The 72,089-nt window shown below is 33.4% G+C and overlaps 2 protein-coding genes, 2 long non-coding RNA genes and 1 pseudogene across 4 annotated transcripts in view; 4 read left to right on the top strand and 1 right to left on the bottom strand.

Moving 5' to 3' along the window:
• Nucleotides 1-2,059, top strand: part of LOC112710497 (trimethyltridecatetraene synthase) — a 4,399-nt gene extending 2,340 nt beyond the window's left edge. Inside the window, exon 2 of the mRNA XM_025762735.3 lies at nt 1,224-2,059. Coding sequence (XP_025618520.1) covers nt 1,224-1,853 — 630 coding nt within the window. The 3' untranslated portion in view covers nt 1,854-2,059. The remainder of the gene's footprint in view (nt 1-1,223) is intronic.
• Nucleotides 2,060-11,434: 9,375 nt separating this feature from the next.
• LOC140175283 (uncharacterized) lies at nt 11,435-12,478 on the bottom strand. The gene is made up of 2 exons (XR_011865425.1): nt 12,343-12,478; nt 11,435-12,226 (listed from the first exon to the last, which is right to left on the bottom strand). It is a non-coding gene; the product is annotated as an uncharacterized lncRNA (long non-coding RNA).
• LOC112710498 (dimethylnonatriene synthase) lies at nt 12,281-14,815 on the top strand. Its single transcript, XM_025762736.3, has 2 exons — nt 12,281-13,329; nt 13,990-14,815. Exons 1-2 carry the CDS (start codon nt 12,337-12,339, stop codon nt 14,617-14,619), a joined length of 1,623 nt encoding a protein of 540 aa, XP_025618521.1. The 5' UTR covers nt 12,281-12,336; the 3' UTR covers nt 14,620-14,815.
• Nucleotides 14,816-33,101: 18,286 nt separating this feature from the next.
• Nucleotides 33,102-35,386, top strand: LOC112712920 (uncharacterized). The gene is made up of 3 exons (XR_003157971.2): nt 33,102-33,208; nt 33,320-33,415; nt 35,190-35,386. It is a non-coding gene; the product is annotated as an uncharacterized lncRNA (long non-coding RNA).
• A 20,405-nt stretch (nt 35,387-55,791) lies between these two features.
• On the top strand, nt 55,792-56,775 carry LOC112708924 (dimethylnonatriene synthase-like; annotated as a pseudogene).
• The last annotated feature ends 15,314 nt before the right edge of the window (nt 56,776-72,089 follow it).

Raw genomic sequence — 72,089 nt, forward strand, 5'->3', positions numbered from 1 at the left:
GAATATTAATATACCAATATTAACAAGTAATTATTTTATTGTACTCATTAATATGTTATAGCGTAATAAATCTTTATTTTATAAATGAAAAAATAAAGATGAATATAATGAGAGAGGTCACCTTAAGCTTAAACGAACTTTTGAGTAGTTTTTATAAGTTCGCCTAAGATTTTGAAAACTTCATAAAAACTCAAAATAAAAAATAAAAACACAGATTCCAAACATTAATGTTAGTGTAATTTATTTTTAAAAATATTTTTTTATTTTATAATAAAAAAATCCAAAAATTTCATGGTGTTTATTATTGGAGTCTAATTTTTTTCTAATTTATTTTACATAACAAATTTTAAATATTTTAAATTTATTAAATTTCATCATTTTAAATTAAATATTAATTTTTTATTTTTTAGTAAATAGACATCAATTTTTTAAGCACTATAAAAATCATTTTCTTAGTATTATCTGATTTTTTTTTATTGTACTCTTTCTATTATAAAAAGTTGTTGTTGATAAGACATAATTTAAGATTCTGCTAATAAATTTATTGTGCTAATAAATTCATTTTCTATTGGACATAAAATTAATAAGGTTTTCTGGCCATTATTTACCACACATAAACCGTGGTGACCCACAAGATTTTATGTGCAAGCAAGTTTCTTCATAAACCGTGGTGACTCTCCACGGTTTATGCACGCTATCTCTCCTTAGTAAACCGTGGTGACCTACAAAAAATTATGATTGTATTTTTTATGACTAATTTGTTATATTAATCTTTTAACAAATTAATTAACGCAAGTGTGATTTTTCAATCACTATTTTTAGCATTTATTCTTTATTTTTTCCTGCACAACAAGTCAACAACAGTCCCTCACTTTATTTCCAAAAAATAAAATAAAATATCTTTTTAAATTAGAACAAAATTACAAAAAATAACCAATTAGATAAACGCAATGAGTTATAATTCAAATGGCATAATCTTTCCATATTCATTTAGAAATCGCAGATTCGAGTATTTCCATCTTTAGTAAAAATTAAAAAAAAAATTAGCTAAACATTATAGTTTCTCGTGAATCAGCAGAATTAATTAAAAATAGTTTAAATAAAAACTAATATAAAAAATATTAATTACATAATATTTCTTTTAAGAAAATTGTGCAACTTTTTTTTAACTACTTTAAAATAGAAATGATCGCATCACTTTGATTTATATATATATTTATCAGGATTTAATAGCCGGTGGAACGGAGAGCTCTGCAGTTACTATAGAATGGGCAATCTCGGAGATATTGAACAAGCCAGAGATTTTCAAGAAAGCAACAGAAGAGCTAGACAGAGTAATAGGAAGAGAGCGATGGGTTGAAGAGAAAGACATTGTTAATTTACCTTACATTAACGCCATCGTTAAGGAGGCAATGAGGCTACACCCTGTGGCACCAATGTTGGTGCCACGGCAAGCCCGCGAAGATATTAAGATCGACGAATACGATATCCCGAAAGGGACACAAGTGCTAATCCATATTTGGACCGTTGGCCGAGACCCCAAGATATGGGACAACCCAACTGAGTTTCAACCGGAGCGATTTCTTGGTAAGAATATTGATGTGAGAGGCCATGACTACGAGTTGTTGCCGTTTGGTGCTGGTAGAAGAATGTGCCCGGGTTATCCTCTTGGACTCAAGGTGATTCAATCAAGTTTGGCTAATTTGTTGCATGGCTTTAATTGGAGACTACCTGACAATATGAAGAAAGAAGACTTGAATATGGAGGAAATTTTTGGGCTTTCAACCCCAAAGAAATATCCTCTTGAAGTGGTCATTGAGGCTAGACTTCCTAGCCATCTTTATTCCATCTGAGTACTACGATTAAGTGTTTTGGAATAATTGTGAGCTTTGTGTGTTTTTATGAAGTTTAATTTCATGATGTCCCCCTCCAAAGAAAAATAGAACTACTTTTGAGTTTTGGCCATATTGTTAGTATGAATGTTTAGTATGATGTAACCTTTATCTAAATTCTATGTCTTAATTCAAAGGTAAATAAGCTAACGCACATTATGGATTTTCATCTTGGATAATGCTAGGTAAACAATTATTTTTTTAAATAATATGAACAACGGATGTTCAATTGACTGGGTGTGCAGATGGTTATCTTAATATTAAATTTAGACGGGTAATTTAAGAGTATAATGTATTTTTCCTTTATTGAATCCATTGTTCACAAAAATTATTGTCTATCTATACTTTTTCTTTTCAGCTCATCTTTCTTTTTAATGTTTTGTTTAAGCTTGTGACAAAAATAATACCGAACAGGTTGAAGATCATCTTAGAAAGATTGTTGGAGACTTTCAGAGCACTTTTGTCCCTAGTAGTTGCCTTCGAAACATTCCATTATATGCATAAGAAGAAGGTGGGGAATAAAAGATAAATGAGGCTGAAGTTAGACATATGGCAAAGGCTTACGACCATATAGAATGGCAATTTCTAATGATGGTTCAGCAAGCTATGGTTTTGCAAGCTACACATATATCAGTACTGTGTCTTTTTAATTACTACTCAATGGATGCCTCTCAAAGGAGTTCAAGCCATCAAGAGGTCTTAGGCATGGTGATAGCCTCTCCCCCTATTTATTTATTCTATGTGCTCTAAGTTTTTTCAAGATTAATGATGCAAGCTTAGGAAGGAAAGGCCTTACAATGAATCAAAATTGTTTTAGCACCCTAGATTTCTTATTTGTTTTTTTCATATGATAGTATTATTTTTATTAAATCTAGGTCAAGCCAAGCAGAGTGCGTCATTAGTCTTTAGATGTTTCAAAGCCTTCAACTATGCACTTTTATCCAAGCAGGGATGGAGATTAATTAAGAAAATGGAATCCCTGGCAACAAGAACGTTAAAGGCTCACCAACTCGAATGTCGGGTACACACCTAGCTATATATGGAGGAGCATCTGGGGCACTAAATGAGTGTTGGAACTAGAAGGATTATGGAGGATTGGCACATGGAGGAACAAAAAACTCTTTAAAGTGTGGAGCTCTCGGACTAGTTTTGGTCAAAAGCCACAGTGGACATCCTAATTGATTTAGAGACCAGAACATAAAAACATGCTTTCATATAGAATATATCCTACCATTTGAAGCATCACATATCCTAGCACTACCAATTGATATCCAGACACAACCAGACACATTTTACTTGAGACACAATAATGAAGTGTGTTTACTATTTAATCAAAGCAAAATTCCAAGAGGCAACCCAGAACAATGGAGTTCAAAGCCAGGAGGCAATATTTTAGAAATCATTTTGGAAGATAAAAAGAGGGTGGTCAATTGTATCACATTGTGTCCTAGGTGTTAGAAGTGGGAATAATTAGAATCACATCTATTCAGGAATGGTACCTAGACCAAAAAATTTTGGTTTTGCTTCCCTATTACATTGTGAACTAAGGCGGCAGGAGAAACGCTATTGAACCAATGGATCTTCTCCATTTTGGATCAAATTAAAAAACAAAGGAAATGATTATTCTTAGTTTGCTTAAACTTCATTTGGATTTCAAGGAATCATTTAATTTTTGATGCAAAACCTTCGTCGTAGCACCGCTTCTCGGAGAGCCTCACTGCCTTGTCCACTATCACGCTGGTAGTCGCAGGCTCCCTACCACCACGATCCCACAACCCATTGTTCTGGATCGGGCCTCATCCTGTGTTTAATAAACTGAATGTTGATGCATCTTTGCTTTTGGGTACAGCGATGGGAGTTGCCATCGTCATTAGAGACTATGATCGAGTGGTTGCAGCAATGGCGACAAAGGAGATCCCAATGGTTCTGTCTATTCATGAAGCAGAGGCTTTCGCCTGTTTTCTGGGTTTGAAATTTGGACTTGAAGGGTGCTTCTTTAACATTGTTTTGGAGAGTACTGCTCTATTGTTGTAAATGCACATTTAGACTCACACGCTCAACATGATAATTTTAGTCTTCTATTTTCAAATAATAAAACCTTTATACATAGGTTTAAGTCTTACCATTTTTCTCTTATCAAAAGAGATGATAATGTAGTCTCACATACTCTAACTTTTACCATGCCAAATATTTTGTGGCTAAATGATATCCCACTAGATATAAACACCAAAACATATATTATATTAGGAAGATATAGACACAAAATACATGTATACATATTTTATTTTTAACAAATAAATACACAAAATACACAAAATATTAAAAAATCCATAATACCCCCATCTTCTATCTTTACCACCATCACCACTAAAACTTTTAATTTACCACCACCTAATTTTTTTTTCTCAATCACCATCCATAAAACCAAAAATAAATTATCCATATATCGAAAAATTCTAATAATTTCAACAACAAATTCAATAATATTAAAAAAAAACAACAAAGAGGAATAATAAAAAAATTGAACTTTGTATTAGAAAAAAAATAAAAAAGTGGTAGAAAGAATGGACAAAAAGTAAAATTAGAGAGAATATCAGTAGCAGACTGAAGAGAAAGAGGGAAAGAGCCAGTGGTGCAACCCGCTGATGACATATCATCATGTCATGTTTTTCTATGTTTTTTATACAAGAAATTGATAATTAGTGCTTAAATAATGTATTCTTTTATGCTTAAATGGTATATTTTCTTGATCTATTGATTTTATAAATTTTATAGGAAAAAAGTGGAAAAAGAAGCAAAATAGCACAAAATCAGCTCAAAAGAAGAAAAGAAGGATTTTCGGGTACACTTTAAAGTTGAGCATGATGCCAGGGCATCTTAGGTGAAGGAAAGAGGAAGGTTGAAGACTGAGCATATAACGATGGAGAAGAAGCAATGTTGGTGGCCAAGTTGGACCACTAGCGTTGACTCAAACTTGGAAGAGAAACAGAGCACTCCGTTGTAAACAATGCTGATGCTCACGTTTGAGGCAGTGTTGGACGTCCAACGTTAACCCCAACGTGGTAAGAAGGACTTCAATTCTAGAGCTGCATGCAATTTGAGTGGCGCGTACGCGTCTATGACGCGTACGCGTAAAAAAAGCAAATTTTAGCATCCGGGCGGAAGCGTGCAGCACGCGTACGCGTAAATGAGTGTTTTTTACTCATTTACGCGGAAGCGCACGGTACGCGTACACGCCACAACCGAACGTTGGGAGTCCAACGTTACCTCAAACGCGGCCTCCAACGTCTGCGATGCCAAACTCAGAAGTTGGAGTTGAGAAATTTGAATCGACGCGAACGCGTCAATGCCACGTACGCGCGGATACAAAAATAGCAATGGGTGCCTAAGCACACGGTACGCGTACGCGCGGGTTGGCTGACATTGGCCCTCCAACGTTGAATCAAACATCAATAACAGCAAGCTTCCTGGTTTCGCTGGTTTATTCTACATGGCGTTTGAGTCAACGTTGACCCTCAAACGTTGACTCAAACTTGAAGCATTAGTATTCAAATTTTGCACAGATCTCTTCTCAACACAAAAGGGCAACCAATTGGAACCATCCTCAACCCAATTCCATCAAGGCAAAATCCAAATCAACAAAAGCCCCAAAGCAAGCAGAGCCCAATATTATCACTCAAAGGCACAAGAAACAATTAGATTAGGAATTTCATTTCATTTTGTAATTTGTTTTTAATTTCATTTTTGAAAAAGCCTATAGAAAGGCATCTGTTCCATTTTAAAAAGGAAGGATGGCTATGCTAGAGAGCAATAGGAATAGGGTAGAATAGAAAGTTCTCTTTGAAACACTTTAATTTTTCTGCACTTTTACATTTCAAGTATTACAATTCAATTTCAGAGTTTCATTTTCATTGAGCTTGATTCACTCTTCATTGCTTGCTTCATTGCTTTCTTTAATTTTCAGCATCCAACCCCCTTTTACATTTTGCTGCAATTTTACTTTTCTTGCTCTTTAAGTTTTCTACCCATTTACATTCTGCAATTTTAAATTCTTTGTTATTTACATTCTGTTGCTTCAATTTCACTTCAATTCACCAATGTTAGCTTGACTAAACTAATCACCCACTAAAGTTGCTTGATCCATCAATCCCTGTGGGATTGACATCACTCTTGTGAGTTATTACTACTTGATTCGACCCGGTACACTTGCCGATGAGTTTTGTGTGTGAAATCTAATTTTTCACCTCATCAAGTTTTTGGCGCCATTGTCGGGGATTGATTTATATCAACAATGATTAAGTGGGTGAGAAGTCTAGATTAAGCATTTTCTTTGTTTTGTTCTCTGTTTTAAGTTGAAACCAAGATGTTTGTGTTTTTGCCTCACTAAGAAATTTCAGTAATATTTACACTTAAGTAATTAAATAACTAGAACGAAGAAATAATAATAAAAAGGGTTAAGTATGATTTTGATCCCCCAATGTAGAGGCCGAAAATCAATTTCGTCTCCAACCTTTTTTTCGCTACAAAATGGTCCACAAAATTTCAGTTTGTTTTAAAATCGTCCTTTGGACAAAAATACCCTTCCTCTTTCACCCCCAAATCAACCAAACTCAACAGAAGCAGAATAGAAGCCCAAGCCAAACCAGAACCCACCACCACCACCACCATTATCATCATAGTCATCATCATTATCATCAGAACTTCCCCTAAAATCAACCAAAATCATCCAGAAGTCCAAGTTGAACTAGAACCCACTACCATTATCATCATGATCATGATCATGATCATCATCAGAACAACAAAATCAACCAAAATCAACCAGAAGTCCAAGCTAAACCAGAATCCACCACCACCACCACAATTATCATCATGGTCATCATCATTAGAAGAAGAAGAAAAACAACAAAACTCAAAACCCACCACCACCACCCTCACCTCAGAAAATCAAAACTTAAAAAATCAGAACAATCAAAACTCAGAACTATCAACAAAATTCAAAACTAAAACTCTTCATCTTTTATTAATAAAACTCAGATGCAATTATAATAATAAAAAATTCTCAAATTCATCTTCAATTACAAGAACAAAAAATCCATAAATATAATTACCGAAACAAACGACGAGACGAGGTGCGACAGCGAGAAAAAGGTGCGGCGAGACGAGGTGCAACGGCGAAGAGGAGGTGCGGCGAGACGAGGGCAACAGTAAAGGCGAGGTGATGACGTCGGCGAGGGCGAGGAGGAGGAGCAGAAACAGCTCGTAGCGCACGGTGACATCTAGTGGCAAGGACTGAACAACGAGGAGTAGGAGCTGCGGTGGCCCTTAGCTTTCTCTTCCGATCTCTCTCTTCTCTCAGCTTTCTCCTCTCTTGCTCTCTATTTTTCCTTCCGACCACAGGCGGCGGTGTGGCGGTGTGGCCTTTCCTCCCCTCTCCCCCGGATTCTCTTTCTCCCCCCTCCCCTTCCTTCTCTTTCTCGCTCCCCCCTCTCCCGATTCTCTTTCTCCCTCTGATGCCTTTATTTTTTTTTCTTTTTAATTTTATTTTATATTTTTTAATGAAGAGTAATTTAGTAATAAAAAATGGTTAATACTCAAATTCGTCCCTGAAAGATCACTCATTCTTCACATTAGTCTTCAAATAATTTTTTTTAGTCATATTAGTCCCTGAAAAATAAAATGTAAGTCAAATTAGTTCTTCCATCAGTTAGATGATGACGTGTCATGCCACGAGGCAGGCCAGTGACACGTGGCATGCCACGTGGCTGCTCAGTGACACGTGGCTGGTCAGTGACACGTGGCATGCCGCGTGTCACTTGACATGTAAAAAAGTTTTTTATAATCAAAATAGTTCTTGAAAGTTCAGACGTAAGTCATTTTCATCCCTAAAATTTTAAAAATTAATCAAACTAGTCCTTACATAATTTTTTTATAATATTAAATTTAAAATATTTTTTGATACTACTAATTTTAATATTATTTTTGAAACCTTAATAAACAAAATTCTCTTTACATAAAATAATAAAAATAACTAAATTTTTATAAAGTTATTTTGTCATTTGTATTTTAAAATTTTACATTTTCAAATTGTAATTTTTTTATGTGAATTTTTTTTATTTAAATGAGTTTATCAAATTATTATTGATTATATATTTAAAAATTTAATATTTTAAATTTTACTAAATAATATAGTAATTATTTTAAATTTTAAATCTTTTAAATTTTTTAAAATTTTAATTTTTATTATTGTTTAATTTATATAGTAAAACTCAATAATTATTGAAAAACTAATTTATGGAATCACTTTTTGAATTTTAATATTCTAATATAATTTTTTAAATATTTCATTTAAAACACAAGAAATTTTATTTTAATACGAAGCATATCAATTTATATAATGTACTAGTGCGGAGTAGCCTATGTTATGCATAGGTATAATGTTTTCTATTTCATTTTATCTCATTGATTTGTGAAATTAAAAGAAAAATTATATATCTATCTCAAACATATGAAACACACAAAAATTTATTATGATCTTTGCACATATTACGCTTAAGAAGCAATTCATTTAGCATATATATTAATAATAAAGCAACAAATAAATTTTCAATATTTTGTAAAGTTTGGAATTGAAGCAAAATTTGTGGATCTTCTTAAATTTTGACTCTAAGTATCACTACCATTACATCTTATATGTAAGTAATACCGTAATGGAAAAAAAAAAGATGTAGTAAAAAAAATAGTGGTATAACTTTGTTTAGGTTAACATATATAAATTTTGATTTTGAGCATATAATAATGTAATAACGTAAGAAAAAGGTTTTAGAATAGAAAAGAATAAGAGAGATTTTTAGAAGAATTAAAGGAGAGAGATAATTTTATTGAAAAAAATTTTAAGAAGAAAAGATACAATTACTAATGTTTTGTTTGTCAATTACATTTCTATTAAAATTATTAGTATAAAAAAATATTTCAAATTTAATATTATGAAAAAAATAAAAAATATATATAAGAACTAATTTGATTAATTTTTAAAATTTTAGGGATGAAAAAATGACTTACGTCTGAACTTTCAAGGACGATTTTGATTATAAAAAACTTTTTTAAATGTCAAGTGACATACCACGTGGCATGACACGTCATCATCCAAAGGACAGAAGGACTAATTTGACTTACATTTTATCTTTCAGGGACTAATATGACTAAAAAAATCATTTGAGGACTAATTTAAAAAATGAGTGATCTTTCAAAGACGAATTTGAATATTAACCCAATAAAAAAATAAATTTGATAAAAATGACGATTTTAAAACAAACTGAAACCTTGGAGACTATTTTTTAGCGAAAAAAAGGTCGGAAACAAAATCGATTTTCGGCCTCTACGTTGGGGACTAAATCACACTTAACTCTAATAAAAAAATAGATAATATTTTAAATAAATCTGTGACTTATTTATTTAATTACAGTTTAAAAAAATAATATTCTAATAACATATCAAAATTAAACTCTACAATTTATCATCTAATAATAAAAAAATATCTTCACAAAAAAATAATGATAAAATTTTGAGAGTCACTCACATAAAGACGTTTAAAACGTCTTTTTTTAAAAGACGTTTTTTAATAATTAAAATTTAACTTATATAATCAATCAAATTGTGTTATTTTTATCAAAATTAGACCAAACAAATCAATTTGACTGAAAAATCGATAAATCAAATCTTGAATCGATCTAAATTAATATTCTTTTTTATAGAAAATTATTATAATACTCTTATTATAAGAAATGACTAAAATATTTGTATTATATATATTAATTTTAAAAGTTTTAAATTTTAATTCTATGATGGCATTGAGAGAAGAGAAAGGTTAGAATTTAGAGTTTTAAAATATATATTAGAAATATTTTAAATTATTTTCTATAATAGAGGTATTATAGTTATTTTTATAAAAAAATATTAATTTAAATCGATTCAAGATTTGATTTATTAATTTTTTGGTCAAATCAATTTATTTTATTTAATTTTGACAAAAATAATACAGTTTGATTGATTATATAGATTGAATATTAATTATTAAAAAATATCTTTAAAAAAAATGTTTTAAGCGTCTCTCTATTTAAAATCTTTATATTTGTAAACATTTTGTGAGACGCTTTTTCCAGCAAAACATCATTGGTTCTTTGACTTCTTTGACTTCTTTCTGTAACAACCCCAACCATGTCTTATTATCCCTCCACTCTACTATTATATAAACATGTTATTTATAAGTTTAACTAATACACTAAGTCACCAGTATTATAAGCATTTGATTTAATTCTCATTATTCGATGTCAAAAAAGAAAAAAGAAAGCAAAACATAATCATCTAACCTTATTTTTCTTTTAAATAACCATTTAAATAGTATATGAAAAGATAGTTACACCAATAATATATTGTCCTAAAATTAAATAATTTTCTTGTAACACATGTTAATATAATACTACAAATCTCTTTCTTAAGAAAAAATGTTATACAAAAACAACTATTCTCGACTTTGAAGTTTAAAAACTATACAAGATAACTACATAAAAATTTAAAAAAGTATATTATAAATTCTTAATAATAAATTCAAAACTGATTGTTTGCTCCAATCTCCTTTACCAAGATTCCACCCCACGCCAAACCTGAATAATCGCTCTGTCTTGGTGCCCTTCGGACCCTCCAATAATATAATCCCAACACCGCTGCTCTTCGGGTTGGAGGGGACCAGCTACAGAACATGATGCCGTACTCGTTTGGTCACACAGGAATTAAAATTTGGTATCTTTTATACTGTCTACATTTTACTGGCAGAATTCAAACATAAAATAGTGTATCTTATCATACTTTATTTTTACTTTTAGACAAATTAGACACCATATTTATAAACATCAAGAAGATTTTCTTAAATTTTTTCCCAACATTGAGAAATATTTAATAGTTCTTTCTCTTTTATTATCTCAATATATATATTTTATAATGTAAGTAAAATTATTTTTATATAAAGGCTAACTTGTTATTTTATATTTTGGCAACTAGCATGTTTGAAAGTTCTCAGAACTCTTCTCAATCACTATGATATTTTGAAAAGCAAGTTTAAGAACTGCGAGGAAACATCCAAGTTGAAAGTTGAAACTAGTCAAGTTATAAGGATACTGACAGTTCTTTTACAACCAAAATTGAGTTTAAATTGACTAAATAATTCTCTATTTAGGTGGCAAATATGATAAAAATAAGACTAATTTAAAAAGAAAAAAAAGATAAAAATTAAAATTAAAATTAAAAAAGAAGTAAAATCATTTAAATCTTCTGCCATTATCTTGGATAATAAAACTGTGAAAGAAATAAAAAAATGCATTTATGTCCGAATATTACTAAGGTCTTGTAATGATTAGATCAACTTTATTTTTTTAATTATTGTATTCACACTTAGACAAAAATTGTGTTTATTACAGCCTTATAAGGTCAGTAGAAAGAAAAGAAATTATCCAAAAAAATAGAACTCAAAACGAAAGGACCAGCCAATGTTGAAGCAATTTCCTACTACTTGCCTTTCCTCTTTATTCATGAAGTCAAGGTCAAGCACTTGAAACGAAAAGAGTAAAATAATGAACAAGTCTACAAAGAATCTAAAGCTCCGTTTGGTTGATGTATTTGATGAGATATAGACACAGAGACACAGACATTAAAGATATAGACATAAAATATTTGTGTTTATGTATTGTGTTTGGCAAAAATAAAAAACAAGACACATATATTTAAAAAAAACTGAATTACCCTTTATTCAACCACAAGTTTTACCACCATTACAATACACCTATTATCCCAAACAATGCATGCCATCACCATTAAATTTTTATTTCTTCTAATAATTTTTTATTTCTTCTAATACCATCTTAAATTATCATTTAAATATTAAATATATAATTATTATTGAAAAAAAATAGAAAATTAAAGTTCAGAATTTATCAAAGATTAATCAAAATTTAAATAAATAAAAAAAATTAAATGTACAAATTTTTTTTTAAAAAAAATAAAAAAGTAAATTTAGTTGTAGAATCTAAAAGAGAAAGAGAAAAAAAATATTTGGGAAGATAAGAAGACAAATTTTAAAAACTCAATAAGGATAAAAGAGTAAAAAATTAGTGTCTCGCAAGTTGTGTCTCAGTGTCTCACCAAATTGGAGGTACACAAATTTAGTGTCTCCGTGTCCATCTGTGTCCTCCCGTGTCCTTCGAAAATCTGTGTCTCACCAAACCAAACAGCAGACATGTATCACTGTGTACCACTGTATCTATGTCTCAGTAACCAAACGCTACCTAAGGTTACACAGTACACACATACACAATAACACAACCAAAGTTAGTTAATTAGGATTAAGCATGCATCACACGGCAATAATTTTCTCTATAAATACATCCACTCACACATGTACCTTCATCATTCATATATTAAACACATAACATTCTTCCTTTATCTCAGTAATCCAAAAACCACGAACCCAAATATGGTTATAGATTTCTTATCTCCTGGCTTAATTCCAACCATAGCAACAATATTAGCCACTTTTGTGGCAGTCGACCTCCTCCTGCGCCATATTCGTGGCCGCCGATACAATCTGCCACCAGGCCCAAAACCATGGCCCATCATAGGGAACCTAAACCTCATTGGATCCCTTCCTCACCGGTCCATCGACGATCTTAGCAAAAAATATGGGCCCATCATGCATCTTTGGTTCGGCTCCCACCCTGTAGTTGTGGGTTCATCAGTAGAAATGGTCAGATCTTTCCTCAAAACCCACGACGCCGCCATAGCCGGCCGACCCAAATTCTCTGCCGGAAAATACACAACCTACAACTATTCCGACATAACATGGTCTCAGTATGGCCCGTACTGGCGGCAAGCGCGAAGAATGTGCTTAATGGAGCTCTTCAGCGCGAAACGCCTAGAGTCGTATGAGTACATAAGAAAAGAAGAGATGCGCAATCTGCTGAGTGATCTTGCCAACTCTAATAACACAACAGTGTTGTTGAAGGACCATCTTTCAACTCTAAGCCTCAATGTTATAAGCCGCATGGTGCTTGGGAAGAAGTACTCGGAGAAATCAGAGAACGCAATTATATCACCGGACGAATTCAAGAAGATGCTGGACGAGTTGTTCTTGCTGAACGGTGTGCTTAACATAGGGGACTTCATCCCTTGGATTCATTTCTTGGATTTGCAGGGATACGTAAAGAGGATGAAAGCTTTGGCTAAGAAGTTTGATAGGTTTATGGAGCATGTGTTGGATGAACACATTGAGAGGAGGAAAGCAGTGAAGGATTATGTTGCCAAGGACATGGTTGATGTTCTTTTGGAGCTTGCAGAGGATCCTAATCTTGAGGTCAAACTTGAGAGGCATGGCGTTAAAGCATTTAGTCAGGTACATATTGTACTCCCCAATCTCTTTCATCCTACTTTGTCCCCTAAGATAATGGATTAGAAATAAGGAAGGGAAAATGACATTTTGTTGAATTATTAGTGTTTTTAAATCATTGTCATAGTGGTCATCCCAGGAAAGTTGTCCAAGTTAAACTATCTTAACAATAAATAAATAAAAAATAAATGATAGTGGGCGGATATAGTAAACTTTGCCATGAGGTTAAGCAAACTTTTCTATTACCAAAAAAAAAAAAAAATCTTAAAAAATAAGACATTGTTAAATCTGTAACTTTTCTTAATTACTTTCAAAAAAGGATTGATTGGATCATATGTGAAACGATTAAAATTGTGACCAGTATATATTTCATTCATCAAATATGTAGAGGTTGAAATTGAGACTAAGTATAGCATCTTTTGAAAAAAAAGGGGGTAATATTTGCTCAACGAACTTTTTTAACTATGAACAAGAAGAAGCAAAAACAAATTTAACAAATATTCATGCTCAATTCGGAGTTACATTGTGTGTGTATATATATATACACTTAATAACACGATCTCTTTGCGCATTGATTAGAATCACCTATTTCATTACTTGCACCGTTGATACTAAAAAGTTTGATTGAATAATTTGTTGATCCACTTTGATATAAATATTGAGTAGGATTTAATAGCTGGTGGAACAGAGAGCTCTGCAGTTACTGTAGAATGGGCAATTTCGGAAATGTTGAAAAAGCCAGAGATTTTCAAAAAGGCAACAGAAGAACTAGACAGAGTGATAGGAAGAGAGCGATGGATTGAAGAGAAAGACATTGTTAATTTGCCTTACATTAACGCCATCGCTAAGGAGACAATGAGGTTACACCCGGTGGCACCAATGCTGGTGCCCCGGAAAGCCCGCGAAGATATTAAGATCGACGGCTATGATATCCCGAAAGGGACACAAGTGCTAATCCATGTTTGGACCGTTGGCAGAGATCCCGAGATATGGGACAACCCAACTGAGTTTCAACCCGAACGATTTCTTGGTAAGGATATTGATGTGAGAGGCCATGACTATGAGTTGTTGCCATTTGGTGCTGGTAGAAGAATGTGTCCGGGTTACCCTCTTGGACTCAAGGTGATTCAATCAAGTTTGGCTAATTTGTTACATGGCTTTAATTGGAGACTACCTGATAATATGAAAAAAGAAGACTTGAATATGGAGGAAATTTTTGGGCTTTCAACTCCAAAAAAATATCCTCTTGAGGTGGTCATAGAGGCTAGACTTCCTAACCGTCTTTATTCCATCTGAGTGCTAGGGTTAAGTGTTTTGGAATAATTGTGAGCATTGTGTGCTGCTATGAAGTTTAATTTCATGAACTCCCTCTCTCCTTTCCCCAAGAGAAAAATAAGAACTACTTTGGATCATATTGTTATGATGGTCAATAGGACCTCCAAAACTAGCAAGAGATGGTTATGATTTTTTATCTATGATCATGGTTGCAGTATCTAAATTCTAACATTTTAGATTATATCTTTTTTTTCGTGATCATTGATTATTCTATGATTACGCGTAAAAATTATGACCATACCTTAATCTATAGTCACGATTTTACTGTGACCATAGCTTATCTATCGTCATTCTATTTTAAAATCGTAACCATAGATTAGGCTGTAGTCACCTTTTTAAAAAATTGTGATCATAGCCTACTCTATGGTTACTCCTGTTTTAAACTGTGACCATAGCTTATTCTGTGGTCACTCTTTTATATAATAGTAACCATAGTTTATCTATGATCATCCTTTTTTAAAACTTTGACCATAGCCTTCTCTATAGTCATGATTTTAGCATGACCATAGCTTATTTATGGTCACTTTATTTTAAAACTGTAACCATAACCTATTCTATGGTCACTCCTGTTTTAAACCGTGATCATAGCTTATTCTATAGTCACCCTTTTATATAACCGTGACCATAGCTTAATCTGTAGTACGGTTTTAACATGATCATAGATTATCTATGGTCATTCTATTTTAAAACCTTGACCATAGTCTTCTCTATGGTTTTTCTTTTGTAAAATGGTCACGGTTTTAGCGTGACCATAACTTATAATTCACTCTATGATCACCCTTTTGAAAAATCGTGACCATAACCTTATCTATAGTCACGATAAAAATCGTGACCATAATTTATCTATGATCATCCTATTTTAAAACCACGAGCATAACTTATTCTGTTTTCTAAGATTTAATTTTTTTAAAAAAAATATAATGACATTCTAGAATTATGATCATCACAAAATAAGTCTAAAAAGAAGGAATTCAAGAAATCTAAATCATAAAATTTACATTATAAGTTAAATATGTTTTTAGTCCAAATAACACATTAAAATATGACGTAATTTATTCATTACATATAATACGAATAAAATCTCTTAAAAAAAGTACAGAAGACATAAAAATATTAAATTTAGATAATTAAAATGTATATGAGACCCATCCTGTTTCATATGAAACATAATATTTTTTCATACCATATCTTCTTGTTCGCAAAAGAAACAAATATATTAAAACAGAACAAAATATTTTTAATGACACAAAACAATTGAGTAATGAATATATAACATAAGTTTAATAAGTCAATCAATATTAAAAAAAGACTATATTAACAAGTCAATTAAAAATAGAAAGGTACCCGTGAAAAAAAAATTTTCAATGACAATGAGGGAAGAAAAAAATATTTAAGTCAACTAATGTAGTTGTGTCTTACTCTATTTAAAATCCGATACCAATATTCTAAGTATACCATCCTTAATGAGCTTCTTAGTTGGAGAATTGGATTTGGAGGGAATTGGGAGAAACGATGCTGTTTGGGTGAGGGGTTTATAAAAAAAAATTGAAAAACTGTGACCACAAATATGTTTACCTCACTTCTCAAAATTTAGTCACTATTTTATAAAATCGTGAATATAAATTTTTTTAGGTCATTTTTTTTTCAATTGTGATCATAAATTTTTTTAAAGTATTTTAAAATTGTGATTATAAATTTCTTTAAGTCACTTCTAAAATCGTAACCATAGGTCTTTTTAGGTTATCATTTTTTTAAAAGCTATGATTATAAATTTTTTTTGTTACCTTCAAAACCGTGATCATAAATTTCTTTAGGTTACTCTAATATTGTGATTATAAATCCTTTTAGGTCACTCTTATTTAAAAAATCGTGACTATCTTTATAAAAAATTTTTGTTGGGTCTTGATTCTTCGATATTTTTATAGTCGAATAAATTTTTATCACTAAATTAGTTTATAATTTTTTATTTTATTAAAAAAATTATTACATTAAATTTTGTTACAATATTAAATAAATTGATTGCTATTATTATTTAATAAAAACATAAAATTTTAAAGAATTTTAAAAATTTTCATATCAATTTTTTATATATAAAAAAATTGATGTAAGAATAAATTTGTGTAATATAATTGTTCATACCCTGGCCCAACGCAAAGGTCCAGGTCCAACTAAAAGGCCTAATCTAAAGGATTAGAGCCTAGCTAAGTGCCGACCTTCACATAAGAAGTCGGTGCCAACCACGACTTGGTCTGAAGAGGTCGGATGTGAGGTTAGCTGGCAGATAAACACTCATTCAAATGAGTAACCGCCCCTAAAATCTCTCTAACCGCCTCATAAAGCCATATCTTAACCTCCCCAAGATAATAGGGACGGTTACCACCCTAAAGATACGGCACTACACCAACGGTGGTTATTGGCTCACCACTATAAATACACTGACACCCCTCAGGTATCTCTAAGTTCCAATACTCTCTAAGACCTGCTCACACCCTTGCTAACTTAGGCATCGGAGTGTCTTTGCAGGTACCACCCCCCATTCACACGCGAGCACAGGTCGGACGGAGCCTCCCGAGTTGCAGACCTACCCGGAGTTCTCCTCCATCACACACTTGGGCCGCCATACGCCATTCGTCGTATTAATCTCCGGTTACCTACCGTAACATTGACGCCGTTGCCGGGGACCCGCGAGATCATCCCTCGATGGCAGATAGATCCCATGAAGAAGGCCATGTCGAAACAAATTCTGAGCAAGAGAATCTAGACATGGGCAATGACAATGAAGACACAGCCCAACATCAAGACAATGATCAACACAGAGAGGGTACCTCCGGAGTAAAGAATCCGAAGGTAAATTCCTCAGAAGGGCGTGAATCAGAAAAAGGCGGACCAGCTCACGTAGCTGAACTAATGGGATTAGTCCATAGCCGCCTGGAGCAATTAGAACAAGAGCGGGAGAGGCAAAAGGAAACCGAAAGGTACCTCAAAGAGGAGATGGAACGGCGAAAAGAGTTAGAAAGAAAACTCTTGCAGCTAGAATCCTCCCTCAAGAACTCCCGCGATGAAGGAGAAGATCAACTCCCGGGCGGAGAAGATCCTTTCAGCGAGGACATAATGAGGGCAAAAGTTCCAAGGAACTTCAAAAGCCCTGATATGGACTTCTATGATGGAACTACGGATCCAAAGCATCATCTTAGCAACTTCAAAAGTCGGATGTATCTAGCTGATGCCTCCGACGCTACGAGATGCAAGGCTTTCCCGACCACTTTATCGAAAGCAGCAATGAAGTGGTTCGATAGCCTTCCCCCAAGATCCATCACTAGTTTTGAAGACCTCTCAAGGAAATTCTTGATGAGGTTCTCAATCCAAAAAGACAAGGTAAAACATGCGCCGAGCCTCCTGGGAATAAAACAGGAGGTCGGAGAGTCTTTACGAGCCTATATGAAAAGGTTCAACAAGGCATGTTTAGAGATCCAAGACCTGCCCACGGAGGCAGTAATAATGGGGTTAGTCAACGGACTTAGAGAAGGCCCCTTCTCACAGTCCATATCCAAAAGACACCCCGTTTCTCTAAGTGATGTACAAGAAAGGGCCGAGAAGTACATCAACATGGAAGAAAATGCAAAGCTAAGAGACCTGAGTTCGCGACCTGGACCCACTTCCTCCTCTAGGGAGAGAGAAAGGGAAGTCAAAAAGAAGGAAGAACTCGGTCTCGAGAGGCCCAGGAAATATCACTCTTATACTCCTCTAAAGACTTCTATAGTGGACGTATACAGAGAGATTTGCAACACTGAAAGGCTGCCACCCCCAAGACCTATTAAAAACAAAAAAGGGGGAAGCCGCAGCGAGTATTGCGAGTACCATAAAATATACGGCCACTCCACCAACGACTGTTACGACCTCAAAAATGTGATAGAAAAGCTGGCTAGAGAAGGTCGGCTTGACAGATATCTCATGGAGAGGTCGGACATCCATGGAAAGAGAAAGCGAGATGATATGGATAGGAGAGATCCACCACCACAGACCCCTGAGAGACATATCCACATGATCTCAGGAGGATTTGCGGGAGGTGGAATCACCAAATCTTCTCGCAAAAGACATCTTAAAAGAGTCTATCAGGTCGGGGATGAGACACCCGACCTCCCCACTATATCATTCACAAAAGAGGATGGGCAAGGGATAATCCCCGGGCACGATGATCCCGTGGTGATAACTATGATCCTAGCAAATGCCCATCTCCACAGAACCCTAGTAGACCAAGGAAGCTCGGCGGACATCCTTTTCAAGCCCGCCTTTGACAAACTAGGGTTAGATGAAAAAGAGCTGAGAGCCTACCCCGACACCCTATATGGGTTAGGGGATACGCCAATAAAACCACTGGGATTTTTACCCCTTCACACCACCTTTGGAAAGGGGGAAAAGTCAAGAACTCTAAGCATAGACTTCATAGTCATCGACGAAGGGTCAGCCTACAATGCCTTAATTGGCAGGACTACCCTTAATCGTCTTGGAGCAGTGGTATCAACTCCCCACCTTTGCATGAAATTCCCGACTCCAGGAGGAATAGCAACGGTAAGGGGAGATCAAAAATTGGCAAGAAAGTGCTATAACGAAAGCCTAAATCTGAGAGGGAAGGGCAAAGAAGTCCACACCATAGAGTTAGGTGGCGCAAGAACCAGAGAAGAGCTACGACCCCAGCCGGGAGGAAAAACCGAGGAGATACAAGTCGGAGAAGAGGAAGGAAAAAACACTTACATAGGAGCCAACTTAGGGGAAACCCTAAAACAAAGGTTGGGTGAACTCCTAAAAGCTAATTCCGACCTCTTCGCCTGGAAGGCTTCCGACATGCCCGGGATTGATCCCGAGCTCATGTCCCATAAGCTCTCGGTTTACCCAGGATCCCGACCTGTACAGCAGAGAAGACGCAAGCTCGGCCCAGAGAGGGCCTCAATAGTAGAAGAACAAGTACAGGTGCTCCTGGAAGCCGGCTTTATTAGAGAGGTCAAATACCTGACGTGGCTAGCCAATGTAGTGCTAGTTAAAAAACAAAATGGTAAATGGAGAATGTGCGTCGACTATACCGACTTAAATAAGGCATGTCCTAAGGACCCTTATCCTCTACCGAGTATTGATACCCTGGTGGACTCTAGCTCGGGGTACCAATACTTATCGTTCATGGATGCCTACTCGGGATACAACCAAATCCCGATGCATGAACCCGACCAGGAGAAAACATCGTTCATCACACCAAAAGCCAACTATTGCTACGTGGTCATGCCATTCGGACTGAAGAATGCAGGAGCCACGTACCAAAGGCTGATGAACAAAGTGTTTTCCCCCCATTTAGGGAACTTAATGGAGGTATACGTCGACGACATGTTAGTAAAAACCAAACAAGAAGTCGACCTCTTAACCGACCTCTCGCAAGTCTTCAACACTATAAGGGTGCATGGGATGAGACTAAATCCCGCAAAATGCGCCTTCGCAGTAGAAGCAGGGAAATTTCTAGGCTTCATGCTAACACAAAGAGGGATTGAGGCCAATCCCGACAAATGCCAAGCCATCCTAGAAATGAAAAGCCCGACTTGTTTGAGAGAGGTTCAACAGCTCAATGGCCGACTCGCAGCCCTCTCCAGATTTTTGGCAGGATCGGCACTAAAATCCCTTCCATTATTCTCCTTATTAAGGAAGGGATGCCAGTTTGAATGGACTCCGGAATGTGAGGAGGCGTTCCAAGAGTTCAAAAAATTCTTAAGCCAACCTCCTATCTTAACCCGACCAGTACCGGGAAAAGACCTTGTCCTATACTTATCCGCCGCAAACAGGGCTGTCTCATCGGCCCTGATCAGAGAGGACGAGGTCGGGCAACACCCGGTCTATTTCACCAGTAAGGTTCTACAAGGTCCTGAGCTAAGGTACCACAAACTAGAGAAGTTTGCTTACTCCTTAGTGGTAGCTTCACGAAGGCTACGACCCTACTTCCAGGCTCACACAATAAGAGTCCGTACGAACCAGCCCATGAAGCAAATCCTTCAAAAGACGGATGTTGCAGGGAGAATGGTTCAATGGGCGATAGAGCTCTCCGAGTTTGATTTGAGATACGAAACTCGGACTGCAATTAAAGCCCAGTGCCTCGCCGACTTCATCGCAGAATACGCAGGTGAACAAGAGGAAAAACCGACTACATGGGAACTCTATGTAGACGGATCCTCCAACAAAACAGGGAGCGGCGCAGGCATAATATTGGTAGATGAAAAAGGAACCCAGATAGAGGTCTCCTTAAAATTTGCATTCTCGGCTTCAAACAATCAGGCAGAATATGAGGCCTTGATTGCCGGATTAAAATTAGCAGAAGAAATTGGTGCTACAAAGGTGATGATCTACAGCGACTCACAAGTGGTGACTTCCCAAATAAGTGGAGAATATCAGGCGAAGGACCCCAATATGAAGAAATACTTGGAAAAAACCTTGGAACACCTTGGGCGCTTTACGGAAACCGAGGTTAAACACATAACTCAGGATCTAAATAGCAGAGCCAACGCCCTATCCAAGTTAGCAAGTACCAAGCCCGGAGGGAACAACAGAAGCCTGATTCAAGAAACCCTACAAGAGCCCTCGGTATCAAAAACAGAGGATGAACAAGAGGTACTTGAGGTAGTCGGCCTAAACCTCGGATGGATGAATCCCTTAGTCGAATACCTGAAATTTGACATCCTCCCCAAAGAGGAGAAAGAAGCTAAAAAGATCCGAAGGGAAGCACAACATTATACTTTGGTGAGAAATGTCCTTTACAGAAGAGGGATATCAACACCATTGCTGAAGTGCGTACCGACCTCAAAGACCACCGAGGTGTTGGAGGAAGTACATAGTGGGATCTGCGGAAACCATCTCGGAGCAAGGTCGCTGGCCAGGAAAGTAATCCGAGCAGGATTCTATTGGCCGACCTTGCAGAAAGATGCAATAGACTTTGTGAAAAAATGCCAGCCATGCCAGATGCATGCAAATTTCCACGTGGCTCCACCAGAAGAGCTCATTAGTATAACTTCCCCCTGGCCTTTCGCAAAATGGGGAATGGATTTGCTAGGTCCTTTTCCCCAAGCACCGGGGCAAGTCAAATATTTGATCGTGGGAATAGATTACTTCACAAAGTGGATAGAGGCAGAACCACTAGCCACTATCACCGCTCAAAGAAGTCGCAGGTTCCTCTACAAAAACATTATCACAAGGTATGGAATACCTTATTCTATCACTACAGATAATGGAACCCAATTCACCGACGCCACCTTTAGAAGTCTGGTAGCCAGTATGAAAATCAAGCATCAATTCACCTCGGTAGAACACCCACAAGCCAATGGGCAAGCCGAGGCAGCTAACAAAGTCATACTGGCAGGATTGAAGAAGAGATTACAGGAAGCAAAGGGAGCTTGGGCTGAAGAGCTCCCCCAAGTGCTGTGGGCTTATAGGACAACCCTCCAATCCGCCACAGGAGAAACACCCTTCCGACTAGTCTACGGTGTAGAAGCCATGATTTCCATAGAAATCAATGAGCAAAGTCCAAGGGTAATTCTCCATGATGAAGTCGGAAATGTACAGGGGCACAAAGAGGAGCTTGATTTGCTCCCCGAAGTCCGAGAAGATGCCCAGATAAGAGAAGCGGCACTAAAGCAAAGGATGACTACCAGATACAACAAGAAAGTCATTCGAAGAACATTTGCCTTAGATGATTTGGTCCTATCAGAAACGACATTGGAGTCAACAAATCGGGAGAAGGAAAGCTCGCCGCAAATTGGAAAGGGCCATACAAAATCAAGGAAGTGTTAGGAAAAGGTTATTATAAAGTAACCGACCTGGATGGCACTGAGCTACCAAGGTCGTGGCATGCTTGTAATATGAAAAGGTACTACAGTTAGAAGCGAACTCTACTCCCTGATGTACTATTTTCCCAGCTTCATGATTTTTTCCCAAAAAAGGGTTTTTTCTGGAGAGGGGTTTTTAACGAGGCATCATAGTAGAGGCTAAGGGAAACATATTGTCAAGACCCTTAGTAGCGAAAAGGTACCTTCCAAATTAATAAAGATCTTTTTTACAATATCTCTCTTAATATCCTCCTTTATTTTTTATAAGTCTTTCTACGAAACGCGCCGACTTAAGCTCGACAAAACGTGAAAATCCCATGAACCGACCTAACATGGTCGTCAGAATGAAACGACGAGGTACAAGTCGGTGTAAAGAGGTTATATGAGTTGATCGTATTAAACTCGGGAACTATCCGACTCCTAAGTCGAAAGGAAATCCGAGTAAGACAAACTCGAAAGGGCTCCGAGTAAAGAAAACCGAGCTCCGAGTAGATGAAAAACGCATCACAAAAATAACCTAAGTCATGAAAACTCACCAAAGCAAAGTTGAGTATAAAGGATAACAAAAGAGATATGAAAACCTGGAAAAGTTTAAAGTTTGCATACAAGCCTTTGCATGAAAAAGGCTCGAGAGAACAATGCGAGCTAACAAAAGGTTTTTTCCGAAAAGATCAAACATATTCAAAATAGAAAAGCATGTACACGCGCAAAGTAACCTAAGCCCTTATCCAAAAAAGGGCACCTACTTCATTTAAAAAACCCTTATCCAAACAAAAAAGGGCATTTATTTTGTTTAAAACCCTTATCCAAAAAAGGGCACCGAACAGAATATTTTGTTTACGGCCCTAAAAGGCCAGAAGAAAATTGTTCACAACCACCAACAAATAAATAGAAGTTTAAAAAAGGGGGGACCCACAGGCCGGGCCCCCATATAGCCATAAAACAGAAGTCATTTTTTCAAAGTTGAAGAGGAATCACCACCACTAGGAGAAGCACCACCAGGACCGGGAGGAGGAGCCAAAGAGGAAGTCGGGGCAAGGATTGAAGAACTCGGAGCATCTTTGGAATGAGGAGGAGACTCAATAATCCTCTGCCCCCGAGTCTTCAAGTCAGACTCGGAAACGACCTCGGGGACAGGGGGATCAACGATGGCGCCATCAATAACTACCTTGTCGGGATGTAAAGGAGAAAGGTCCAAGTCGGGAGCGATGACTCTGACTTGTTCCAGGAAAATTCTCCAAGACTCCTCGGCACCCTCGGCGATAGAATCCTCCAACTCGGCGTATGCGTTCCGGGAATTCAGCAAGTCCTTCCTCACAGCAACAATATCTTGAAACAAGCTGTGGTAGCTCTCTTGCGCTGTTTTCCTCAAATTTGCCTCCAAGGTGCATTGAGCCCGCAGCTTACCCTCCTCCTCCTTAAGGTGATCCCTCTCCTTCCTCAGTCTATCTCTCTCCTCCTTCAACTCTTTTTCATGCTTTTCATAAATAAGAAGTCTCCCCTCTAGCTCCTCAACCTTCGAGGATGCCCCCAAAGAGCTGAGGGGAGCCTTCTCAAAAATGTCCAAGAGTTTGCTACAAACACCCGCTGTCCTAAAACTCTCCTCGGCCATGGCGGTAAGGTGGTTTCGAACAGAAACATCATCCATACTTATAAAAGGATAGATGTTCTTTCGAACGAATGCCAAAGCATCCGCCTTAACCCCACCATCAAAAGAAGAAGAGCCAGACTCTGAAGTCTTGCGCTTCTTCTTCTCAGGCTCAGAGAGAGTTTGGACAGAAGGGGGTGGTCGGGGCAAACTCGAGGAAGAAATGACAAGAGGTTGAGAGGGAGTACCCACATTCTTAGGAGGAGGAGGAGGAGGTGGAGAGATGACCGTCTTGGCCCTAGCCCGGGACTTCGCCTTAGCCTCCTGGACCCTTTGGTAGGCCTCCTGAGCGTTCTTTTTTGCCATATCTACAAAAGAAACAACCAAGTTACAAGTCGGTAAAATACAAGTCGGCGTAAACAACTCGGAAATAAAAAATGCCTGTGCTACCTATGCAAGATTGAACAAAAGTCGACGTCCCCTGAAGGATTTTCCTCGTGTCTAAGTATGGGGCCCTCCCCCATGCTTCTCGGAAAAACCCCACAATGGCCGCCTCCACCTCGTCTAGGTCATCTAGACCAATCTTTTCGCAAGGGGAGGCCGGCAACCAGTAAAGGGGAAAGCGGGGGGAGGAATGCTCGTCCAGAAAAAAGGGGTGGTGACCCTCTACGGCTTGAACTTTGAAGAAGAAGTTTTTGAAGTCGTGGAAAGATTCATAAAAAAGGGTGAAAATCCTCCGACCTTGAATGGCTCGGAAGGATACCCATTGTTGTTTGTTGTTTAGCCCACTAAAGGGCTTAGTCATATGAAAAAGATAAAAGAAAATTCTCAAGGAAGTCGGAAAGTCCAAAGCATGGCTTATAAACTGATAGATCTTCAAAAAACCCCAAGAATTGGGATGAAGTTGAGTAGGGGCAACTTTACAGTGGTGCAAAACGGATATCTCGAAATCGGAGAAAGGAAGAAAAACACCCAAACGGGTGATCATACATTCATACATGAAGAAAAAATGAGGGGCCGCCTCATTAACTCTCCCAAAACAGACCCGGTCTTCAGGACCCGGGAGTATCAGTTCATATTTCGGCTCGTTCTCCTCTGAAGTACAGAGCCTGTGATGAGTGCGAAGGTGAGTGATGAACTCAGCGTCGACCAACGGCTCCTCCCCAAGGACCGTAACGTCAACCCACTGAGAAAGAATGTCTATGGAGGCCATTTTTTATGTAAAGAAAAGTGGCAGAAACCTACAAAAAGGGGAAAAAAGAAAAAAAAAATCAAAAAACACGGCCCCTAAAGAGAAGAAATACGAAACTGAAGTCTATGGGTCAACCTATCCACTCGCTAGACAAAACATGCAAACATAAGGCATGACATGGAAAAAGCAAAACTAACCTTTATCCGAAAATGAAGGTTGGAGAAGAACAGAAGTCTTCGAACGCAAGAATGCAGCACGAACAATATAAGGAGAAGTTTGAAAGATTGCAGAAACGGAAAATAGAAAGAGAGGGAAAGTATTTATAAATACACCCAGGGGCATAATGGTAAAAACGGAGCAGTCATTAATGAGATTGCACCGTTACCAAAGCCCTCAACACTTCCCCAACGGACACGACGCTTGAATTGACGTAACTGTCAGAAACTAAAAGTCGCGAAAATCACGTCGGTTTCCAAGACCCGCATTCTTTCAAACAAGTCGACTACGCACCCGAGTTGAATACTTGAACCCACACTTTAAAGAAAATTTGGGCTCAAGTAGGGGCACTGTTCATACCCTGGCCCAACGCAAAGGCCCAGGTCCAACTAAAAGGCCTAATCTAAAGGATTAGAGCCTAGCTAAGTGCCGACCTTCACATAAGAAGTCGGTGCCAACCACGACTTGGTCTGAAGAGGTCGGATGTGAGGTTAGCTGGCAGATAAACACTCATTCAGATGAGTAACCGCCCCTAAAATCTCTCTAACCGCCTCATAAAGCCATATCTTAACCTCCCCAAGATAATAGGGACGGTTACCACCCTAAAGATACGGTACTACACCAACGGTGGTTATTGGCTCACCACTATAAATACACTGACACCCCTCAGGTATCTCTAAGTTCCAATACTCTCTAAGACCTGCTCACACCCTTGCTAACTTAGGCATCGGAGTGTCTTTGCAGGTACCACCCCCCATTCACACGCGAGCACAGGTCGGACGGAGCCTCCCGAGTTGCAGACCTACCCGGAGTTCTCCTCCATCACACACTTGGGCCGCCATACGCCATTCGTCGTATTAATCTCCGGTTACCTACCGTAACAATAATAAAAATTTAGAGACTAATTTAATTAAAATTTGTAAAAATTTAAAGTATCCGAATATAAATTTTGTAAGAATTGATTTGTGATATTATTATTATTGAATTTTAAAACAGGGTCTTTGCTCTATGAAAATTGTACTAAAATACAAAAAGTAACATCAGCCAACAACCTTAGACAAGACAAGGTCATCAAGCATATCTAAAAATTCGAAGGCTTAAAAAAAATCACATCAATAATGCAGAACTAGTTGGACCCCATGTTCAACCAATGATTTATCTCGTACATTTTCAAATATATATATAGGTCACACTACGGTATAGATTTAGATATACACCTTCCAACACGTGTATTTTGTTTTTATGTTAAGAAAGCAGTTTGGCAACTTCGGTAGCTTAAAAAGTTGGCGGCTTGGTTAGATATAAGGAAAGAAAAATCATTCATGTTGGACCTTCTTTGTATATAGGGGTTGGTTCTTGACTCCTAAAACTTTTTTTTTCTTAACGAATCCTGCAACAAAAATAGAGAAAGAGTTTTAATACCAATAACAATATATTAATTAACTAAGACAAAACAAAATATTAATTAGCTAAAATATGGATTTAATTGATACAATTATTTTTTAAAAAATTATGGCATATATGCTTTTTAATTGATGAAAAAAATTGGTAACTAATTTCATATATTATAATCAAAGAGAGTTTTCTCTTGTATAATTCAAAAAGATTAAAATACTAAATTGGTTTTCTACATTTGGGTGAAATTCTGTTTTGGTCTTTAAGTCTTAAAGTGTTCTAATTTGAATTAAAAAAAGTTTCATTTAGTTTTAATATAATCCTACTATGAGGTCAAAGTTAAATAATGAACGGAATGTACTACATAATAGCAGTATAAGAATAAGATTGATAATATGGAGAATAAGTACAAGCTCCAGAGTCACAAAATCAACCGTGAATGCCTCAATACATTTATTTATCATTCTTCTTACGATTTAAATAAAATATTTTCTATAAAACTAAAGAGAATGATAAATGAATGTATTGATGCATCCACGGTTGATTTTGTGCTTCTAAAATTTATACTTGTTCTCCAGATTATTGATCTTCTTCTTGTACTGCTGTTATGTATGATATTCTATTAATTATTTAATTTTGATCTCACGGTGAGACTACATTGAAGCAAAATGAAATTTTTTTATTCAAATAAGACACTTTAAACTTTAAGGACCAAAACAGGATTACGTCCAAATATAAGAGACCAATTTATTAAATAAATCTCATTTATTAAATTATATATATAGATAGTGCATATAGAGATATGACCATTGAACTAACTCATTTTGAGAATTATTCCTAATGGTTATAATTACCGTATATTTGTCAATAGGATATTCTCAATTTTATCCCCCCGTCAATTTTATTAATGGATCTCTAACGGCAGGACAACATTGAGTCTATTTTGAAACGTTAGAGACTTAAATAGGAAGATTGAAACGTTAGAGACAACTTTAAGACTTACCCCAAATGTTAAAGACAAAAATAATACTTTACTCTAAATCAAATATGACCTAATTAAATAGGAGAAAAAATTGAAGGAGTTGAAATAAACCAAATATGACACAAGTTTTTAACTCCCTCATATGACTAAAATATATTATAAGGGAGTTGAATTGTGTTTTTTGGTCTAATTAAGAATCAAAGACAATATACATTTTAAAAACATAACAACTTTTTAATTTTTTATTTCAAATTTGTTCACTCATGTAAGTATCTCACTTAATTACGAATTTAAAAAAAAAATTCAAGTCAATTTCACCACAGTCAAACCTAAGATCCATTTACATATAAACATTACATAATTAGACTTTTTTTTATAAAATTTATCTTTGTTTATGTTTTTTAGTCATTTTAAGACATGTACCAGTATATAAATTAAATACTATTAGAATTAGAAGCTTTTAACATATTAATAAAAAAGTAGTTAAATAGTATGTAAATAATTAAAAATATGCCAATTTTTAAATGTACTTAATAATTGAATAAATAAAATGTTATTATTATTAACAATTTTAAGCATGATATATATACGACACAATATAAATATATGAATAAATAAATTTGCAAGTAATTAAAAGGGATACAAAATCATGAATAGAGAAATGGTAATAAGTTGAATTAGAATATGAACAATAATGCTATATAGCCACTAGCAAATATTATTATTTTTTATCAGTAATAATTTGCATCTGTATTTATAGATATCTTATATATAGAAGCATATAATTTATATCTATTTTTAATTATTTATTAAAATTTTGCACACATGAACTAATACAGTTTGTATCTATATTTTTTAGAATTTGCATATATAAATTAATAAAATTTATTTGTTAAAGGTAATTTAATATTTGTACCGATTAAATAATAACCAAAATTATTAAAAATTGTTAACCCAATAATTTCTCTTAAAATATTAATTTATAAATAAATTAAAAAAAAGTCACACATAACTCTTTTTTATTTTTGAGTTATACAAGAAAAAAACCTCTTTTTGATATATAATATATGAAATTAGGCACCAAATTTCTCCATCAAAAAGCGTATATGCTTTAATTTTTTTTAAAAATAATTATATCAATTAAAATTAAATTTATATTTTAGTTAATTAATATTTTTTTGTCTTAGCTAATTAATATTGTTATTGATATTAAAACTCTTTTTTTATTTTTCTTACAGGACCTGTTAAGAGAAAAAAAAACAATTTAAGGAGTCAAGGACCAACTCATATACGGAGAAAGTCCAACATGAATGACTTTCCCTTTCTTGTGCTTAACTAAGCCGCCAACTTTGTAGACGACTGCCACTTGCCAAGCTGCTTTGCCACTATAAAAATAAAATTGTACACGTGTTGCGAGAAGAGAGATATTATGAGAATATCTATAAACTTAAATCTGTAAAGTATAACTCACCATATATATAGAAATATTTTAAGTGCATGGGAGTATCCATGTACCAATTCTTTTAACCATTGATTTGAATTATAAAAAATATATATAATATATATTAATTAAAATAAATGATTAAAATAATTAGTGCACCAATACTCTCAGGAATACTTGAAATATTTCATATATATATATCAAGTGTTTCATATTTGGCTAAAAGAAATTTAATATCTAAGTATATATTAAAAATTAGTTATTAAATTAATCAAAAATTAATTTTTTATATAAATATATATTAAAATATAAAATATATAAAAAATAAATTAAATAAAATATATATTTATATATAAATATATAATGACTAATTATAATTAATTTTTTAAAATATATTTATTTTTAACTTTATAAATTCATCAGGTAAATTTTTTTTTCAATTTTTATTTTAAAGAATTCAATTATTGGGGACAAATTTCAAATTTATTGAAGTAACTTGTTTTTATATAAAAAGGTGAAATTCACATATAATTATCTTTATATGTAGTTAATAGTTGAGAGTAAAATTTTAAAAATTAGATCAATCATCGAACCGTTTTAATTATTAGTTCATTGGTTTGCTGGTTTAACTATACTCCAATTAAAAAAATCGTTTCATATCAAAATAATAAATAAATTATAAATAAACATCTTAAAATATAATTATAATCTAATATAAATCTTAAAATATCTTTTAAATTTAAAAAACTGTATAAAACACCATCAACAAAAGTTATATGATTTTATTAAAATACAGACACAAAAATTAAATAATAAAAAATATCTAATGTCAGCATAAAAGTTTATCATCAATCATTAATATTATGGCTTTTCATTCACTACTTATTAGGGGTGCACAGACCCGGCCCGACGCGAAGGCCCGGCCCGGTCCCGAACACTTTAGGAACTAATTTGGAGTGATTTCATCGGGTTTAGGGTCGGGTACGGGTCTCAAAAATAGACCCGGTCATTATTTCGGGTCGGGTCCGGGCCATAGCTCGGGTCACCCGAAGTCGGCCCGGTGGCCCGGTCATCATACACAATTAATATTTTGTGTTATTAGTGATGGATCATGACTATTCTTACGTGGAATTTAAGTATTGTAAACCTTAATATTTTGTGTTATTAGTCATTATAAGACTATAAGTTAATGTTTTATGTTTAGAATGCATAAGATTTTAGACTAATACATAAGATTGTGTTATTTGTATTGATTTAAATATTTGGTATTATTAGACAATATTAGTATTGATTGTGGTTATGCTTTACTTTGAAGAATGATTGGTTCTTGTTATATTTTTCTAAGTGAATTTTACCATGTTAACTAATGGTTGGAGCCTTGGAAATTTGGATATTTTTACATGCTAGTTTACAAGAAGGTATCAACGTAATGTAATGTTAACGGCCCGGTTTTTACCCGGTTTTCACCCGGTATAATTGTGACCCGAAAGTGTATTGGTTTCATCGGGTCTAGGGCCGGGTTCGGGTTTAATAAATAGACCCGGTGTATATTTCGGGTCGGGTCTGGGTCACATCAAACCCGGCTTCACCCGGCCCATGTGCACCCCTACTACTTATAATATAATATATTTTCAAACTAGATTTGTTTCTTCGTAAATTAGAAGTCACCTTTAAAGTCTAAAATCATTCCACCAAAACTATCTCAGAAGAAGATCCGCTTTAGAAATTCTTGAATCCTTAAGCAATCAGGGCTTCGGAGCAAAAACATTAAAATAAATTATCATACTCCAATGCTACAAATGCAAAATACCACATAGAAATCCAATCAGAAGCAAAAATGGCAAGATTAAATAAAAAATGATTCATAATCATAAGAAAATAACAAAGGATCAAGAAACAAACAACGGCATGCAAATGCATTTAGAATTTTACATAACACAAACAGGTAGAAGCAGCAAAAAAATGCAGAAAAGAGAAAGTTATCTTGCTTAAGAGTTCTAGTGGCGAATTCAATGCCAATGGTAGATTTGGACACCAAAAAAATTAGTTGCGCATGAACCTCGAGAGAATGTTGGATTTGCCAACGCTAGAGTCATAGATAAACACAATCTTGAAGAGGTAATTGTACTCGTAGTCCACCTTGCGAGCCATGAGATGTTTCTTCTCTTTCTCCGATTTCTCGAACCTAAAACCAGAAGATCAGATCCAGCGACAAAAAATAAAAAACAAAAAAAAATGAAACCGAGTGTTCATTCAGGTCCAAAGTCGCACCACGGCGGCGCGTAGCTGCACACTAAAAAAAACCCAAAACAAAACAAAAGGCGAAGCCACAAAGTGAAGAACAAGCGACCGAGCCACTGACCTTCAAATATGAAACACTTGATAAAAAAATATTTATGAAAAGAGGATAAAAATAATATACATTGCTATTACAAGATATATTAATCTAAATTTAAAAAAATAAAAGTGTACATTAATTATTCGAATATAAAAAACCAAAAATTACATATAATAAAATAAAATGAAAAATAGTTTTTGCAATAGTTTTTCATTATTATTTCTATAAATAAAAAATATATATTCTAAATTAATAAATTAATCAATTGACTTTAAAAATTTATATGCAACATAATTACATATAATAAAATAGAACGAAAGATAAACAAATAAATAATAAATATCACTAAATTGAGAATAAAATAAAATATATAAATTTATGAAGAGAATAAAAAATTAGATGAATATCTAAACTATAATTGTTTGGATAAAAATTTGTAATTGAAAATATCAAAAAGAAAACAATGACATTAAAAGATACATAGAGTCATAGAGATTAGAGTTATATAAAAAAATAGAAAATTTAAAATTTACCTTTAAAGAAAAAATGACCATTAGAAAAGGAATAGAAAAAGAAAGTTATACTCTATGAAAAGGGTTTAAGAGAATAAAGACTAAATTCGATTATGTTAACTAATAATTAAAATAATAGAAAGATAAAATAAATTTAAAACTTTAAATAATTGGGATAAATTAATTTATAATAGGATCATTTAAAATTTAAAATGGAGATATATTATTATATATGTATATTTTTTTAACAAAATTAAAATAAGAGTGGGGCAAGTGTTCCATCAAACTACGTGAGTCTGTCCCTGCAAATGATGGCAAGAAGATAAAAACAGCAGATGGGCCGAGAGTTCACGGAAGAAGAGAGCAGTGGTTAGAGACTTGGGAGGCTGTGGCTACATGGACGGACAGCGGCAGCGGATCAATGGACCGGTGGCAGCAGTAGCTAAGGTTGGATATAACACCTGAATTTTTAAAAAATTGAATAATGAATTATTCATGATTTATTATTTTATTTAAAAAATTTATTCTCTTAAAAGTAATTAAATTAATTTTTATAATATTTTAAGTTTGAAATTTATTAAAATTTTTAAATTATTTTTTATTATAATGAGATATTTTAAATAAATATATATATAAAAGAATTATTTATTGATTTATTATTATTATTATTATTTATTAAAGTTTAAAAAAGAAAAAGAAAAGAAGAAATTGGCCGAAGTCATTTGGGAGTAAAAAAAAGGAAACGAAACATAGTTTATATGTATATATACATGTATATAACGAATACCACCACATCACCATTTATTATATTCATCACCTTAGTTCTATATATATATATATATATATATATATATAACCGTGAGCCTTCAAGGGAATAAAAAAAGAGAGATTGAAACGTGGCTCATATGCATACATATATACACATATAACAATGACACCTCGCCATCCTCACTAATCAAAATCTCCACCTATCCCCTTTCATTAATTCATTATTGCCACGGACAGGGAGAAGAAAGAAAGGCCGAGAGAGAGGGTGAGCTTCCATTCTAATTTCTTGAGATCCGTAACTCTAATAAAAAATCTAATCTGATAAAATTATTTGTATTTTCCTTCTTTATATATTGGCATTATTTTTGTTTGGTAGAAGCTGACGATGACGTAACTCCTCTTTCTCTTGAGTTCAGCCAATTGGAGTTCTAAGAGACAGACAATTTTTGACGTTTTTTTCTTCAGCAACTCGGTCAGAAACTTTCTTCAAACCTTTCGTTGATTTTAATTTCATATAGAGGTAGAGAGTTTGTTTTTAAAATTAAATGTTTTAATTTAAGGATACCAAAAAAGCTTATTGAATAATTGTAAATAATTCATAAGTGTGTTGTATTACTAATTAATGAGGATTGGTTGATTTATGGTTGTAAATAGTGTTTAACTAGTGTTGTTTGTCAAACTGAAACATGAATTGAGTTTGAATTGAGATTGTATTTGTTACTGAAATTTTTAGTTATGTTAATTTTTTGGTTTACTTGTTTATCTGAGATTTATTTGATGATAGTGAGCTCTGCTGCAAACTGATTTAGGAATTGTTGGTAATTGAGTATACTAGCTGATTGGATATTGTTGTATTGAATTTTTAAAGTGAACCGTTAGTTACTAAACTGAAATAAAATAGGATGATTACTAAGAAAATAAGGGAGCCCCAAGGGGCATTGAAGTCTAACTTTTTTAAGAGGATGTTTTGTCTAAATATTTGTAAAAGCATATGAAAAAGTGATTTTGTTTTGAAACCTGATTTAAATATGTATTTACATTAAGAAGCGAACTTTGTATTAAAAATCTTATTTACAGGCTTATTTGAGAAACAGTTTTGAAATTGAACCTGGTTAGCTTTTAGATTTATAAAATAATTTGGCATTGGAATTGAAATGTTTGATTTATCAGGGATGATCTTTGAGAATCGAAAATTATTTGGTTGGGACCCTAGAAGGGCAGCATAATAAGAATTTTAGAGAAAATGCTGTTGAAATTTTATAAAATCTAAGGTTTTATTAAAAAAGTTATTTTAAAAGATTTGGTTTTGGAAAATTAAATTATTTGAGATTTATTTAGTTGAGAAAAGGTGTATTCTATTTTTAAACTCGATTTATTAAGAAAAACATAATGTTTTAAATCCAATTCTGTAAGGAGAGATTTTTTTTTAAGTGTTGTTTTGAGTTCGGTATTTTAAGAAAAAGAATCTCTGTCACAAGAGAGCAGAGAACAAGGATTTAAAGAATATATTAACTTAAAGAGATTGTCTGCTATAGGAGAACAGATGTGATATTGTTTGGGCCTTAGTGCCAAATATAAAGTGGGGGCGCCCACACACTAAGAACTGTTTTCCAGATGTACGCTTATTGATTCGAAAAGTCACACTGTATGCGGCCTAGCCGTACGAATTAAAGTCACACTGTATGCGGCCTAGCCATACGACTTATAAGCACACTGTATGCATCTGGAAAGCCATATATGGGACTTGTGCCCGGGTAATGTCGGAAGCGGGTAAGCAACCGACATATGAGCTCATGGCCTGCGTTAGGGATAGACATGCATCATGTTGTTTGCACATTTGCATTTGATTGTGCTTGCTTGTCTTATTTATTTGTGATTGTGCTGTTTGTCTTGTTGTGACTTGTTTGTACATTGAATTGAATCTCTTGCTTGTACTATTTGTTTGTGAATGTATTAAAGTGATTACGAAATGACATTTGACTGAGGATTAACTATATGGCTAAGAGACGGGTAATGTGACTAGTTTTATATTTAAGATTTGTTTTGAGTTAAGAGATTTTAAAAAGAGGTAATTAGTTAGCTAAAGTAGAAAGAAGAGTATTTTCAAAGGGTTTGATAAAAATAGATTTTTATTGAGTAAAGTTAATTATTCGCACTTTATTTCATTACTTTTACGGCATTTTCATTCTCTACTGAGAATGTGTGGCATGTTCTCACCCCAAAATATTTTTCCCTTTCAATGACAGGTTCGAAGGTTCAATATGAAGTTGCGGATGAGTGGTAGATTTACTTGTGATTCCCATTGTTTTCATAGAATTCCCTTGCCTTTATTGATTAGGATTTTATTTTATACAGAGGGATATGAATTGTATCTAAGTTACATTTGAATTCATTTGTATGATATTCATTATTATTAATAACTATGTGACTAGTATTATTTGGAGATCCTTGATATATGATTTTAATTAATATAAATAAAATTTTTTGGCTTTTCCTAAAAATTGAAATGTGAAATCGAACTAAAGGCTCAGTATTAAATAGTAAATACGGAAAATAGGTCAGTAATGCCTCACTTCTGGTACGATCATGACGTGCTAAAAGTTAGGGTGTTACATTATGGTATCAGAGCAGTTCTTTCCTGTTAGAGTCTGGGAATGGACTGACTATGCTTCACTGTATACTTTGAGTGTCTGTCATGCAATAGGACTTGTCTTAGTGACAAGAATTTAAATTTCAGATGCATAGTTGTTTGTTGATTAATACTGTTAGTCGACCGTTGTATTTCTCATAGTATTAGGTCTGGCCAACTTAATACTGATGATTTTTGTATACAGAAACACTAATGGATTATCATAGACAAAATAGAAATAATAGATTATGCGAATCACAGGATTTGGAAACGTTAGAAGTTACGTTTTAAAGATTCGTTTCGACGTAAACTCTTTATTCGTACTATGTGACTTGGTGTGATCTCTTCTTTCATTGTTTTTATTGGAATTCTTTGTTTCAAATTCCTTCCTTAAAATGTGATTTGAATACTTTTTTCAGTCATACCTTAGCGTTTCTGTATATTTGAATACTTTTTTCAGCCATACCTTAGCGTTTCTGTATATCTTTGCCTAATTGTGATCCTATCTGTTCACTTGAGTTTTTTTTTAGTATTTATCCTTGACATTGCTTATATTTTTTGTGGATCTAGTTTTTTTTGGTAGATTTTGGATTTATTTTATTGTATCAATTTTCGAGAACGAAAATTTTTGTAAAATGGGTAGAATATAACATTCAAGTTTTTGAAAAATTGAATAATGAGTTATTCATGATTCATTATTTTATTTAAAAAAATTATTTTTCTAAAAGTAATTAAATTAATTTTTATGATAATTTGAGTTTAAAATCTATGAGAATTTTTAAATTATTTTTTTATTATAATAAAATATTTCAAACAAATATATATATATAAAAGAATTATTTATTATTATTATTATTATTATTATTATTATTATTATTATTATTATTATTATTTATTAAAATTTAAAAAAGAAAAAGAAAAGAAAAATTGGCCGAAGCCATTGGGGAGTAAAAGAAAGGAAACGAAACATAGTTTATATGTATATATACATGTATATAACCAATGCCACCAAATCACCATTTATTATATTCATTACCTTAGTTTCCTATATATATATATATATATATATATATATATATATATATATATATAACCGTGAACCTTTAAGGGAATCAAAAAAGAGAGATTGAAACGTGGCTCATATGCATACATATATACACATATAACAATGATACCTCACCATCCTCACTAATCAAAATCTCCACCTATCCCCTTTCACTAATTCATTATTGCCACGGACAGGGAGAAGAAAGAAAGGCCGAGAGAGAGGGTGAGCTTCCATGAAAACCATGAGTTTTTGACTTTAATTTTTTGAGATCCGTAACTCTAATAAAAAATCTAATCCGATAAAAATATTTGTATTCTTTTCTTGTACACATTAGCGCTATTTTTGTTTGATAAAAGCTGACGGTGACGTAGCTCCTTTTTTTCTTGAGTTTATCCAATTGGAGTTCTAAGAGGTACAAACAATTTTTGACGCTTTCTTTTTCAGCAACTCTGTTAGAAAGTTTCTTCAGACATTTCTTTAATTTTGATTTCATATGAAAGTAGTGGGTTTGTTTTTAAAATTAAATGTTTTAATTTAAGGATGCCTAAAAATCTTATTGAATAATTGTAAATAATTCATAAGTGTGTTGTATTACTAATTGATGAGAATTGGTTGATTTATGGTTGTGAATGGTGTTTAACTAGTGTTGTTTGTCAAACTGAAACATGAATTGAGTTTGGATTGAGATTGTATTTATTGTTGAAACTTTTAGTTATGATAATTTCTTGGTTTGGTTGTTTATCTGAGATTTATTTGATGATAGTGGGCTCTGTTGCAAGCTGATTTAGGAATTGTTGGTAATTGAGTATACTAACTGATTGGATATTGTTGTATTGAATTTTTAAAGTGAACCATTGGTTACTAAACTGAAATAAAGTAGGTTGATTACTGAGAAAATAAGGGAGCCCGAAGGGACGTTGAAGTCTAATTTTTTAAGAGAATGTTTTATCCGAATTTTTGTAAAAGCATATGAAAAAGTGATTTTGTTTTGAAACTTGATTTAAATTTGTATTTACATTAAGAAGCGAACTTTGTATTAAAAATATGATTTACAGACTTATTTGAGAAACAGTTTTGAAATTGAACATGGTTAGCTTTTAGATTTATAAAATGATTTGGCATTGGAATTCGAATGTTTGATTTATCAGGGATGATCTTTGAGAATCGAAAATGATTTGGTTGGGACCCTGGAAGGGCGGCATAATAAGAATTTTAGAGGAAATGCTGTCGAAATTTTATAAAATCTGAAGTTTTATTTGAAAAGTTATTTTAAAAGATTTGGTTTTGGAAAATTAAATTATTTGAGATTTATTTAGTTGAGAAAAGGTGTATTCTATTTTTAAACTCGATTTATTAAAAAAAAACATAATGTTTTAAAACCAATTTTGTAAGGAGAGATTTTGTTTTAAGTGTTGTTTTGAGCTCGGTATTTTAAGAAAAGGAATCTCTGCCACAAGAGAGTAGAGAACAAGGATTTAAAGAGCATATTAATTTAAAGAGATTGTCTACCATAGGAGAGTAGATGTGGCATTGTTTGGGCCTTAGTGCCAAATGTAAAGTGGGGACACCCACACACTGAGAACAATTTTCCAGATGTACGCTTATTGATTTGGAAAGTCACACTGTATGCGACCTAGCCGTACGACTTATAAGCACACTGTATGCATCTGGAAAGCCATATCTGGGACTTGTGCCCGGGTAATGTCGGGAGCGGGTAGGCAATCGACACATGAGCTCATGGCCTGCGTTAGGGATAGACATACATCGTGTTGTTTGCACATTTGCATTTGATTGCGCTTGCTTGTCTTATTTCTTTGTGATTGTGCTGTTTGTCTTGTTGTGACTTACTTGTACATTGAATTTAATCTCTTGCTTGTGCTATTTTTTGTGAATGTATTAAAGTGATTACGAAATGACATTTGACTGAGGATTAACTATGTGGCTGAGAGACGGGTAATGTGACTAGTTTTATATTTAAGATTTGTTTTGAGTTAAGAGATTTAAAAAAGAGGTAATTAGTTAGCTAAAGTAGAATGAAGAGTATTTTCATAGGGTTTGTTAAAAATATATTTTTATTGAGTAAAGTTAATTATTCGCACTTTATTTCATTATTTTTATGGCATTCCCATTTCCTACTGAGAACGTGTGGTTTGTTCTCACCCCAAAATGTTTCTCCCTTTCAGTGACAGGTTTGAAGGTTCAATACGAAGCTGCGGATGAGTGGTAGATTTACTTGTGATTCATGTTGTTTTCATAGAATTTCCTCGCCTTTATTGATTAGGATTTTATTTTATACAGAGGGATAGGAATTGTATCTGAGTTACATTTGAATTCTTTTGTATGATATTCATTATTATTAATAACTATGTGACTAGTATTGCTTGGAGATCCTTCATATATGATTTTAATTAATATAAACAAAATTTTTTGGTTTTTCCTAAAAATTGAAATGCGAAATCGAACTAAAGGCTCAGTATTAAATAGTAAATATGAAAAATAGGTCAGTAATACCTCACTTCTGGTATGATCATGACGTGCTAAAAGTTAGGGTGTTACATTGGAGAAGGGGGCTTGTGTGAGAGAGTGAGTGAAGACCGAAGACTGAAGAGTGTGAGATGTGCAACTAGGGATGGATAGTTTAAAGTTTAAACGTTTAAGCAAAAAACAACGCCATTTTTACCAAACTGGCCAGTTTTCGATCCGATCCAACCAACCGGTTCTTGGCCGATTCACCGGTTTTCATTTTTACAGTTTTGTATGCTCGACCGAACCGTTAATGCTGCAGGTTTGCGGTTAGATCGGTCCGACCGATCGGTTCGATTTAATTTTCAAAATCTTGGTTGAGAGTTATTAGATAATAATTTACAATATTATTACACATGCAAGTCTTTTTGACAATCAAGTCTAAGTAAATTGGTCAAAATGCAACAAAAATCAGTTTTATTAGTGAGAGCGTGAATACACGCTCCAACTCCCAGTCACTAACGTGAATACTCATATCCTTCTTCTTTGCATTCCTTCTTCTTCGCGTTTTTCATTCGTCTTCACATTCCTTCTTCTACTTCTTCACGTTTCTTTTTCTTCTTTGCGTGTTTTCTCTCCATCGTCGTTTATCTATTGTTGTTGTCATTGCTGCATTTTTTCTTTTTTTCTTCCTTTTCTTTCTAGTAATTTTGCAGCATTGAATTTTCTTCTTCGTTTTTAGTTTTATTACTCTTAAGAGAGTGAAACAAGAATAATTATGAGAAAATGAAATAAGAAGAAGAAGATGAAAAAGGAAAAGATTAAAAAAAAGAAGAAGCAACAACAGAAGATAAGGAGAAAGAAGAAGAGTTTTGAATTATGCAGAATCTATTAGAACAAATAACAACAAAATTTCTTAACAATAACATATAAATTTCTTAATTTTCACACCGAACTTTTATTACAAAAGTACAAAAATGTCTTCTTTAATGCTGTATTTTTTCTTTTAATTCTTTTTATTCTTCTTTGTCTTTTTCTTTTTTATGTTGCTCTTATTTCTTCTTTTAAGAGCATTGCTCTCATATTAGACTTGAATGAATATGTTTGTAATGTTTTGTAATCTTATTTAGTTGAATGAATGTAGGTTCCTCATCTTTCTAGTGATTTTGTAGCATTATGTGTTTCTTTTTCTTTGTTTAATTTTTTTTATTCTTGTTAAGAGAGTAAAATAAAAAGAATTATGAGAAGGTAAAACAAGAAGGAAAAGATGAATAAGACAAGAATAAAAAGAAGATGATGATAATGAAGAAAAAGAAGGAGAATGAGGAGTTTTGAGTTATCATTAAGTAATTTTAGTGTATTCTGGATTTAAATAATGTGCATTTTGGTATGTACTTGTTTTGAATTGAGTTCGTTTTTATGATGTCATCATTAAGTAATTTTGGTACATTTTAGATTTAAATAAGGTGCACTTAATATGTGCATGTTTTGAACTGAGTTTGTTCGTGTATCGTCAGTAATTTCGGTGCATTCTAGATTTAGTTCCAATACATTCTAAATTTAAATAAAGTGTATTTTTAGTCTGAACTTGTTTTGTATTTAGTTTGTTTGTATGTCGCCATCATTAACAAATTTTGTTACATTTTAAATTTGAACTGTTATACACATAAAAAGAAAAAGATGATGATGATGGAGTAAGAGGTGAAAGAGAAAAAGGAAGGAGGAGATAAAAAAATTCAAATGAGAAAAGAAGGAGAAGGAGGAGATGGAGTTGGTGGCATGGTAGTGATGGCGACGACAATAATTAAAAAGAAAGATAAAAAAAAGAGGAGGAGAATAAGACAACAATGATGACAATAACGATAATAATAATAATGATAGAGATAGAGGAGAAGGAGGAGCAAAAGGAACGAGAAGAAGAAATTTAAATGAAGGAGGAGGAAGAAGTGGTGATGGTGACAGCAACAATAATAACGAAAGAAGAAGAAGATGTAGCAGCCAGAGACGAAGCTTTGAGTAGACAATGGGGCCATGACCCCTCCCAATAAAAAATTGTAACAAAATTAGTAGTTTTTGTCTAAAAAAAAATAAAGTTAGCTCATTTGGTTAAATTGATATTTTTCTATTTTGTTTACCCGTGTTCAATACTCATCTTCACCACTTACTTATTTTTGTGTGTTGAAATTGAAATAAAAAGACCCTCTCTTATTTCTTCTCTCATACATTTTTATTTTATGTATTATTTTAATTTTAAACCAATCGTAACATAACTAGTAGAAATACTAGTTGCTAATAAAGAATTATTATTTTATTTTATTTTTAAATATTGTTGAAGTATTAACATTGTTTACATGAATGAATTTGGATGTTTTAGTGGCTGAAAAGTTAATATTTTATTTTGTTGTAATATATTATTTGATAGATATAGTCAAAGATGAAATTAATTGTTCAAAATTTTAAAAATTAACTTATAAATTATAATTAATTTTATATAATTTAAAAAAACCTACTTTTTAAAAAGAAAAAAAATATTTTTGTGTGAAAAATCGATTTTTTATACAAAAATCAATTTTTTAAAAATTAATTTTTACTTTTTAAATTAATTTATTAATTTTATAATCGGTTAATAATTAATTTTATTATTCAAAATTAGTTTAGTTTATTAACTTAAACTAAATTTTTTGTTAATCAAAATCAAATTTAGTTTTTTTAGTTAACTTTAACTATATGCATAAATATTTATAAATTTTATTTTAATATAAATATTATTGTATAATTCTTTTGTTAAAATTTTTTACTCCTTTCAAAAGTTTTATTCAATTTTCGCTACTGGCAACAGCAACGTGGGTGAAAAAGAGGTGCTCATGAATTAAAAAAAATTTTTGATAACAACTTATTTGAATTTGGTTAGATATTTTATTTAGTTGCAGAATTTTTTTTCAATAATTTAGTCAAATATTTTAGTTATTTAATCGTTTTTCAACTAACAATTTTACATAAAGACAAATATATGTGATTTTCACCGCATAAAAATTGTTGATTTCTTTTATAACTTGTCTTTACTTGTAATTCGCCCCAGCAAATTACGAATATGGCTATATTTCAAAACTATTATTGATACGTATTTTAAATATTTGTGATATAAGAAATTAAAGAGTTCTAGTATTATTTAGTAGTTATTAATTTATAATTTTAAATATTAGAACGTTTAATTTAATTTCATGTATTTTGATTTTGGTCATTTAGTTATTATTAGGTTGGACTTTGTATTAATGAATTTAAGATATTTTTATTTTGATCTAATAAAAATTTATAAATACCTCCAAAACTATTGAAATAAATAAAACGGAAAGAGTACATAAAGAGTACGCAAAGATAATAAAATTGTGAAAGAATAATGAAGGAAAATAAAAAATGAAGAAATTTTATTGATTGTTGATTGATTGAAAATTGTAAACTATGAAGGTAAAAGGGGTGTTCGCGGTGCGGTTTGGTTCGGTTATTTAAAAAAAATCATCCGATTCGATCGTTTATTAAAACTGCGGTTCAGTTTAGTTCGATTTTTTTGTCAAGATCATCTGAACCAAACCAAACCAATTAAAATCGGTTTAGTTTGGTTCGGTTTGTTCAGTTTTTTTAATTAATTCAAAAAAAATGAATATGAGCACATAGCTCATCATAATGATACAAAATTAAAAAAAATCATATAAAACATAAAAAATAATGATACAAAATTAAGAAAAGAAAGAATCATATAAAACATAAAAAAACTTTAGGATCAAGAATGGATACAACTTCTATAAAATATAACAAGGAACAATCATAATAAATAAAAAGCTAGATTAATGAAAAAATAATCTAATCAATCAATTTGTTGGTGATCTTATATTTACAGATTTGTTTGGAGGAGCATTACATGTCCATCAGTTCTACCTTCAGTTTCACCAATGTTATCCCTCATACTATGATCAAACTGCAAAAATATCACAGATACAACATTAAATATCAACACAATAGTGAATCAAAACCAAAATCAGAATAACAATAAATCATTAAATCAATAACAAGTTAAAAGCAAAAAATAGCAGCAGCCATGAGACCAATAACACAAGAAGACTTGTCATGTTCATTGTACCCTTTGCACCATATTCGAAAGTTTCAAAAACAGATTTAGAATTATTCCACCAATGAAAATTTTCACAATAACAGCGACTATTTATTATCAACCTCATCACACCAATAATTCATTAAAACCACACAAATACCACCAAAATCACATTTGGAGTCTCCACTTTTTAATTAACAGATTACCAAATTCAGATTCAAATCAATTACAAGCAGCAATAATAAGAATATTCAATTAACAATAACAGTTAACAGTAGCAGTAGCAATAATAATGATTAATTAACAAATTAAAATCAATAACAATTAAAAATAAAAAAATAGTTAATAGTAGCAGCAGCCAGCAAAAATTAGAAGAAGAGAGAACCCTAAACCAAAAAGTAAAAAATTAATAGAAAAACAGAGAAAATCAATAAGCAAAAAATAGCAAGAGGCTGAATCAGAAGTAAAACAACCAACCTTACTCATGCTCCATTCTTGATGATTTGATGATGTAGACAGAGTCACAGAGTGCAGGGAGGATGACGGAGAGAGGCGCTACAAGGACGACAGCGTGTTGCTGCGGCCTTCGTGGATCCGTGGAGGACGATGGCGTGCTGCTGGGAGAGGACGACGGCGTGATGCGTAGAGCCGTGCCGGGGAGGACGACAGAGAGAGAGAGAGCGGTGCTACGAGGAAGGGAGAGGAAGAGAGAACAGGGCCACGGGACGCAAGTCACCGACAGCAATGGCGGAGGCGCGGAGCAGAGCGAGGACGAGGAAGGAAGAGGGCAAAAGGCGCTGAAAGTTGAGAGGATTGGAGGCAAAGGGGAAAGAAGTTAGGGTTATGTTGTTGCTGCGGCTATCATTTGGGCCTTTGTGGGTTTGTTTAATTTAGGTTTTTCAAAAAACCAGTTCGGTTCGGTTCGGTTAAGGTTTTCTATATCAGAATCGAAAACCGAATCGAACCGTAAAAAAATGCAAAATCTTATTTTTTCGATTTTTTTGGTTTTTGGTTTGTTCGGTTATCGGTTTTTTGGTTCGGTTAGTCGGTTTTGTTCGGATTGGATCGTTTTTGAACACCCCTAAACCTAAGTATATATAGAGTATTGGCCTATGAAAGATAAAAACAAATAAAGATAAGATAAAGATAAAGATAAGATAAGATAAAGACTAAAATTATAATTGAATTTGTGTATTCTGTTGGGCTAAATTTGTGGATCGTGAGACCTCTTTATTGTTGTCATGGGTTAAGGTGAAAGAGTGGTTTTGTAACACCCTAATATTCAAATTCTTATGCTCGAGTCATAAGTTAATGATACTACGGTGATACGACTCTCAGGTGGATTTTTAATATATAAATATAGGTAATTTTGAAAAGAGTATTAATCGAGAAGCCTGAAAAAGGTATAAATAAAATCGCGAAGACGTATCACTCACGTTTCGACAACAAAAAGATAAACCGTGAAGCCGAAAGCGATATACGGACAAGGCATAAAGGAGATTAAGAGATAGATAACAGATAGATATATATAACATAAGTAAATAGCCACTAGTCGTGACCCGCGAAGTTTAGGCCGGCTAGGGTATAGTATGAAAGTAGTTGACAACAGTATATCCTAATCTCTCCCAAAGAAAACATGAGAGCCTCTATAGGCAAGTTCAAAAGAGTTCAATACATAATATAATCTTTTCAAAACAAAGGTGGAGAGATTCTAAGCAAAACACAAAGTAGAGAAAATAAGGATCTTCGCCGTCTCTCAGACAACCCACAACTCACTTTTGAGCACCTGGACCTGTATCTGAAAAACAAGAGATATATATGGAACGAGAACCCCGGCCCATGGGTTCCCAGTACGGAAAAGTGCCAAATAAATACAATGCACTGCAATAAAAACTCACTAAGCATCCTAAACTTCTTCACCAATTATCCACCCTAGGTTCTCGCTAATCCATGAATAGGCAACTGTCATAAGGGAGTGCTAAATCTAATTCATGTTTCACATGTTTCCCAACTCCCTGACTCTTCCACGAATCAGACTCAGAATCATAAGCAAAACCATCACCAGTTGTTCTACCTCAGCAATTCTATATCAATACATCATACCCTCACCTGGAGCTAGTGAAACCACATCACTGCGTCTACCCAGGGAGCTCAAATTATCTCATTCAATGATCATCATCATCATCATGCAATCGCATCATCAATTCATCTCATCAAGAACAGCTCTCAACATCCACCGACACCAGCATGAGGGGCCTCTCAGTTGTACAAACACAAGCAATACAGGCAAGTAATACACAAATAAGGTACAAGTAGAACAAGTAGCACATAATCAGGTAACATAGCATATATGGTGTAGAAATCCAAAACAAATAGGCAAACCCAAACAATTCAAACATATGCAAATGATGTATGCCTGCCCTATGGTTGATGATATCATCTGTCGGTTATATAGCCAACCCGACATGTCCTGGTAGCTAACAATTAGACAGAAACACTACTTGCGGAGCAAGTAGGTTTGAGCTACAACCCCCTTGCTACTACACGCTCAACCCAGGCGGGTGTTTAAAAGCTCAACCTGGAGCGAGTGGATTCACCATTACTACCGCTACTATCCAGGCGTCACAATCTCTGACCTGGAACAAGTGGGACGAACCACAACCCTTGCTACTACCCAGGATCTCAAAACATACATTCGTTCAGTTTAAAAGCAATCATCATTGTTATCAAATCTCAAACATTAACCTGGAGCAAGCGGGATGAACCACCACCCTTACTACTACCCAGGTATCACAAATACACATTTATTCATAATCACCCTTCATTATTATCAATTCTCAGACAAAGACCCGGAGCAAGCGAGACGAACCACGACCCTCGCTACTACCCAGGTATCACAAATACATTCATTCAAAACTCCATAATTAAATTCATTTATCATAAACATCCTTTCTCGTCTCGTACCCGGAGCAAGTGGACAACGCCACTGCCTACTACCGGGGTCACACATCACATTTCAACATTTTTCATTATTATCCATTTAACACCTTCATTCATTAATCATATATGCATTTATACTCAGCCATAATCAATAATGGCTTTGCCGTAACCTGGTAATAACTCAGCCATTCGGCTCATGGTTCAATCAAGAACCATCCATTTATCAATAAATATAGCCCTTCGGCTCATAGCATATACGGTACTTCCACCGTCATCCTCCATATCTCATATAATCATCTTTGATCATCATTGATCATAACTTTTCCCCTTGATTCATTCGTAAGTTACCACATCCCCTAGCTCCTTTCTCATTGCTAGGCATATCATAATGATTTAATACATAGGGGGTGAGATTGGAGGCTTAGAAGTATGAGATTTGGCTTGTAAAACTCAAAAATCAACTTTGGCATGAAAATAGGGCCACGCGTGGGTGGAAAAACAGCAAAGGGACGCGCCCGCGTCAGTCACACGTACGTGTGGGTGCATTTGTGCCCCACGCACAAAACTGGCACAACTCTGGCACAACTCTCGGGAAAAATGGCTCGGCATTGGGTGCAGCACATCGACGTGCACGCGCACACCACGCGCTCGCGTGGATGGTGCCTTCTTGAAAAGCGACGCGTACGCGTCAAGCACACCTACGCGTGGGGGCATTCTGCTAAAAAATTTTCTAAGTTCAAAGCTGCAGAATTCACAAATTAAACCCCCAATCTTTCAGCGGACATAACTTCCTCGTTTTAAATCATTTTTCGCCCGTTCTTCGAACGACATGGACACCCGGATCCAATTTTATTTCTAAACGAGTTTGGCACAAAATGGGGGTCCGGAGTCCAAGTTATGTTCCATCAAAGTATGCCCAAAAATCATATTTTCATACAAAACCACAAAGTGCCATTTTCAAAACAAGCCATTTTCAACCCTTTTCAAAATCAACCAAAGCATGCAAATTTCAACCCTTTTTGAAATCAATCAAAATATACCAAAATCAACATCAAGCCTCCTCAACTCATGCATTAACACCTTACCACAATTCACAAAACTGCCATATAACCATTTTTACCCATTTCAAACAAATGGCTAAATTACAAACACATTAACATGTCATACATCCTTCCTCATCCCAATTTTCAACAATACTATTTCCAATCAATCATCATTATACATAATCAATATCACACTCACTATCACATGGTTTCACCCACAAATCAACCTTAATTATTTCTCATGCATATATCACAACATACATATCTCTCATGCATCATCATACCATCAAGGCATCAATAATCATAATTACATATATGACCACATAATATATCTCAACCAAAACCAAACATATATCATCTATATAATTTCACCCAAAATTACCAAATTCCACACTTCAACTCCTCAAACCTTATTTTTCAATAACCAACCCAATCATTCATATATTCATTATCTGAAATTCATCCAATCACTTGTGTCATCATACAATGCACACATCAACTTACCTTCCTTACCTCTTTCCAGCCTCTGGCCCAGATTTATGGTCTCCGGCCCAATTTCACAATTTAAATTCATAAACCACAAATCAATACTCATTACCCAATACATCAAATTTTCAATACACTAAGCATACAAGGCCACACAATTCTCGACCCAATCATTAATCCACATTACATACCAACTATGCATATTAGCACCAACCATTTACACAATCCAAACTTAATCCTAGGGGCATCTAGCCTAGGAATTCTCATCACAACACACAGTACTTAAATGAAATTTAAACCGTACCTCTTGTAGCCAAACCAATTGAGCCTCTTCTATGGAAGTCTCCATCAAACCTTAGCTCCAAGTCTCACCAAAGCTCCACAAGCAATACCAACCTCTCAATTGTGCATCAAAATCACCAAATATACTGACATAACCAATTTCACATACATACATCAACCTAGGGCTCATAAAAATGACAAATCACAAGGGTTTGAGCACTTCTTATCTTAGCCCATATGAAGTAGGGATAAAACCTGCTTAGAATCTATGTTGGAGTATCCCTAAACACCCAAAATCACAAGATTTCAACACTAACTATCCAAAAACATGTAACAGTGGGGAATTTTGAAAACTGGGTAGAGATGAATGGAATACTCACGACAAAACTTAAATAAAATTGTAGAAGATGAGAAGAGCAGCACGTGGCCGCAAACGGCTCGTCAATCGGAGCTCCGTAGCTCAAGTTATGGTGGTTTGAAGATCAAAGAGAGTTAGGTTTTCTCTCTTCTCTTCCCTCTTCTCAATTCAGCGCCCTTCTTCTTATTTATATATGTTGGGTCTTAGGCCCAGTTCACTTATTTTGTCCGTTGACCTAATTTTTGGGCTAAAACCCTTTAAGATTAGCGCTCTAAATCGCACTTTAAATATTTCTACCTGCCCTAATTATAATTCCTCATTTCTTAATCTTATTTACTCATAATCAATTTTTTCAGCTGCAGTACCAGACAGATCTCAGTCGGTATTGCCGGTCAAAATTCCACTGCGCGCTTTTACGCAGAAAACTATGTTTTCCGACTTAGAAAAATTCACTGAATCCAAATATCATATTTAAATAATCAAATTCTAATTGCCAAATCTTCCAACCATATTCGCTCCTATTTAACTTATTATTTAATTAATTTCGGTTAGACGAGTATTACAGGTTTAATAAAAATTGAATACAAAAAAAGGTGACTAAAGAAACTAAGGATAAACAAGAATAAAAATTTAGTTGAAAGATATATTGAAATTGAAATTAAAATTGAATACAAAGAGAATCACTCAATTTTTTTCCAATTTTTTGATACAATAAGAAAGAGTTTCTTCAATCTAACTTATCTACACCATAGTTTGAAAGTTAAATCGAAGGACTCACTCAATCTTCTATCCAATTTTCCGATACAATAATAGATGAACTCACTTAATTTCACTTGTTCACACTATGATTTTATCACGAAAATAAAAAATGTTTTGGCACTATTCTAATTTTTTTTATAACGACTACAATAATTTATGAGGTATTTACATCCTTTTATTAGGTCAAAACAAAAGAAATTCTAAACCCACTAACATAAATCCTAATTTAATAACTAAATAAACAAAATCAAAATACATAAAATTAAATTCAACACTCTAATATTTAAAATATAAACTAATAACTATTAAGTAAACCTTAAACTCTTTGTATCATTAACATTGAACCAACGTATCAACTATCCATCATTAATACATCTATTAATTTAATATTTAAAAAAAAAACTTTTATATTTTTATACTTTTCCTTTATATATGAGACGAATTTTCATGAATTAGTTATCTTTATTATTTGTAAATATATGAAAATACTTTGAAAAATAAAGCATATTTAAATTTGAGGGCAAATCAACCTAATAAACTAAAGGCATGGAAAAATTATGGTAATCACCCAAAGAAAAATACATTATGTACATGTTCCTAATGAATATTTCTATGTAAATCGACATAGGTGCACTCGATTTAGCTTTGTAGGTACTAAATCGAATTAGCATCACTTGAATTAGTATGTACATATGTAAATCAAAAGAGGCTGATTCGATTTACTTAGACACTTGGTAAATCGATAGAGAAAATTTTAATTTACTCTTTCGAATAATAAACAAGTAAATTGACTGGTGATGTTTTGATTTACATGGAGGGAAGCCAATGAATAAATCTACACAATGCAATTCGATTTACTAGGAGACTTACGATCATACATAAATGGATGCAAGCTAATTCGATTCACTATGGTGCAAACGTATATAAATAGCTGTTGAATGTGAATTCTTCATTATAGTGAGCCTCACAATGGCTGGTGATGAGAGTTTTTTAGTTTTAGTATACTATAGAGAGTCGATTAAGAAAAAACGCGTTCTGGAATTAAGTTTACTGATAAGAATCCGCTTAGTATTTTTTTCAAACCTTCAACAAGTTTTACCGAGTTTCAGAATACTATAATTCGACGATTGGGGCTGTAAGGCGTGAAACAGGTGGAGAAGTTATTCTACAAAATTTTAACTTTCATGTTGCGAGATGATGTGAAGTATGATTCATTCGTCATAGGCAGCGACGAAGATTTGCAAGTTTTATTCCATTGTCGTCGGCAATTTCTCAAGACGAAGACCCCTGAGCTATTGGCCAAGCTTTTGGATGTGGTCTCTACTTCAAGAGGTTCTAACTGGAATCCTTAGTCTGCAGCCATGACAGCATGTTCTAGTTTTTGGCCTGTTGGTACCTCTTCTTCTATGCCCGTGCTTGAGCCTGAGGCAGTTTTGGTTGTCTTCTCATCCTTCGCTTCTAATTTAAACCACACTATTGATAGAAAAATAGGTGACACTGGACCCTTCGGTCATGTTGCGATTGCAATGACTGACACTCCTGAAGTGGTACCGAAATTAGGACACGATGTAGCATCGAATGGTGTGGAACATGTATTTTAAGATGATGATGATGATGATGATAATGATGATGATGCGGAGCACGCCATGATTGCCAATGATAGCGATGATAACATAGCGAGGAGTACTCGAGCTGGGGGTGCTGGAGCGGCTAGTTTAGGAACTCAGCAGTACCCCCTGCACTTTTCATCTTTGGACTTGGATGCCATGAGACAGCATGGGGTACCCGACGTGCCTGTCGGATTTGGGGCCAGAGAGACACAGGATATAGGAGAAGTAGTTGAGTTCTAGGTCGGGCAGCAGTTTCAGGATAAAGAAGAGGTCGTGCTGAGCGTGAAGACCTATAGCATCTGACGTGGGATTGAGTATAAGTGTTGGAATCCAATTATCGCAAGTACCATGGGAAGTGTAAAGAATTCGGCACCGAGTACACATGATTGATTTGTATTAGTCTCCGCCAGCGCAGAGGTATTTGGAAGGTAAAACGGTACAATGGACCGCATACTTGTCTGGCCACTTTGATATCTAGTGATTACATGAGGCTTGATTACCATGTGATCTCGGCCTTCATACTGCCTAGGAACACAGAAAACAACTAGTAATCAATTGAGTACCTTATCGCCAGGGGCCAGTGAAAGGTGTCAAACCCATCCGGTCTGAAACCAAGAAAGCGCCAGAAGATCCATGACTGGAGGAGTTGCATTGGACCTGCCAACTTAACCACGTGCTTGTTGGCCACACGACATAGGCACCTGTATAACCAGGACCCCAGTTATATCTGCCCATGTCCTCTCACCTCGCTACTTAGGGCAACCACCTAATATGCATGTGTGTACCAGACTTGTCATCGAAGAGCTGCGTTGATACTAGCATCATGATATCGCTCTTGCGTACCTCCTAACTGTCTCCTCGTCTGTGCCTTCGGGAAGGTCACTAAATGTCTCCTGCATCCAAGTGCACTTCACGGTAAACTTGTCAATGCATCCTGGTGGCAACAACACACCCAAAAAATACTGGAACCAAATCCATGTCGGAAGGTCGTCGTCGATATATCGCTCGAAGTCTGTCAGACAACCGCTGACGTACTGTTCGTGGATCGAGAGCCCTAGCTGGTAGGCTACATCCTGTAGCGTAATCATGCACTCACCAAATGATAGATGAAATGTATGCATCTCCGGCCGCCATCTATCCACAAATGTACTCACTAATGGCTCATCCAACCTAAACCAGTAGTCGTTGAGCCTCGTGAGATGGGCCAGTCCAACCATCTGCAGGTACGACACGATCCTATTGTCTAATAGCATACCATGCTGCCTTCTCATGCTCGTGATACAGCGGTGGGGCTGCATGACATGAAAAAAAATTCTCTTACAATCATAACACTTTTCAACACAATATTCACCTAAAACAGATAATTTTAATCGAAAAACATTTTAACCAAAATAACATTAAATTCTAACATAACATAGTCTACCTACTATTTACAGCATAAAGCTAAAGTCTTTATTATTTACCTAGAATTGTACTATTTCTCATTAATCTAACATTTGATAATTCAAATTTTTAAATAAATTAAATCATTCTATACTCTAGGCTAATCTTCTGCTGCCTACATAATCCAAAACTTGAAATCCAAGTTAACTTAAAGATTCTTATCCCTATATGAATACTCTAACTACTATTCGAGGTTTAAAGAGTCTATTAATTATAATATTCAAGTTCTAAATGGTTTAATATTACTAACAATCTTCTAACACACTACTACCCCTAAATCAATACTCTAATTACTACTTTAAGGTTAGACATTCTAATAATTCTAATAATCAAATTCTAAGCGATTTAATATCACTAACAACGATTTATTTCTTACAGAAAATAAAAAAAATAATTTACTAACATCTTCATGCACGCTACCAGTAATGTGTGTGACTCCATCCAACCGATAGATTCGATTTGGATCGTCTTCTATTTCTGCAGTATCAAACTTGTAGCGTAGCCTTACTTTCTCTGGATTTTTGGATGTGGTGGGTATGGTGGTAAAATGTAATTCGAATTAGATAAATTCGAATTCTATATATAGAAAAAATGAGAGTAAATCGAATTAGGGGGCATAGATTTATATTGGAGCCACTTTATATGTAAATCGAATTGCATTGTTTCGATTTACCATAAATTAGAAAACCATAGGCTAAATCAACGCTACCTGTATCGATTTATTATGGATGAGCTCAAAATCATGTGTTTCCCTAATAAATCGAAGTTACCTGTATCGTTTTACACTCTATTATACTAATTTAAAATGCTGTCATTCAATTTATTTTTTATTTATGTAAATCGAAAGTTTCTCATTCGATGTATATAATTACATACATTAAAAACATACACCTAATATATTTTTTTGGGATGATTACCGTAACTTTTACATGTCTTTAGTTTATTAGGGTGATTTGTCCGAAATTTTATTTATTTATCATTATTATTTAACCAAAGCAATAAGAGGCAGGGAATGAGAGTTGAGTACAACTGTACAATACCTTAAATTTAAATGTGGCGTTCAGGATATTTAATCAAATTAAAGTTGTTTACTCAAATTATTTACTTTTTGTATTTTAAAAGAATACTCATATTTCATTGTCTACTTCATTTAAATATTATGTAAGTCGTATTCTTATTTTTGGTGACTAAATAGAAAAGAAAGAAAAAAACTAGAGACAAAGCCAAATCAATTGGCTAGATTCATATCTAAATCCATTAGATGTTGAAGCTCACTCCATGGTTGGCTCCAATTCGAGTGAATGTTCGCACCAGAAGCAGCTGCTTTATCCATACAATCTGCAACACTATTTTGCATTCCGCTGAATTAAAAGAATAGAGACTCTCCAATTTCAATTCATAACCTCCTGTATATGATTTGCCAAATTCCATTCCAGAATATCTTTACCAAGCATTCTTTGGTTTACTAAGAAAAGAGCTTATAAACAGTCTGTTTCACAAATAACCTCACGAAATCTATTCTCCCAAGCAAGAAATAAATATCTCCAAATTGCATACAATTCAGCAAAAAGAATACTGCACACTTCGACTTTCCCAATGCAACCTTTCAACCAACATCCATCAGGATTGCGAATTATACAACCAAAACCAGCATAGCCAAAAGGAGCAAAACAACTAGCATTACAATTCAATTTAACAGAATGAAGTGGAGGTGGAATCCAATGCAAACAAAGCGAAGGAGGAGACGAAGATTGATGCATAGCAAAAATAGTGTGAAACTCCCTTACTAAACTACGAATCAAAGTCACCACTTTACTAGCACTCCAAGAATCATCTATATTAAATAAGTCATAATTTCTGCTTCTCCAAATCCACCAGATGGTCGAAAAGAAAAGAAAAACATCTCTACTCCTTGCACCTCTGTAGAGCCAATTACATAAATCTGAGTTATCTGAATACAGGCCTAAAAGGTTCCAGACATCTTTGGCACTAGGGCACTCCCGAAGACAATGAAGAATGGATTCAAAACCATTCTGACACCGATGACAGGTGCTAGATAAAGCTAAGCCACGACCCAAACTAAACTCTGCTGTAGGAATAGCATTATGAAGACTGAGCCAAATCAAGAACTTGTACTTCTCAGGAATATGCAGTCGTCATACCCACAACCAATTATCATGCTCATTCCAGTCAAACTTTCTTTTGGCTAGCCAACTATACCCACTCCTAACTGAGTAGAGTCTAGAAGATGCCACACCCCACGACCAACCTGAACTCTCTCCAGCATTCAAATCCGGATTATAAGCATTCAAACGCTATTTGACATCTTCTAGAATGATAGAGAAAATATCATGGAGATTCCATTGACCATCTTTCCAAACGTCTCTAATAGTTAAATCAGAGTCAGATATATGTACAAAAAGGACATCCTGAGTAATTGGACCCTCAATACTCCAATTGTCAAACCAAAAAGATTGATCAAGTGACCTAACGCACCAAGAGAAGGCATCCTTAAGAGCACCAAAAGCCTTTGAGATACTCTTCCAAATATGAGAAGCATTGCAAGGGACAGGATCATCTAAAACTCTCTCATTTCTCAGATACTTCGTCCTCAATAATGCAACCCAAGGCTTGTCCTGACAATAGAAAAGTTGCCAAACTAATTTATCAAGTAAAGATATATTAACACACCAAATTTCTTTGAAGTGATCACAGTCCTCCAATTAACAAGAAAAGAAAAAAGACCTCTACCATCAACTTGACCCTTCTAAAATCATATTCTTATTTGGTTTACTTTATTTAAGTCTTTTTTTAATTATTTTTTCGTTTTTACATAAAACTAAATTGCATTAGTTAGTGAAATGGAGACAGTACAGCAGAAACATGTCCAAAGTGGACCCAGTGAATCCGTAAACGCTTAGCCTTATACAATATACAACATGTTCATTTTTCTAATATTTTTAATTAAAAAATCATCAAATATACAAAAACTTTTAAAAATATATTTATATTAAAAAAACGTATATATTCAAATAGATTTCCAAACAATTTCACGTCGAACGTTTTTATTTCCAAAAACAAATTTACTCAGATTTTTTAATTTTATAAAAATAAGAAATAAATATTTATATTAATCATATTCGTTATTTTATTTAGATAAATAAATTCTCAAAAATATGATATAAAAATTTATATATCTTATTTTGTAAAGTTAAAGAACTTCAATATAATAAAACCTTTTATAAAACGAAAATGTTCCATACAAAATTTTTTAAAAATATTTGAATATATACTTAAAAAATAAAAATATTATTCATACATTAAAATTAGTTATTAAAATTAACTATAAATATATCTGTATATAAATATATGTGTAATTTAATTTATTTTTAATATATATTCATATTTTAATATATATTTAATACAAACAATTAATTTTACTGATTAATTTTAATATATACCTAACATAATCATAAAAAAAATTAACTTAATGACATCTAATATTCACGTCGGATCTTGTGTCCCTTGGGCACACCTACTCTCTAGCAATATAAATAATTCACTCAGGGATACAACCTTTCATCCCAATTACACACAATAGAATCTAACCTGTGACGGGGATATAAAAGTCATAACCGTCAAAGCTATGCCTATAGCATTGCAGCCCCCTGCCTGGGATTAAATTGCAGCCACATGGCTTGCAAGTTGCAATCTTTCTTGCCCTCCTTCCTACACCCGCTACATCCGCCGCCGGCGATATAAATTACCGCCAAGCTCAAAACCATGGCCCATTATCGCAAACTTCAACCTTATTGGGCCTCTCCCTCACCGGTCCCGGCATACTCTCAGCAAAAAGTATGGGGCCATCATGCACCTCCAGTTGGTTCTACCCCTATCGTCGTGGGCTCCACAGCCCAAATGGCAAAGGCCTTCCTCAAAACATACAATGTTGCAATTGCAGATCGGCCCAAACTTGCTGCAGGAAAATACACAGCTTATTACTATTCCAATATTACTTGGTCCCAGTACGGCTCATACTGGAAAGTGGAAACAACACCGCAGATTGTGCGTAACAGAATTATTCAGCGCGAAACACCTCCACTCTTATGAGAAGATAAGATCATAAGAAAGCAGGAGCTACGTGCTTTTCTGAATAAGCTGTTCAACAACGCCAACAAAACCATTGTGTTAAAGGACCATTTATCCACCTTAAGCCTCAATATCATGAGCTGCATGGTGTTCAGGAAGACGTACTTAGAGAACTTGGAGGATGCAATTGTATCGCCGGAAAAGTTCAAGAAGATGCTTGACGAATTGTTCTTGCTAAATGATGTGCTCAATATTGGGGACTTTGTCCCTTGGATTAACTTCTTGGATTTGCAGGGTTACCTAAAGAGGATGAAAATGTTGGGTAAGAAGTTCGATAGGTTTACGGAGCATGTGTTGGATGAACACATTGAGAGGAGGAAAGCGGTGAAGGATTATGTTACAAAAGACATGAAGATTATGTTGCAAAAGACATGGTTGATGTTCTTGTGCGGATTGGAGAGGATCCAACTCTTCAGTCATCATGTAGTACTTAATTACTATTTATATTTATTTATTTTATCTTAAATATAAAATTTAGAAATAGGAAACAATCAAATTGGTATAAAAAATTTTAAAACAGACATTTTTATTTTCAATGAATTATAGTCAACTAGGTGTTTTGGCAAGGCTTATATTTTTAAAGAAAATATTATTAGGTCCAAAATAAATAGAAACTCACTCAAGAGATCCAACTGGTGCACTTACCGACCTGATGAGGTCGGGTGCAACGATAGCAGTTTAACTCTACTTATGTAAATAAGTAACTAACTCTTAAGATATCAGGTAGTTATTCATTTTATTATAAATACACTGATATTTTTAGGTATATTTATGACCCAATCTACTACAAACTTATTTAAAGTTCTTATTAACTTAAGTATCGAAATTCCTTACAAGAACACAATTTGTTTCAAGTTCATAAACTACCAATATTACATAAAAAATAAAATAAAATATAACATAACACATCTTGCTTGTCACAACAAAATATAAATAATAATTGTGACAGAAATAAATAGTTAATAGCTAAAGAGCAATAAGACACTTCCTAATTGTTCTGTCTACCTTAGCAATGTCTTGGTAGTGGTGTGGTTTTTTATTTTCTGAGAATAAATGAAGATAAGAGAGAGGAGTAGTGAATCTTGTAATTCTATATGGAGTTAGGATACGATGTGTCTCTTATTACTAAGGTTAGATTTGGACTATACCAATAGAATTTGGATCTTTTAAATTTTAAATTTTTATTTTAGAGAATAAAGTGTGATCTTTTATCTTTGAATGATTTTTTTCTTATATTTTTTTTTTGTTCCATCTATAGAATAAATAGTGAAAGATTATACTTTATTCTCTAAAATAAAATTCAAAATTTAGAGGATCCAAATCCATAACAATAAACTCAACATACTGAACTTTAGTCATAGAAAACATTCGATATAGCATTGGTTCAGGTGGGTATTAGATTTTGAAAGTTAAATACAAATTAATTATTCATCGATTTTAATTGAATTTTACCCATTTGATCCGATTTTCCAAACCAAAGCGAACCAATTATGACATGGATCGTTAATAACACATATCACATTTTGAGTTGGTTATATGTAATTATGTAATAACAGGTCGATTAGTCACACGTGTCACAATATTATTTATTCATATATTAGTTTAATGTCACATATTACAAGATAATTTGTCTGTGTGTATCATATCATTTTATAAATGTATCAAATTAATCTCTATTTTTATATTAAATGACTTACTTTAGTTTCTAAAAATAAATATTATGAACTAAATCAATGCACCAATTTTTTCTCTTTTTATTTTTTTAAATTTAAAATTTTTAATATGTTTCAACGTATTAATTTTTCTTTTATTTTTTACAATATCATTTAAATACAAATATTTTTACAAATATTTTTAAATTTCTAAATTTAATCATACAATTTTTTCTTTCGTCATAATTTAACATTAGTGAATTTTGTGATATATAATTATGTTTGTTAGTTAATAGATGAATTATATGATTAATTTAAATACATATTAATTTAAATTAATCATATAATTCAAATGAAGAGATAACGAAAGAGAAAATAAAGAGAAAAAGAAATTAAAATGAAACTTTTGTAAATGTAATTTTATTTTTTTGTAATTCAAACATATTCAAATCATTGTTTAAAATTCAAATGAAATTTTAAAATTGATATTTATTTAAGAACCGATGGGGAATTACTTGACTTTGCAATACATAGCATACAACAGGGTTGTTTGTGTCCGAATGTGAATGAATGCTAGTGTCACGAAAGAGAGAGACGAAAATATTGAAGAAGGAACTAAAAATTTCGATTATTATTATTATTCATAGCACACAAAAGCTTTGGTGGATGCATGATACATCAATTGAACCCATTCTAGACCAACTTTTAGAAAACATATATTGAAGTCACAGCTATATTTTATCACTTCATATACTATTTTGATCTCAATTGAATAGCCAGCATCCAAGGTCTGTTGTCACCAAAATTTATTAATTCATTTCGCTTTGTTGTAGATAAATAAAGAAAATGGAATAAGAGTCTTTAAACAATAACGTAACTCTATGGCACCGTTTGATTGATGTTTGTGTATATCAAAAACAGAGATACCATAGAAGATGTTTTTTGTTTGCCATGTAAGACACAAAATTAAGAGTACGGTTATAGAGATATTTAAAATAGCAATTTTGTTAGGTAGATAATAATTTTTGTAAATAATGGGAACAATGAATTTTAAAATTGATTTAATAAAGTAAAAAAATACTTTACCCCCAATTACTTCTAAAATTCCTAACATTAGGATAACTATATGTATACCTAGTGAATTGAACATTCAGTCATTATTAATTGTGTATGAGTAAATCGAATCAAAAGAAATAACTATTCAAGTAAGAATTAACATAATCATCTTCGTATTTATTGAATTGCACATCCGATATATCCATTATTCACGTTGTTTAGTATTCTTATTGTCTTCCTATACTTTTTCTTATAAAAAAAATATGTATTTTGTATTTTTCTAATTAGTTGAGACACTAATTTTTAATTGAAGACACTGAAATTTTTACCATTTTATCTCTTTAATTTTTTTGTAATTTTATTCTTACCGTGGGCATCTTAAACCTATTTTTTTTTCAACCATTCTTTATTTCCTCTCTCTGTAGCCTCCATACACTTTGCTCAGTATTGTTGCCCGATTTGGGCTTCGACGGCGTCGCGCCTCCATCTTCTCTCTGCCCCCACCCTTCGGTCAACATCAATAGTGACAATGACGACTGCCATAACAACAAAGACTCTCTCTCTCTCTTTCTCTCTCTCTCTTTTTGGCGACAGGAGTAACTGCAAATCTACAGTGGAAACAACCATAGATCTCATCTCATCATAGATATGATATTTTCTCGTCGGTCTGTTCTTCTTTCACCTTTCTACATCTTTATTTTCTTTTTATCTTTTTTTACCGCTTTTTTTTATCTATTCTGTTACCTTATTTTACTTTAGATTCAATTTGTATTTATTTTAAATTTTATTTTTTAATAACAATTTTAAATTTATTTGTATTATTCAATTAGGATTATATTGAATAATTTTTGTTTATTTTATAAATATTGAATTTTATTTGTGGTGTTCTTTATTGTGGATGAGCTGATAACTCATTTTTATTTTGGTTGATAGAGATTTATGTTTATTATGCTGATTTTGAGTAATTCTGTATTTGTTTTTATGTTTATGGGGTTAATTTTGTTTTGGATAAAAAATTATCAAAAATAAAAAAAATTGTGTTAGTTTTAAAGATAGTGATGCTACGATAAATTGTGATGATTTTAAAGGAAAGTGAAAAGACATAAGTGGTGATGGTGATAGAAAAATAAGGAAAAAGTTTGGTAGCAAAAAATTTTCAGACATAATTAATCAAAATTTTCTATAATTTATTTCATTTATATCACTTAATAACAACTTTATTTTTTATCCCACTCGCTTATCATTCCACTTATCATATTCTTATCAACTCCACTTATTAATGATATTAATTATAATATCATATTCTTTACTATTAAGCATTCTTATAATCAATACTTAATATTTCCTTTTATAATTTAATTTTTATATTTAAGAATACGTCAAATATTAATAATAATAAGAATAGACGGTAATGATAATATATATTAATTGAGTTAAGTGCACTTGATTCTTTGTTTCTTTAAGGCATTTAATATCAATCAATGGAGATACGAAAAAATCATTAATTCTTTGTTTTCGTTAAGGCATTTAATTGCACCTGATTCTTTGTAATATATCCATTCCATTCATTCGATTACAATCATTCAAAAATCATGACTCTATTACGATTGCAAGCACAATAGTGTATAAGCCAAGAAATTTTATAAGAAGTCGCGTTTATCATTGCAAATAGTATGACATTTGAATTCGACCTTAATAATGTACCTATGGTAGAAGGTGCTGATGAAGAATTTGAACAACGGACTCACCCGACGAAATTGTTATCAGCCAACCAATTTTCGAGAATATGAAAAATCACACTAGCTTTGATGAGGTATGGTAATAAACTGATTTATTTTTTTGTGCTTTTATGTGCATTTATAATTATATTATACTAAGTTCATACACATAACATTCATACGTTCATATACATAACATCCATAATTACATATAACTAACATCTAAAAATTACATTCATGTTTATTACATATTACTTCCATACACGTATCATTTTTTGGTTATTGCATAAGTAACTATATATATAGTTAACACAGATGTTTTTAAATTTTATCATAATTGAATTTAAAAAAATATCAAATTCTTAAATTAATTTATTCAATTGATAAATTTACTCATAACATCCATAAATTCATACACATAACATTCATAATTTCATGTTAATAACATCCATAATTTGTACTTATAATATTCATAATTTCATACATATGATGTTTATAATTAATAAAATTTTATAATTAATATTATCAAATTTTAAACTATACGTCTTATTGTATTTTTTAAATTGTCTCATATGTGTATTAATAGGTCATGATTTTAATTATTTTAATATTTTTATTTAATATTCATATGTATGCTTATTTATTGATTTTAATATGAAAGAGTTAATAATTATTTTTAAAAATTTATTTTTTAATTTTTGTTTATATTTTATATTTTATTTTTTAATAGTCTATATGTAAAATATAAGTTGTATAGTAGAAGTTGTTAAAATTTTTTAATTTAATTTCCATAATTTTTGCAAAGAATTATTGCATTTTAATGAATATTAAGGTGATTGAGAGATGTTAGAAATTTGATTTGGGAGAAACTAAAATTAATTTTAGAAAGAACATTAATGACTCCTGCAGCAAAATAGTAAGTGATAAGTAGGATAAGTGATAAGGAGGTGTATGTTACTTGCTTATCAAGAAAATAAAAATTTTTATGTGATATTTCTATATTGTAATTATTCTTTGGCTACCTAACATCACTCCAAAAATAAATTGGATAAAATTAATCTTTTAGTAAAAATGTGAATTGTGTATTCTATTTAAATAATAATGCTAGAAAAATAAAAAAATAAAATAAATTATTGACTATTTTTTTACTAATATTTGTTTGTTACCAAATATTTTTAAAACCTATAAGTTTTTAGTTAAAAAACTTAAGTATATGCCCCCTTAATTAAGGTCACGCTACTCTAATTCATCATCCACCATTGCGCTCTAAAGTGCCATGTTGCCCAACTTTGTTCTCCTGCGTTGAACTCCGCAACCTTGAGATAATATATTTTCATAAAAAATTCATTGGCATACAATTAACAAAGACAATAATAATAGAACTCATATGTATTTTTAAAATTTAGATTTTCTAAATTTTGAATTTAATTTTAAAAGATAAAATATAATTTATTATCATTAATAAATAGAACCAATAAAATACATAAGACAGAAAATATTTAATAATAAAAAATTTTACTTTATTCTTTAAAATAAAAATTTAAAATTTAAAAAAAATTCAATTAATATTTCTAAATCAATAATAAAAAAAACAAAAAAAATTAAATTTATCTTATTTAATATTTATTAATTATTGACAAATTTTAATTATTTTTGTCTAATTTTTTTTTACCAAACATTTTCGTTTCTAAATATGGTATCAAAAGTGTGCTGTGTGTTGTAGAATAAAAGATATATAAAATAAAGATGTATAAATAGAAGACTCTATTATTAATATAATTAGCTCAATAATTATTATATATATATAATAATATTATATGTTGTATAGTGTATATATATACAAAGATAAGAAAAAGTATTAAAAATAAAGAGAGAGAGAGAATTGCATTTATTTATCGTTACTATCTCAATATAATAAAGATGATTAATATTGCTATTAATATTATATGTAAAGAGTAATGGAAAATAGAATTTAAAATGCTTATAAAATAAAATAAGAGAAAGAATTGTAGTAGAAATATAAGGAGAATAGTATTTGATTGTAGCATAAGGAGGAAATAGATTTCTTATTACTTGCTTCTGTGTAAGAAAGAAAGAGAGAGTATTTTTATATTATTGTTGTGTCTAAAGCCTCGTACCACACCCCCTATTTATACATGCATGGGGTCTTTATTTTCAACACATATTTAATATTCATTCTCTCTTTGAAAATATGAGTCTTGCATGGGAATGGGCATCCACGTTGCTCATTCTTATCACAACACTTCCCCTTGGATGCCCATTTAGGATTATTGTCTCATTAAAACCTTACCAAAGGAAAACCCTGTGGGAAAAACCTTAATGAAGGGAAAAGAGTACAATATCCTTTGTGATGGGGACCGCCTCATTAAAAACCTTGTCAAGAAAAACCCAATGGGAAAAAAAAACCTGACCAAGGAAAAAAGAGTACAATCTCCCCCTCTTGCCGACATCATTTAACGTCTCGAAATCGGCGCATCCCAATCTCATGTACCAATCTTTCAAAGAAGGATTTTGGGAGTGACTTTGTAAATAAATCTGCCAGATTGTCACTTGAATGGATCTGTTGGACATCAATTGTCCCTTGGTTTTGAAGGTCATGAGTGAAGAAGAATTTGGGAGAAATATGCTTTGTTCTATCACATTTGATGTATCCACCCTTAAGTTGAGCAATGCATGCTGTATTATCTTCAAACAGGACAGTTGGAGCTATCTTATGATCAATCAGTCCACATGATAATAGAATATATTGAATTAGGCTCCTCAGCCAAAAACACTCGCGACTAGCTTCATGAATCGCCAGTATTTCAGCATGATTAAAGGATGTTGCAGGAATCGTCTGTTTCGTGGACCTCCAAGATATAGCTGTACCACCATATGTGAACAGGTATCCTGTTTGAGATCTCCCTTTATGTGGATCAGACAAGTAGCCAGCATCTGCATAGCCAACAAGTTGTGACTTGGATCCATAGGGATAAAACAATCCCATATCAACCGTTCCATGAAGATATCGAAAAATTTGTTTGATTCCACTCCAATGTCTTCTGGTTGGAGAGGAACTATACCTTGCTAGTAAATTTACCGCAAATGATATGTCAGGTCGCGTATTATTAGCAAGATACATTAGCGCTCCAATGGCAATAAGATATGGTACTTCAGGACCAAGGATATCTTCATTTTCTTCTTTAGGACGGAATTGATCCTTTTTCACATCCAAAGATCTTACGATCATTGGTGTACTTAATGGATGTGACTTATCCATATAAAATCTTTTCAAGATCTTTTCTGTGTATGTTGTTTGATGAATAAAGATCTCGTCTTTTATATGCTCGATCTGCAGGCCGAGACAAAATTTTGTCTTTCCAAGATCTTTCATCTCAAACTCTTCTTTTAGAGTTTTTATAATTGTTGGAATCTCTTCAGGAGTCCCAATGATATTTAAATCATCAACGTACACAGCAATTATAATGAACCCAGATGTAGTTTTCTTTATGAAAACACATGGGCAGATGTCATCATTCTTGAAACCGTTTTTGTCCAGATACTCAGTAAGACGATTATACCACATTCGTCCAGATTGCTTTAGACCATATAAAGATCTTTGCAATTTGACTGAGTATAACCCTTGCGAATATTCATTGGATGGTTTAGATATCTTTAATCCTTCAGGGACTTTCATATAGATATCCCGATCTAATGAGCCGTATAAATAGGCTGTTACCACATCCATTAAATGCATATGCAGTTTATGATATGCAGATAAACTAACCAAATAACGCAAAGTTATCGCATCCACTACAGGGGAATACGTTTCTTCATAATCTATACCGGGCCTTTGTGAAAAACCTTGTACCACAAGTCGGGCTTTATAGCGCACAACTTCATTTTTCTCATTTCGTTTTCTCACAAATACCCACTTATATCCAACAGGTTTTACATCTTCAGGTGTACGGACTACAGGTCCGAAGACTTCACGTTTTGCAAGTGAGTCTAATTCAGCCTTCATGGCTGCTTCCCATTTTGGCCAATCATTTCTTTGTCGACATTCTTCAACTGATCTTGGCTCAAGATCCTTACTTTCATGCATGATATCTAATGCCACATTATATGCAAATATTTCATTGACAATTGTCTTATTTCGGTCCCATTTCTCTCCTGTAAAGACATAATTTATCGAGATCTCATCATTTTCACAATTTTCAGGTACCTGAACGTCTTCTGGCGTTATATCAGAATTTTGGACAACTGCAGGTGTCTTTACTATGTCTTTTTCAACAGGAATATTATTTACCTCTTTTTTCTTTCGAGAATTTTTGTCTTTGGAATCGACAGGCCTGCCACGCTTCTGGCGTGTATTTGCTTTCGTGGCTATTTGTCCTGCTGGGACATCAATTTGAATTGGGGCATTTTCCGCCCTGCCACGCTTCTGGCGTGAATTTGCTTCAGTGGCTACTTGTCCTACTGGGACATCAATTCGAATTGGGGCATTTTCCGCTGGTATATAAGATTTGGTTATCCTCTTTGTATCGAAAAATGCATCAGGCAATTCATTTGCTATTCTTTGCAAATGTATAATCTTTTGAACTTCTAGTTCACATTGCCTTGATCGAGGATCTAAATGCATCAACGATGATGCATTCCAATTAAGTTCCTTTTCAGGAAGCTTATTCTCTCCCCCTAATGTTGGAAATTTTGATTCATCAAAATGACAATCCGCAAACCGGGCTTTAAACACATCACCAGTTTGTATCTCAAGATACCTCACTATAGAGGGAGAATCATATCCAACATATATCCCCAATTTTCTTTGGGGTCCCATTTTGGTGCGATTAGGTGGTGCAACGGGAACATATATCGCACACCCAAATATTCTTAAATGGGAAACATTTGGCTGCTGGCCAAAAGCTAATTGTATAGGAGAGAATTGATGATAACTTGTTGGCCTCAAACGAATAAGTGTTGCGGCATGTAAAATAGCATGCCCCCAAACCGAAGTTGGGAGATTTGTTCTCATAAGCAAGGGTCTAGCAATTAATTGGAGGCGTTTAATAAGTGATTCTGCTAACCCATTTTGTGTGTGAACATAAGCTACTGGATGTTCAACACTTATTCCATTAGCCATACAATAAGCATCAAAAGCTTGGGAAGTAAATTCACCAGCATTATCAAGACGAATTGCTTTGATTGGATTTTCTGGAAATTGTGCTTTTAATCGAATAATTTGAGCCAATAATCTCGCAAACGCCAGGTTGCGAGAAGATAATAAGCACACATGTGACCATCTCGAAGATGCGTCTATCAGGACCATAAAATATCTAAAAGATCCACATGGTGGATGAATAGGTCCACATATATCACCTTGAATCCTTTCTAGGAATTCAGGGGACTCAAATCCAATCTTTACTGGTGATGGCCTTAAAATTAACTTCCCTTGAGAACATGCAGCACAACAAAATTCACTAGTTTTAAGAATCTTCTGGTTCTTTAGTGAATGTCCATGAGAGTTTTCAATAATTCTTCTCATCATGGTTGTTCCCGGATGACCCAAACGGTCGTGTCAAGTTATGAATTCATTTGGGCTAGTAAACTTCTGGTTTACAGTGGCATGTGATTCAATTGCACTAATCTTGGTATAATACAACCCAGATGAAAGTGAGGGTAATTTTTCTAATATAACTTTCTTATTTGAATCATGAGTTGTGATATATAAATACTCATGATTTCCCTCATTCATAGTCTTAATATGATATCCATTTCGGCGAATATCTTTAAAACTCAACAAGTTTCTACGAGACTTGGTAGACAATAGTGCATTATTTATTATGAATTTTGTTCCTCCAGGAAACAAAATTATAGCTCTTCCGGAGCCTTCAATCACATTGCCTGCGCCAATAATATTATTAACACATTCTTCTTTTGGCACAAGATGGGTAAAATATATATCACTTTTGAGAATAGTGTGCGAACTTGCACTATCCGCAAGGCATACATCTTCATTACATATCATTGCCATTCTTCAAAAACAAATAATAAAATGAGTAGTATGCACAGTTAAATTGAATACTTGATCAGAATTATTTTTCTAAGAAACACTGTACATAAGATAATGTCATATACTGAAATTTTATTTTAAAATTTGACACATTTAATAATTTCAAAATTCATATTAATATTTCATTATTTATGTACATCACATTTGAAACTTAAATACATAGAAAATAAAACTTTACAATAAGTTCTTTACATTATTTATTTACATAGATACTTCACAATCCCACATATTAAACTATTCCATCATTGATCAAATGACCAATATTTCCTTCAGGGTCCTCAAAGAAATCAGATACATCATAATGAGTGGTGGAGTTCTCAGCATCATTTGAAACAAAATTTGTTTCCTTTCCTTTGTCGTTCTTTTTCAAAGATGCCTGGTAAAGATCGACTAGGTGCCTTGGGGTACGACAGGTACGTGACCAATGGCCCTTTCCACCACAGCGGAAACACTTCTCCTCGGTTGATTTATTCTGCCCGATATTCCTTTCTTTATCCACTTCTGGTGAGATCCTCTCTTTTGAACATAATTCTTTTTCCTTCCATAATTTTTCTTATTATTAAAAGCTTGCCATTTACCTCTTCTGGGGTAATGATTTGCCGCATTTACTTCAGGAAATGGGGCGGCGCCAGCTGGGCGCGCTTCATGATTTTTCAATAACAACTCATTGTTGCGTTCGGCAACAAGAAGGCAAGAAATTAACTCAGAATATTTTTTAAACCCTTTTTCTCGATACTGCTGCTGCAGGAGCACATTCGAGGCATGGAAGGTTGAGAAAGTTTTCTCCAACATATCATGATCAGTTATTTTTTCCCCACACAATTTCATTCGTGAGGTGATCCGAAACATTGCAGAATTATATTCATTTATAGATTTAAAATCTTGTAAACGCAAATGCGTCCATTCATATCGGGCTTGAGGAAGTATTACCGTTTTCTGATGATTATACCTTTCTTCAAGGTCTTTCCAAAGATCTGCAGGATCTTTTAATGTGAGATATTCATTTTTCAATCCTTCGTCAAGATGACGACGGAGAAAAATCATGGCTTTAGCTTTATCCTTCTGGGATGCATTATTTTCAGCCTTAATGGTATCTCCAAGATCCATTGAATCAAGATGGATTTCAGCATCTAGTATCCATGATAAATAATTGTTTTCAGATATATTAAGAGCATTGAATTCAAGATAAGAGAGCTTCGACATAATGAAAATATTACCTGAGTCTTCCTAAAGATTTGATCAGAGTCTCGTGCTGATAACGTGTTGTAGAATAAAAGATATATAAAATAAAGATGTATAAATAGAAGACTCTATTATTAATATAATTAGCTCAATAATTATTATATATATATAATAATATTATATGTTGTATAGTGTATATATATACAAAGATAAGAAAAAGTATTAAAAATAAAGAGAGAAAGAATTGCATTTATTTATCGTTACTATCTCAATATAATAAAGATGATTAATATTGCTATTAATATTATATGTAAAGAGTAATAGAAAATAGAATTTAAAATGCTTATAAAATAAAATAAGAGAAAGAATTGTAGTAGAAATATAAGGAGAATAGTATTTGATTGTAGCATAAGGAGGAAATAGATTTCTTATTACTTGCTTCTGTGTAAGAAAGAAAGAGAGAGTATTTTTATATTATTGTTGTGTCTAAAGCCTCGTACCACACCCCCTATTTATACATGCATGGGGTCTTTATTTTCAACACATATTTAATATTCATTCTTTTTTTGAAAATATGAGTCTTGCATGGGAATGGGCATCCACGTTGCTCATTCTTATCACAACACTGTTATTAATTTTATCGGAAACTTAATTAAAATTCAGCAATAAACAACATTTATTACTCATGAAAGTTAAAACTCAATGAATCATGTTTGTTTTTGGGGAAAGTTAAAGAATGTGAAAGCTACTTCGCTCGGGTTATGTTAGTGGAGATTGATATTTACAAATAATCCAAATTGACCGTTTAATTTTCAAACCTGCTTTTTATGAAAAAGATATTATTATCATCATTGCTGGATCACTATAAAAGTTGTATGCGTGTACATTCTACAATTTTATTATGTCATGCGCCTGTTTGATCCGGCATGCAGTTGAAGCTAATAAATAAAATAGTTTAATTTATGAACGGTTTATTAGATAAAAAGATATCACATTTAACTTAAAATTTTTAACATGTTAAATTAATAAGTCTCTCATTTTATAAATTTTTTATTTATTTTTTATTTTTTTTAATACGAGACTAACTTCATATACTTTTCACACTTATAACCAAAGTTCTGAAAATCGAATCGATCATCGAATCGCTCTAGCTACTGAATCATTGGTTTATAAGTTCAACCGGTTCGACTATAGTTGAACTGAAAAAACTATTTTATAATAAAATAATAAATAAAATGTAAATAAACATATTAAAACATAATTATAGTCTAATATAAATTTTAAAATATCATCCAACTTAAAAGTACTACATAAACCAGAATGTTATGATCTCATTCAAATACAAACTCAAAAGTCAAATAACAAAAACAACCAATCAAATATAAACATAAGATGCCAACATCCAACTATAATTCAAGTTTGATAAAAAATTTCACTTACAACAGAAATCATCAAAGCTGTTGATGGTAATACAACAGTTCCTCCTGGAACATAAAAATCCATAGAATTAATACTTCTTGCAACTCGCTTGCATTGAACTCCCTGATATTTTCAGAAGACTCAAAACAAAAATATTGGTGTAACACCCCAAGAATGAACAAACACATGAACATAAGTACAAAATCAAAGGACTTGGCACAAACATAATGCCATAATGCTGAAAATCCACAAATCAGGAGCAATAATGCACATCTGACTAGAATCAAAATAAATTTTCCACGTATTTTATATTTTGTATTTAATCTTTCTAGGAATATCTAGCCTTTTCTAAATAAAGTTGCAAGCAATAATTGTCATAAAAGAACACCACTTAACATATCTTTAAATAATTTATTTTCAATTGTTTAAAAAAATTGACTTAATAAAACATGGATGATCCAAAGTAAGAATAAGAATTGGAATGACATACATACTTTCATGTTCTCAACAATTCTCTCAGGTGTCTTCTGAGCAGCATGGAATGCATATATATTGTTGTAGGCCACATCAAAAGCTTCTTTAACAGCTCCATCAAGCTGTACTCCTATAAAACAACATGAAGTTAAACAACAGAAAAAGCTTACTCTTACTCACTCAAACCAGAAAATTAGTTGTAGAATTTCAATTTCAATTCAAGAGAAATAAACAAACAAAACATACCTATCAATTAGTTGCAGAATTTCAATTTCAATTTGAATTATTCAATTGAAACATCAGTTGAAATAGGCAAACAATTATTCAATCACTATATCAGTTCACACTTTACAGTTCACAGAAAAATAATTATTCAATCACTATATCACCATATCAGTTCACAGTTGAATGGCTTGAATCAGAGTTCACAAAACTTCACTATATCAGTAAACCACATATCAGATATCACTATATCAGAGTTCACAGAACTTCATAGAATCAAAAAATTATTCAATCATAAATTCATAGTTAATAAAAAAAATTACCTAGAGAACATGCAAGAGACAGTAGTTGCGGAAGGAGACAGAGACACTGAGAGACAGAGACAGAGACACCGAGAAACACCGAGAGAGATAAAGCATGCTAGAGTGGTGGAGCAGATGGCGGCTTTGAAGGTCGCGATGGCTGCTGCGCGATGGAGGGGAATTGAGCGCCGGAGGCTTCGAAGGAACGACGACGGTGGTGGCACGACGCGGTGGCTGGACGGAGGTGAGCTCGATGAGATTGAGAGGACTGAGGATCCCTCCCTGGACTGAGTTAGGGCTTGCGTGTGGAGTTAAGGATTGTTGGTGCCTCAGTGAGTGAAACGGCGACGTTTGGATGCCTTTTCAAAAAATCGGTCGGGTCACGGTTCAGTTTGACCGACCAGTTCCTAACCAGTTCACCGGTTTGATAGCGGTTTTTGAAATCTACGATTTTTCCTTTTGTTCAAACTGCTTTTTTCAATGGTTCACGATTCGATCGGTTTGACTGGCTGATCCGAACCGATTTTCAGAACCTTGCTTGTAGCATTAACAGCAAATTAGTTGCCCCACTACTACATACGCTACTATGTCAAAGAAGATGGTATGTTTAATTTTATACATGTTATCTTTATTTCTTGTAACTCTTGCATTTACTTTCATATTAATAATTTCTTTATGTTAAATGTTTTGTTAAATATTGTTTCGAGAACTATCTGAAATGGTGATTTGGGCCTGAACGTGAGATTTAGACTCCTTCTAAGGCAGCATCTGACTTGTGCTGGTGTTGAGGTGTCGCTGTCCAAGTTCCTCATGAGGAGGTGGGGGTGGTACCTGTAAGGGACTCCGATGCTTAAGTTAGCAAGGGTTTTAAGCAGGTTTTTAATAGATTGGGACCTGAATATACCTGAGTGCATCAGTGTATTTATAATTGAGAGATAACCACCTTTTTAAAATAGTTCCACCTTTGTGGGTGGATGACTGTTCCCTTTATCTTGGAAATTTGTTGAGATCTACCTTCTAGATAAACTAGAGATAATAGAAAATATTTCAGGAGGTGGTTACTTATTCAAATAAGTAGGGTTGAACCACCATTGTCGTGTCCGACCTCTATGAGGTCGGGTAAGTGGATGAGGCCACCCTATTTGGGTGGCCTTTTATCTTTGTTGGGCCCGTCTTTATATTTTTAGGCTAGGATATAAATAGTGCCCCTGCTTTTGTCCAAACTTTTATGAGGTTGGGTTCAAGCATTTGTGGCTTCAGTTTCCTTCGTTCGATTACACCGCCTTCGAGAGGTCGGGTACTCGACATGTTTCAAAATTTTTTGAAACGTTGTGCCGCTTAATGACATGGTGTGCGTTACATTGCAGTTTCCATTATCGCCCAAAAATGCAGGAAAAAAGAGGGTAGATTGAAAAAGCCAATAACCCTTTAAACCAAAAGGCAAGGGTAAAAAGGATCTAAGGCTTTGAGCATCAGTGGATAGAAGGGCCCAAAGGAATAAAATCCTGGTCTAAGCAGCTAAACCAAGCTGCCCCTAACCATGTACTTGTGGCGTGAAGGTGTCAAGTGAAAAGCTTGAGATTGAGCGATTAAAGTCGTGATCCAAAGCAAAAAGAGTGTGCTTAAGAACTCTGGACACCTCTATCTGGGGATTCTAGGAAAGCTGATCACAATCCAAAAGGATTCACCTAGTTAAAGTGTCTGTGGCATTTATGTATCCGGTAGTAATATTGGAA

This window comes from Arachis hypogaea, chromosome 9, assembly GCF_003086295.3.
Source record: "Arachis hypogaea cultivar Tifrunner chromosome 9, arahy.Tifrunner.gnm2.J5K5, whole genome shotgun sequence".
Taxonomy (NCBI): Eukaryota; Viridiplantae; Streptophyta; class Magnoliopsida; order Fabales; family Fabaceae; genus Arachis; species Arachis hypogaea.

Coding starts and splice junctions, on each gene's coding strand:
- LOC112710498 (XM_025762736.3), top strand. CDS start 12,337: ATGTACCTTCATCATTCATATATTAAACACATAACATTCTTCCTTTAT. Junction 13,330..13,989: donor GCGTTAAAGCATTTAGTCAG/GTACATATTGTA, acceptor AATATTGAGTAG/GATTTAATAGCTGGTGGAAC.